This window comes from Salvelinus namaycush, chromosome 36 (assembly GCF_016432855.1).
Source record: "Salvelinus namaycush isolate Seneca chromosome 36, SaNama_1.0, whole genome shotgun sequence".
NCBI lineage: Eukaryota > Metazoa > Chordata > Actinopteri > Salmoniformes > Salmonidae > Salvelinus > Salvelinus namaycush.
The window spans coordinates 11,257,977-11,330,065 of record NC_052342.1 but is presented as its reverse complement, the minus strand read 5'-3'; the positions used below and the strand labels follow the sequence as shown (position 1 = coordinate 11,330,065).

At 43.1% G+C, this 72,089-nt stretch overlaps 1 protein-coding gene across 1 annotated transcript; it reads right to left on the bottom strand.

The window, feature by feature from the left end:
• Positions 1-15,271: 15,271 nt before the first annotated feature.
• On the bottom strand, positions 15,272-61,123 carry LOC120030318 (inactive ubiquitin carboxyl-terminal hydrolase 53-like). Its single transcript, XM_038975677.1, has 16 exons — positions 60,280-61,123; positions 59,090-59,182; positions 58,565-58,699; positions 54,785-54,895; positions 53,487-53,569; positions 53,259-53,343; positions 52,840-52,986; positions 44,181-44,330; positions 40,263-40,431; positions 38,203-38,367; positions 36,994-37,140; positions 28,891-29,704; positions 27,661-27,728; positions 20,302-20,368; positions 19,306-20,087; positions 15,272-19,061 (listed from the first exon to the last, which is right to left on the bottom strand). The coding sequence occupies exons 1-16, from the start codon at positions 60,421-60,423 to the stop codon at positions 18,985-18,987; spliced, it is 3,237 nt and encodes a 1,078-aa protein (XP_038831605.1). The 5' UTR covers positions 60,424-61,123; the 3' UTR covers positions 15,272-18,984.
• Between the last annotated feature and the right edge of the window lie 10,966 nt (positions 61,124-72,089).

Here is a 72,089-nt window from a genome sequence, read left to right as displayed (position 1 = left end):
ATATGGTCTTATACTGCCCCAGAATCACATTAAGGCATTCGCAGCTTAGCATGGGTTTATCTAGCTTGGCTAGAAAGGAGTTTAAATGCTTTCCCCATTTGTTTCCAGGTGTTCAATATTCCAGGGGCCTTTGAGGGGAAAAGGTGATGCTTATCTGTGACAGAGCGTCAAGAGCTGCGCAGTTCCTGTGACATCTCGGACTCCGCCGCCTTTTAGTTAGTCAATAAGACGGACTGGGGATATGCCACACAGTGTTGGCTGTCTCTATGCAATGTTGTTGGTCAAAAAGGGTATTATTTTTAAGGTTATGTGTGGGGAACCGAGGGCTGGATTCAATCCGTAATGCAGAAGTGGCGTGGAAGATCTGCGTTATAGCTCAATTGAAATTGAAAAGCAATGTTCCCATGTTCGCAGAGAATGCATTCACTGTAAATGCTGCATGTCTGCTCAATCGGAAATTACCTTTAAATTTGAACTCGGATCTTCAGCAATATGGATTGAATCCAGCCCCAGGCTATAGATAGACCACAATATACACTGTACTGTATGTATTTTTTAAGTGAGAGCCCCAAAATAAGGGTATTTTTCATCAAGAAACTATAACACAATGGTATATAGCACAAGACATTGTGAAGTACAGTATCAGATAGTTTGTTGGTGTCCATTACCAAAATGGACACCAAACACATCTTGAATTTAATTTATTAATATTCACCAATTTGCGCCAATAATATCAGTCTTGTCTGATTTTATTTCTATTGATGTCTGTAAACAGGAAGTTGCCCTGGGAAACTTGATGCCATCTTGCTGGGTCTACCTTGATGATAATGATGTCATCTTACTGGGTCTACCTATAAGCAGAAAACTTAAAAATATCTGAAGTGAGACACTATTCAGCCAACTCTCTTTGGGGATGCCAAACATCAAGTTAGTGCAAGCCTGGGGGTCAGGGGAGCTGTCACCTGCTAAACGAGTGGTGGCCCGCTTGCTCTCCAGACCACGTCCCGTCTCGGTAGCGCACCGTCTGGGGAGTCCATCTCTGCCCATAAATGAACAAAGCCTTGAGTGAGCTCTTCATCAGTGTGGACCTTCCTTTGTCAAGTGTTTAGTCAGTTAATTACCTGAGGGACCAGTCCATCTGGTAACCAATAAGCATATCATTTGCCTGCCTGTTTCCCTGCAGGGGTTTGGGGCCAACACAGTGACTTTTAGATAGTGTAATTGGTGAGCATGACACTAGCACCTGTGTTGGAACATGCAACATCTTCCAAGAGAATTTATGTAGGACTCCAGAAATATGGGTATTAATCAAATGTTATAGTTGCTTTGTAGTCAACTGTCAAGGTCATGGTTGAATAGTGTATGCAATTGAGGTATAGACAGAAATACCCTTAATTCCTTTACATGTTTGATGATCCCTCATCCATCTGAAAGAGTTGGATGGAATTAGTAATATGGTACAGGAGGTTAAAATGTTACAGTAGGGTCAGCCAAACAAAGTATCTCAGTACATGGATCTTTAATCCTGGCACGATTCCTCCAAGTAGTGCTTAGTTGTGAATCATGAATAACAATGGCTTGATGGGCAGGTTTCATTGGAAAACGTGCAGCTGCAGTTAACAGTTTAGATTCATTCTGACTGCTGAACTCAGAAAACACGGTCAGCCCCAGTAAGACCACAAGATGGTACAATGTCAGTAGAAGTTGAGAGTGCACACTGGCAAGATTTGCTGTACTATACATGTCACCACGACTGTCTAAACAAAGTTGTTGTGTGTATTAATCCTTTTTCATCTCTCATGGGCCCTGTGATGTATAACACGTGTTAAAACAGTTTTTATCCACATAAATAATAGCACAAGTATGTAGGAGACACAGCACAATGGTTGTGTTAACATTTATGTGTGGACAAACTCTCCATTGTATCACAAAAATAGCAGTTGTATCAAATGTGTTGCACATCAGTTGTACAACTTGAGTGTGTGCTTGGCCATGGTGTGGGGCTACATCACTACACATCCAATGGTGTGACAAACAATGTGAGATGCACATTGAGATCCATATCACTTTAGGGTTCTGTCTGATAAAAAAAGTTGATACAGTGCAATAATTTCTCCAAAAATATAATTTAGCTACAATATTTTGCACACTGTACAGTTAATTGAATGAACATGTCATTTAGAACTGTACAGGAATGTATTGTGTTGTTGTGGGCCTTGCTTCAGACAACGGTGACCATATATTTAACTTCAGTTAAAATTTTAAATCCATGACTTAAATAGAACTGTAGAACTATAAGATTTTTTAAAAAGTTCAGTTGTGAGGGAACTCCATAAATTCTGCGTCAGTTCAGTTGTGAGGGATCTCCAGTTCAGTCGTTTTGTATTTTTAAACCTTTGTTACGGAGTCTAGTTGATAGGTATTCGACTAGCCGGACTGTTCCCCGGACTCCACGTGTAGGGATTTGTACAATGCTTAACAAGGCTATTGAACTTGACATTGGTGTCTGTCTTTATTCCTTTATCTAACATATCATACTGAAACATGGTATCAGAAGTGGCTCGGAAAACACACATTTGTTATTTTTGTAGCTAAGTACATTATAGGCGCAGTTACGTTCCATATGCGAACACACGCCGTTTCCTACTCACAACACTGATCAACTCGTTGCTAGCTGGCTAGCTAGCATCACTACCTACCTCGATGACTGAAGGCAAAGAAATCTCCTATTCCATTGCTATGGCAGCGAACATTCCACCACCAAATCCCATGGTTCTCACAGGGGACTGGAATACTAATTGGGACAACTTCCGGGATGAATTCGAGGACTATGCGCTGGCGACCGGTCTACATGAGAAACCCAACGAGGTACAAGCGGCAACTCTGAGGAGTTTAATGGGCAGCGAATGCAGGCATATCTACCGGCACAATCTCACCCTCACGGCACGACAACAGTGTGATGCAAAGGCTATATTGGATGCATTGGAGAATTACTTCAAACCCGCCAGAAACGTCATTTACGAGCGGTTCGTTTTCGGAAGCTGCAAACAGGAAGAGGGTGAGTCAGTACACAACTTTATAACCCGTTTGAGAGAAAAATCCACCACTTGTGAATACGGGGGATTGAAAGATGAATTGATTCGTGACAAAATAGTACTGGGAATTGCAAATGAGGATACGCGCCGGCGTCTACTGAGAGAGAGAGGCTTAACATTAGTAACTGCCATCGAAATGTGCCGAGAATGAATGAGAGCAATGGAAACGGAAACCCCACGCTCCGACGTTGATACTGTTCACGCTGTTGCTAGGCAGACATTCAGACAAAACCAATCGAGGCAGAGTAATTCACCACGAACGGTGAACACAGAGAGCCCTGTAGCATGTACATACTGTGGGAATACACACACACATGGCAAAGAGGACTGCCCTGCCTACGGAAAACCATGCAGAGCTTGTGGAACTAATAATCACTTTGCAAAAGTGTGTCTCAAAAGCAAAAGAAGGGTGAGTGAGGGCAAGATTCACTGTGTTGATGATGTCACTTAATGTCCAGAGCGGAACAGTGAAAGTGACATTTACATGCATGAATCCATTGGGGCTGTACACTCAAGAGGGAAGAAATGGTTTGTGACACTACGATTACACAACAAGCAACAACAATGTCAACTGGATTCCGGGGCTACATGCAACGTAATGAGCTACAAAGACAAAATCAATCTGGCACCTGACACACATCTATTGCCCAGCGATACTAGACTAAAGCTGTACTCAGGAGAACTAATGAGCTCTATGGGCACCTTTGAGACCGAATGTGTTATTTGGGGACACAAACACAAGCTAGAGTTTGACATTGTGAAAACCAGTCAACATCCTCTCCTCTCAGGCTCTACATGCGAACGCTTGGGACTGATGCAGTTCACTGTACCAAATGACCTGCACATTGTGGATCATGTCCAGCATGGACCCCTGTCCAAAGAACAACTACTCAGCAGATATGACGATGTATTCAACATGCCTGTTGAATCAGTGCCTGGGGAGGTACACTTTGAATTGGATGAGAGCATCACTCCAGTCCAGTGTGCTCCTCGCAATGTGCCCATTGCAATGAAAGTGGCTGTGAAGGCCAAGCTGGACAAGTATGAGGCCGATGGCCACATGACATCTGTGACTGAACCAACTGACTGGATCAGCAATATGGTCATAGTGAAAAAAACAGAGAAGCTGAGGGTCTGCATTGACCCAAAGCATCTGAACCAAGCACTGAAACGATCCCACTACATCATGCCGACACTAGAGGATGTCCTCTATAAGCTTCCCAAGGCCAGGATTTTCACCTTGGTGGATGCCCGAGATGCATTCCTTCAATGCAAGCTGTACGAAGAAAGCAGCTTCATGACTACCTTCTGGACCCCCTGGGGTCGGAAACGCTGGCTCAAGCTCCCGTTTGGTGTCTCAGTGGCGCCTGAGGTATACCAACGCAAGCAGCACGAGTTACTGGCTGGGCTCAAGGGCATTGAACCCATCGCCGATTATGTTCTGATCGTAGGCTGTGGTGACACAGACGAAGAAGCAGAACGCGACCACGATGTGACACTCCTGGCACTGATGGAGCGCTGCCAATCAGTTAAGCTTCGTCTTGGCCTGAAGAAGCTGCAGTTCAAGGTGAAAGACGTCCACTTCCATGGCCACATTCTCTCGGCAAAAGGCCTGAAGCCGGACCCAGACAAGGTCCGAGTGATCCTCGACATGCCAAACCCGTCTGATGCAAAAGGAGTACAGCGTCTCATCGGTTTTGCAAACTATCTTGCAAAGTTCATGCCACACCTATCAGCAGTCTGTGAGCCTCTGCGCCGGTTGCTGGACAAAGACACACCATGGCACTGGCTACCCAAACACGAGGCCGCAGTGCAGGAGATGAAGTCTCTGGCTTCATCCATGCCAGTGTTGCGCTACTACGACGTCACGGAGCCTGACACAATCCAGAGCGACTCCAGCCAAAGGGGACTTGGATGCTGCCTTATGCAGAAAGGCCAGCCCGTTGCGTTTGCCTCGAGAGCGCTCACCCCCACCGAACAAAACTATGCACAAATTGAGAAAGAGTGCCTCAGCATCGTCTTCTCCTGCCAGCGATTCCATCACTACTTATATGGTCGAGAGCTGGTCACCGCTGAAACTGACCACAAACCACTCATTGCCATATTCAGTAAACCTCTCCTCAACGCGCCCAAGAGGCTTCAAAGCATGCTCCTGACTCTGCAAAACTACAGCCTGAAGGTCATTTACAAGCCAGGACCAGAGATGTACATCAGCGACACACTGAGCAGGGCAACAGCACAATCTACAGGCAGAGGCACTGTCTATCAGCGGCAGGCCATCTGTTCGCTACAGCAGGAACAACAAGATGTTCAACAGATCAATCAGGCAGACTACTTAAACGTCACAGATCACCGCCTAGCCCAGATCAGGCCACACAATGACAAGGACGAACACCTACAGTCACTGAAGTCCATGGCTCTCACAGGTTGGCCATACCTGAAAGAGGAGACACCTTTCACAGTGAGAGAATACTGGACCTTTCGAGATGAGATCGGAAAATGGTGTCTTGTTCAGAGGTCAGAAGGTCATTATTCCCAAATCACTACGTCCAGAGATGCTTACCGGCATACACTCCAGTCACGTTGGAGGTGACGCATGCTACCGCCAGGCTCGTGAAACATTATACTGGCCAAACATGCAAGCAGAAATTAAAGACTTTGTCAGCAACTGTACCACATGCAACGAGTACGCTCATGAACAGCAAAAGGAAACCATGATGTCACACGAACTGCCCACAAGGGCCTGGCAAATCGTCAGCATGGACTCATTCAGCCACAGACAAAAGGACTATCTTCTCATCGTTGATCACTACTCTGACTTTTGGGAAATTGAACTGCTCCCTGACTTATCTGCAGAGACGGTCATAAAGCGCTGCAAGGCGCAGTTTGCAAGGCAAGGTCAGCCTGACAAGGTAATCACGGACAATGGCCCACAATTCACTGCACAGTTCAAGCGTTTTTCGCCTCAGAATGGGAGTTTGACCACGTGACCTCCTCTCCAAGACACCCAAAAGCAAATGGCAAGGCAGAGTCAGCTGTCAAGATTGCAAAAAACCTGTTAAGCAGGGCCTTGCGCGACAGCAACGACCCATGGAAAGCGATCTTACAGTTGAGGACCACACCCACCGAAAACATGGACAGCAGCCCAGCACAACGCCTTCTGTCCAGACGTCTGAAGACTACCATCCCCGTAGCTAACAAGCTACTTGAGCCCTGCGTCATGGTTGGCGTCACGGACAAACTGCGTCACAGAAAGCAGCTCGCTAAGTGCTTCTACGACCGGACTGCTCGAGACCTACCAGAGCTGGAGGTGGGTGAAACGATAAGGATGAAATCGCTGCCGGGAGACTACACAGGACTTTGGAGGCTGGGCACATGCCTACAGAGTTGCACCACGTTCTTACCTGGTGAATGTTGGTGGCTCCCTCTATCGTCGCAATCGGGTAGTCTGCGCGTAGCAGAGCAGACAAACCAGAACACGCCATACACTCACCTAGATGAGCTGGATCACAGTCCAGGCCTAAGGGTAAGGGGCGCAGAATTGAGACATGAGCCAACTGAAGGTGAGGCTTCTACCCCACCAAGCTCTCCAGCTCGTGGCCCTAATCCTACCCCTGTCAGAGCCAATACTTACTCACGGGTGGGTCGGCTGTGCAAGCCACCGGACAGGCTTACGCTGTAAGCAAGAGACTGTTAACTTGTCCTCTGTTAATAAAAAATAAAAAAAAGAAGAAAGATGACAACTGAAGTAAAAAGAAAATGTCATGCTTTTTCAATTGTTATGACTTGACTGTTAAGAACTTAATGTCATGCCGTTATGTTTGCACTTTCTATTGAAAAGGATGATGTTACGGAGTCTAGTTGATAGGTATTCGACTAGCCGGACTGTTCCCCGGACTCCACGTGTAGGGATTTGTACAATGCTTAACAAGGCTATTGAACTTGACATTGGTGTCTGTCTTTATTCCTTTATCTAACATATCATACTGAAACAACCTTGGCTATGTCCCAGTTCTCTCTCATCCCTCCCCAAGTGTGCACTAGTTCACTTCCCTTTTCTGAATTGAAAGGAAATTACTAGTATAATACATTTTGGGGAACTCCCACAAGCCCATGCATAAACTAATCCAATGCTTTTAGATGTGTGGACTAATGAAGGAGTGCACACTTCAGAGCCTTATACTACGAATGTAGCTTGAGGAGTTTGCGAGGTAACTTTGATAAACTCTGGCTAATTCACAACATCCATACTACCGCAAATTGGAGCCCGGAACAGTCCAAATCAAAGTATGGGAAACGGAGCATGGAGGGCCGGTCTCATGCACGATTTAACTGAAATATTTCCAGGATTGTTGACGTAATATGACCCAACCACATAAACAACAACATTTCTAGAAAACAACGGCGACTTGTTTTGAGCTAAAGCGAGAGCTCCGACTTTGGAATGAAAAGTTGGCCACGCACATCTCATATGTTGCCTGACTACAATATTTTATCATGATACGTTAATAAATAGATACAGTGGTCATTTTGGTATGTTTAAGTGCCTAGAATATCTATTGTAGTGTGCATAAACCACAAGCTAACTGACAAAAAATTGATAGCTAGCTAGCTAACCACAAATAATTTATAGCTGACGATTGCCATCCAATTTTCATAACATTAGTTTTAGGTTGTAAAACTAGCTGGCGAGCTGGATTATTATGATTCACATATTGCTAGCTGATAATGATGACGTTACAACCTTGCATTTGCTTTATGTAGCCTAGTTATCTTGTTTCATCTGTATTAGTCAAAGGAAATGCAGTAGCAGAGGAGTGCAGCGCTTCTCAAATGTGCAGTACCAGTCAAATGTTTGGACACACCTACTCATTCAAGGGTTTTTCTTAATTTTTTACTATTTTCTACATTGTAGAATAATAGTGAAGACATGAACAACAACAAAAAATACACATGGAATTATGTAGTAACCCAAAAAGTGTTAAACAAATCTAAATATATTTCATATTTGAGATTCTTTAAAGTAGCCACTCTTTGCCTTGATGACAGCTTTGCATACTCTTGGCATTCTCTCTACCAGCTTCATGAGGTAGTCACCTGCAATGCATTTTAATTAACAGGTGTGCCTTCATTTGTGGAATTTCTTTCCTTCTTAATGCGTTTCAGCCAATCAGTTGTGTTGTGACAAGGTAGGGGTGGTATACAGAAGATAGCCCTATTTGGTAAAAGACCAAGTCTATATTATGGCAAGAACAGCTCAAATAAGCAAAGAGAAACGACAGTCCATCGTTACTTTAAGACATGAAGGTCAGTCAATCCGGAAATTTCAACAACTTTGAAAGTTTCTTCAAGTGCAGTCACAAAAACCCTGAAGCATTATGATGAAACTGGCTCTCATGAGGACCGCCACAGGAAAGGAAGACCCAGAGTTACCTCTGCTGCAGAGGATAAGTTCATTAGAGTTACCAGCCTTAGAAAATGCAGCCCAAATAAATTCTTCACAGAGTTCAAGTAACAGACATCAACATCAACTGTTCAGAGACTGCATGAATCAGGCCTTCATGGTGGAATTGCTGTAAAGAAACCACTACCAAAGGACACCAATAAAAAGAAGAGACTTGCTTGGGCCAATAAACACGAGCAATGGGCATTAGACCAGTGGAAATCTGTCCTTTGCTCTTATTAGTCCAAATTTTTGATTTTTGGTTCCAACCTCCGGGTCTTTGGGCGATGCAGAGTAGGTGAACGGATGATATCCGCGGTTCTTGCCATAATATGGACTTGGTCTTTTACCAAATAGAGCTATCTTCTGTGTACCACCCCTACATTGTCACAACACAACTGATTGGCTCAAACGCATTACGGAGGAAAGAAATTCCACAAATGAACTTTTAACAAGGCACAACTGTTAATTGAAATGCATTACAGGTGACTACCTCATGAAGCTGGATGACAGAATGCCAATAATGTGCAAAGCTGTCAAGGCAAAGGGTGTCTACTTTGAAGAATCTCAAATATTAAATATGTTGATTTGTTAAACACTTTTTTGGTTACTACGTGATTCCATATGTGTTACTTCATAGTGTTGATGTCTTCACTATTATTCTGCAATGTAGAAAACAGTAAAAATAAAGAAAAACCTTTGAATGAGTAGGTGTATCCAAACGTTTGACTGGTACTGTATATTAATAGCCTATGGAAGTCCAGAGAGGACATACAGTTAAATTCGGAAGTTTACATACACTTAGGTTGGAGTCATTAAAACTTGTTTTCAACTACTCCAAAAATTTCTTGTTAACAAACTATAGTTTTGGCAAGTCGGTTAGGACATCTACTTTGTGCATGACACAAGTTATTTTTCTGTGCCTTTAAACAGCTTGGAAAATTCCATAAAATTATGTCATGGCTTTAGAAGCTTCTGATAGGCTTATTGACATAATTTGAGTCAATTGGAGGTGTACCTGTGGATGTATTTCAAGGCCTACCTTCAAACTCAGTGCCTCTTTGCTTGACATCATGGGAGAATCAAAAGAAATCAGCCAAGACCTCAGAAAAAACCTTGTAGACCTGCAGTTTCCAAATGCCTGAAGGTACCACGTTCATCTGTACAAACAATAGTACGCATGTATAAACACTATGGGAGCATGCAGCCGTCATACCTCTCAGGAAGGAGACGCGTTCTGTCTCCTAGAGATGAACGTACTTTGGTGCGAAAAGTGCAAATCAATCCCAGAACAACAGCAAAGAACATTGTGAAGATGCTGGAGGAAACAGCTACAAACGTATCTATATCCACAGCAAAATGAGTCCTATATCGACATAACCTGAAAGGCCGCTCAGCAAGGAAGAAGCCACTGCTCCAAAACCGTCATAAAAAAGCCAGACTACGGTTTGCAACTGCACATGGGGACAAAGATCGTACTTTTTTCATGACCATCGTTATGTTTGCTTGCAAGCTGAAGAACACCATCCCAACCATGAAGCACTGGGGTGGCAGAATCATGTTGTGGGGGTTCTTTGCTGCAGCATAGACTGTTGCACTTCACAAAATAGATGGCATCATGAGGGTGGAAAATTATGTGGATATATTTAAGCAACATCTCAAGACATCAGTCAGGAAGTTAAATGTTGGTCGCTAATGGGTCTTCCAAATGGACATTGACCCCAAGCATACTTCCACAGTTGTGGCAAATTGGCCTAAGGACCGCAAAGCCCTGAACTCAATCCTATAGAAAATTTGTGGGCAGAACTGAAAAAGAGTGTGTGAGCAAGGAGGCCTACAATTCTGACTCAGTTACACCAGCTCTGTCAAGAGGAATGGGCCAAAATTCACCCAACTTATTGTGGGAAGCTTGTGGAAGGCTACCCGAAACGTTTGACCCAAGTTAAACAATTTAACGGCAATGCTACCAAATACTAATTGAGTGTATGTAAACTTCTGACCCACTGGGAATGTGATGAAAGAAATAAAAACTGAAATAAATCATTCTCTCTACTATTATTCTGACATTTCACATTCTTAAAATAAAGTGGTGATCCTAACTGACCTAAGACAGGTAATTTTTACTAGGATTAAATGTCAGGAATTGTGAAAAAAATGAGTTTAAATGTATTTGGCTAAGGTGTATGTAAACTTCTGACTTCAACTGTATGAATAAAACAAAGAATTCTCATTATATCGAGATCACAACTCATGTATCTCATGATCACTACATAACAAAAGTTGTTTCGTTGAGATCACAAGATAAGTCTTGTGATCGCGACATAACAAAAGTTGTTATAATCCCTGAACGATGCTTGACAGGCAGTTCTGTCTCCCAGGCTGCCACAACCTGCAAGGAATGACGCTGCTAACTTGGTTAGTCTTGTGAGATAGCTAGCTATGCTGGTTGTTAGCTTGCATAACTGATGTGTATAATTATAAAGAACACTTCATGTTTTGTGGATATTTACATTTACAGTGGGTGAGGTCCATTCCTGACAGGCTGATCAGAATCAATTTCAGCCTCAGAGGCTGAAAAGTCAAGGTGCTGCCTTGTAGGCTGTTTCATATGTACGGCTCCTTGAAGACAGCCTACAATAGCAGGATCCGGACTTATCAGCCTCTGAGGCTGCTACTGCATCTGATCAGCCTGTCAAGAATGGAGCTCATACACTCTGTAAATGTAAAATATTAAGCATCCCTTACAATTATACACATTAGTTTTGCAAGCTAACAACCAGCATAGACAACTTAAATACGTTATTTACATAAGTATTCAGACTCTTTGCTATGATACTTGAAATTGAGCTCAGATGCATCCTGTTTCCATTGATCATCCTTGAGATGTTTCTACAACTTGGAGTCCACCTGTGGTAAATTCAATTGATTGGACATGATTTGGAAAGGCACACACCTGTCTATTTAAGGTCCCACAGTTGACAGTGCATGTCAGAGCAAAAACCAAGCCATGAGGTCAAAGGAATTGTCTGTAGAGCTCCGAGACAGGATTGTGTTGAGGCACTGATCTGGGGAAGGGTACCAAACATTTCTGCAGCATTGAAGGTCCCCAAAAACACAGTGGCCTCCATCATTCTTAAATGGAAGAAGTGTGGAACCACCAAGTCTCTTCCTAGAGCTGGCTGCCCGGCCAAATTCCGCAATCGGGGGAGAAGGGCCTTGGTCAGGGAGGTGACCAAGAACCCGATGGTCACTCTGACAGAGCTCCAGAGTTCCTCTGTGGAGATGGCAGAACCTTCCAGAAGGACAACCATCTCTGCAGCACCCCAACAATCAGGCCTTTATGGTAGAGTGGCCAGACGGAAGCCACTCCTCAAGCCCGCTTGGAGTTTGCCAAAAGGCACCTAAAGACTCAAGACCATGAAAACCTAGATTCTCTGGTCTGATGAAACCAAGATTGAACTCTTTGGCCTGAATGCCAAGCTTCACGTCTGGAGGAAACATGGCACTATCCCTACGGTGAAGCATAGTTGTGGCAGTATCATGCTGTGGGGATGTTTTTCAGCGGCAGGGACTGGGAGAGTAGTCAGGATCGAGGGAAAGATATTCTGAGCAAAGTACAGAGAGATCCTTGATGAAAACCTGCTCCAGAGCACTCAGGACCTCAGACTGGGGGCGAAGGTTCACCTTCCAACAGGACAACGACCCTAAGCACACAGTCAAGACAATGCAGGAGTGACTTCGGGACAAGTCTCTAAATGTCCTTGAGTGGCCCAGCCAGAACAGGGACTTGAACACGATCAAACACCTCTGAAGAGACCTGAAAATAGCTGTGCAGTGACACTCCCCACCCAACCTGACAAAGCTTGAGAGGATCTGCAGAGAATGGGAGAATCTTCTCAAATACAGGTGGACCAAGCTTGTAGCGTCATACTCAAGACTTGAGGCTGTAAATCGCTGCCAAAGGTGATTCAACAAAGTACTGAGGAAAGGGTCTGAATACTTATGTACAGTGGGGCAAAAAAGTATTTAGTCAGCCACCAATTGTGCAAGTTCTCCCACTTTAAAAAGATGAGAGAGGCTTGTAATTTTCATCATAGGTTAAAATACTTATTTTCCACCATAATTTGCAAATAAATTCATAAAAAATCCTACAATGTGATTTTCTGGATTTTTTCTCCTCGTTTTGTCTGTCATAGTTGAAGTGTACCTATGATGAAAATTACAGGCCTCTCTCATCCTTTTAAGTGGGAGGACTTGCACAATTGGTGGCTGACTAAATACTTTTTTGCCCCACTGTAAATGTAATATTTCCTTTTTTTTATACTTTTGCAAAAATGTATAAAAAACATGTGTGTACATTGAAGGGGATGGGGAACTATTTAATACATTTTATAACAAGGCTGTAACGTAACAAAATGTGGAAAAAGTCAAGGGGTCTGAATACTTTTTGAATGTACTATGTCCTCTCTGGACTTCCGTAATAGCCTGCTGAATTTGCAAGATAACTTTTCTTTCATTTTGATTTCAGCACAAATTAAAATGTGGCACTGACTTGCCCATTGATTGATGCTTCATTATCTCAATGAAGAGTTCGGCGTGCGACATGCCTGTGCATTTACAAGCCTGCTGGAGTTAGTGGAAGGCAGACGAGCATTATCACCTTCGTAGAACAGATGAAGCCTGAGCTGGAATGGGAAGTTAACTGAAGCTGGCTAGCTTTAGAAAACCCTGAATAGATCTAACTTTCTTCGTAGTATACTCCTCTGGAGAAAGGAGACATTATTGGTACACACCCTTTGTATATACACTGCTCAAAAAAATAAAGGGAACACTAAAATAACACATCCTAGATCTGAATGAATGAAATATTCTTATTAAATACTTTTTTCTTTACATAGTTGAATGTGCTGACAACAAAATCACACACAAATTATCAATGGAAATCAAATGTATCAACCCATGGAGGTCTGAATTTGGAGTCACACTCAAAATTAAAGTGGAAAACCACACTACAGGCTGATCCAACTTTGATGTAATGTCCTTAAAACAAGTCAAAATGAGGCTCAGTAGTGTGTGTGGCCTCCACGTGCCTGTATGACCTCCCTACAACGCCTGGGCATGCTCCTGATGAGGTGGCGGATGGGTCTCCTGAGGGATCTCCTCCCAGACCTTGACTAAAGCATCCGCCAACTCCTGGACAGTCTGTGGTGCAACGTGGCATTGGTGGATGGAGCGAGACATGATGTCCCAGATGTGCTCAATTGGATTCAGGTCTGGGGAACGGGCGGGCCAGCCCATAGCATCAATGCCTTCCTCTTGCAGGAACTGCTGACACATTCCAGCCACATGAGGTCTAGCATTGTCTTGCATTAGGAGGAACCCATGGCCAACCGCACCAGCATATGGTCTCACAAGGGGTCTGAGGATCTCATCTCGGTACCTAATGGCAGTCATGCTACCTCTGGCGAGCACATGGAGGGCTGTGCGGCCCCCAAAGAAATGCCACCCCACACCATGACTGACCCACCGCCAAACCGGTCAAGCTGGAGGATGTTGCAGGCAGCAGAACGTTCTCCACGGCGTCTCCAGACTCTGTCACGTCTGTCACATGTGCTCAGTGTGAACCTGCTTTCATCTGTGAAGAGCACAGGGCACGAGTGGCGAATTTGCCAATCTTGGTGTTCTCTGGCAAATGCCAAACGTCCTGCACGGTGTTGGGCTGTAAGCACAACCCCCACCTGTGGATGTCGGGCCCTCATACCACCCTCATGGAGTCTGTTTCTGACCGTTTGAGCAGACACATGCACATTTGTGGCCTGCTGGAGGTCATTTTGCAGGGCTCTGGCAGTGCTCCTCCTGCTCCTCCTTGCACAAAGGCGGAGGTAGCGGTCCTGCTGCTGGGTTGTTGCCCTCCTACGGCCTCCTCCACGTCTCCTGATGTACTGGCCTGTCTCCTGGTAGCGCGTCCATGCTCTGGACACTACGCTGACAGACACAGCAAACCTTCTTGCCACAGCTCGCATTGATGTGCCATCCTGGATGAGCTGCACTACCTGAGCCACTTGTGTGGGTTGTAGACTCCGTCTCATGCTACCACTAGAGTGAAAGCACCGCCAGCATTCAAAAGTGACCAAAACATCAGCCAGGAAGCATAGGAACTGAGAAGTGGTCTGTGGTCACCACCTGCAGAACCACTCCTTTATTGGGGGTGTCTTGCTAATTGCCTATAATTTCCACCTGTTGTCTATTCCATTTGCACAACAGCATGTGAAATTAATTGTCAATCAGTGTTGCTTCCTAAGTGGACAGTTTGATTTCACAGAAGTGTGATTGACTTGGAGTTACATTGTTTTGTTTAAGTGTTCCCTTAATTTTTTTGAGCAGTGTATGTTGTCCACATCCGGTGGCGTACCATAACCTCCTCCATGCAGTAGATGGCAGCAGAGCTTCAGGTTTCCAAGCCTCCATGGCTAAACCTTTTGTGCTCCATATATCACAACTCAGCTTCCCGTTTACTCTTACAATACAATGTATAACTTCATATAGGGTGTTCAATTGCATTTACCCTAATCTCTCATGGACAGACATATCCATAAAATATAGTACTTTACATAAGATTTTGTTTTGCAGAGATTACATTTACCCCAAGTAGGCTTTTTATTTACATTAATGATGTCATGCGAATAACTTAAAATAGTGAGAATTTCATGGTTTAAAATAGTGTAGACAATGCTATGGTTAAATAAAATGGTTTATTAAACAATTTTTAATCAATAAAAATGAAATCAAATGTTATAAAAGCAGTTTTGTACAAATAATGGCTCCTATTTCAACTCCTCTCGACATAGAAAAATAGAAAAGGCACTGTGCAGTGAAGTCTGCCGAGCAATATATAAAACATATTTGACAACAGAAATAATAATAAACATAACTTTTTACAGCATCACTAGCCAATGTGATCATCTCTGGGGGTGAAGCTAGAACAATACCTGTGGAAAAGCAGGCCTTTTCTACCTCATAAAGACACTCTTAAAATCCATTACTCAATCCATTCTTGAGGTTTAGGCTTAAGAGTTAAACCAACAGACCTCAGTCAAATTCATATGTCAAATACTTACCAGTTTGAGATGGGCTTGATTTAGCTTGGAGTTTGGACTTTTGGAACAAATTCTATTGGTTCCATTGTATGGGGAAAACGAAATGAAACACACCTAAAGTATTTGACACATGTATTTGACCCAGGAGTAGAAGACAAATATATAGAAACATGGTTTGACCTAACATACCTTTAACATACTACCCAGTATGGACAGGATCAACATTAAAAAGAGCAGACAAAGAAGCTTATATCTGGAAAGGAGTGTGAGACACAATGTACTGCGATCCGAACTAGGGATAGAAAACGTATAAAACACAGCTGCGAATGTTTACGAAAATTAGCGATTCTTATTGGACAAGTCTGGTTAGTCCCTCCCCACTTCGGCCATTTGCTTCCTAGTGAATACACAGTTAAAAAGGCAGATAACATACTGTGCCAATGCCAATGAATTGAGACGCTTCTCTCCTAACAATCACTACTCGCATTCAACCTCGGACCAGAACAGATTCACCCAACACCCGGTGCCTCTGTGGCCACATGAGGGGACCCTTGGGATCCATTTTAAAGTAGTGCTACGAACTGGGACTATTGGACTTTATTGGGGTTAAAACATCTCCCCCCCCCCCCCGAAAAGTTAACATTTACACTTAATTTACACTAGCTCTAATGCAAGAGTAGCAATGGCTTTTGATGACGTCATTAATTAATCAAACAGACCTGAGCCACACATCAGGCTGTCACGTCCGGCACGGAATAATGCAACCAACAACAACAGTTTAAACAATCTATGGTAGCCTAACAGCATCACTATCAGCAATAGCCTAGCGATAAGTGACACATCAAAAGGTGTCAGTAGGCCGCCAATCATAACCAAAAACACAACCATTAAAATGTACAACTATTACTTCCCATTGCAAACATTTTATCACGTTAACTTCTTATGGCTGCAAGCCCGAAGCCGGCCACAATATGACAACAGCCACTTCAAGTGCAGGGCGCGAAATTCAAAATATATTTTTTAGAAATATTTAACACAAAGTAACCAGTGATCTAAAGTTGAAATGCAACAATGTTTCACACGCATATTTTCAAAGTGATAGCTAACAACACGCGAGCTGCAAAAAAAAGTGACACTCAACAAACTATGAAAATGTGAAACTTAACTTCTTGTTAAAAAAAAATTATTGAAGGGTGATGTTAACTCAGAAAAAACATCCTCCTCGATAACTTGTGGCTGCAGCCACTGCACACGGCAACAAAAGCTGGCTAGACCGTGGGAAAACCAGGCTACTGCTCATACTATCAGGAGTGAAGTGTCCTAGGCCTTTGAGAAAGCGGAAGTTTAAAACAATACTGTAAAAACGGTCCTACCCAGTCAAAATGTGATTAGTTGATTTCCCTGTCACTGTTGAATGGCAGATGTCTAGTTTCTGAGGGCCTAACCATGGCTGGCTTAGCTAGCAAAATATTTCTCCTCAGAGACCACCAAAGAAAAATCCAGATTTAGTATTTTTTTTCTCTTCATTGTTAAACGTTCCCTTTCCAGCACAAACTGAAGAGATGAAATCAGAATATCATTTAAATTATAGAAAATATAATTTATACTAATTTCTAAAATATAAAATAATACATCATTTTATAAATCTTCCCCATCTGGCTCTTACGAAAACAATGGACGAGTGTACACTAGGGCTGTGACGGTCATGGAATTTTCAATGACGGCAATTGGCCAGCCAAATAAGTCTCTGTAATAACATTAGAACAGCCAAAAAAATCATATATATTTTTTAGATGCACATTTTCTCTGCTCCTGACTGCATGTGCTGCCATATAAATAGAATGAATAGAACAGGTGTCCCATTCAAGTCAATTATTGCATAATGGGTGGACTGGGGGCAAGTGTACGCATAGCAGAGAAGGAAGAGGAAGTGAGAAATCCCACTTTCACATTTGTTTTAAATGCAAGTCAAGGAACTAAGTAGACCAGACCCAGGTGCTATTGCATTGATGTCTATGGGAGAGCCACCCCCTTAAGTAGACAGGAACTGATAAAAAAAGAATCTATGATAAATGGCCTGAGTGAACCACCTTCATTCATCCACAATCTTTGCCCATAGGAGCAAAGTAGGAAGTAAAAATATATGTATTATATATCTTCAACCTAGAGTACCTATCAATATGTGTTGTGATTTGTTGATTCAACTCAACTTGACATTACAAAAAATACATTTCATTGCAGGAGTCACATTTGAATGAACAATCTACATAACCATTGAAAATATTGCATCACAATACCAGGCAGCCATTGAGTGTACCCATGAGCTTACCAGTCAAATTGCCAGGATTAGAGGTTCCAAGCCTGGTCTATTCATTCTATTTCTATGTGTGCTGCGTTGCATAGGCACCACCTTACTTGTTTCAGCAAGGAGCAACCAAGTTTCATCACGTTGTTAAGAGTCCATATTACCATAGAAAGGGACTCAACTGCACCAATGCCCAGCCGTCCCATCTTCTGTTCGTTTGCAAATGTATATATTTTTTTTTTTACAGTTATGAAGGTTATTTTATTATCATGACAGTCTTAATCCATAACCGTTGGTCACATAGTTAAACGGTAATTGTGCCAGCCCTAGTGTCCACAAACTGAAAAATCTTATTCCATGAATGAATCCACACTGAAGCCAAAAACTAAAAACCTGCTCAAGGCTTATTTACCTCACCCTGTGCATTGTTACATAGGCAGAAGTAGCACAGTAACCGTATAACACTTAAATTAGCATAATTCCAGAAAGAAATACAAGCACATTCCAATGATTATCTGCGTAAATTGTAAATGGGTTAGAGACGGGTTATTGTCATTGTTACGGGTATATTATTTGATAATCTCTTCAGGGGAAAAGTGGCTTTGTGGGAGACATTCTGTGATTCAACTCAGTGGATGACCTTGGAAGTAAGTTCGAGGAGGTCCCTGCGTTGACCAATAACCATCCTAGGTTTAGATCCTCTTTCGGTAGTTTTTGGGGCTTTCTACTGTGCAAATCCACAATTACTGCAGCTGCCATCTAGTGGCCACAATCACAATGGTACTAAGATTGCTCTGCAGAAAGACTGTTCTGCAGGGGTGGCGCAAGACTCCTGTGACTACTGCTGAACTGAAAAGTACTCTTCAGACTAGTTGTTACTGCCTTTGGGAGTTACCAATCTCTTTGGCATTCCAGATTCATGTTTGACTTCTGATATGAGATCTGTACAAATAAGCATCACCGTAAGAAGGTTTCAAAACTTGTAGGAGGAGATGATTGTTTTAACTGTGGCTTTCGTACCAGGCCCTTCAACAGGAGTTTCTATCATAGAAACCCATGTTCATCAAGTCCTTTGGGTGTTACAGGATTCCATTTTGCAGTATGTTTACTGGTGGAGTAACCTGCAAAAGACCAGAGACATAGATTAGAACACACAAAGAAAACACTATCCACCACTGTAATAGACTTTAATGAAAGTTCTGGTCCTTTTGTAACATTTATTGATGACAAACAAATCTATAGCAGGAACATGCTTTTACTTTGGTCATAATAAACAAATGGTGAAGTGGGTATGACCACAAACAATTAGGGCTCCAAGTGTTTCCCACATCCTGTGGCAAATTATCTACAGACAATTCCATTTACCTAATTCAGGCCGGCTCTTGGGGGGCTCTGCAGGTTGGGCCTCAGGGATGGGGAGCCACCCATCTCCCAGGTCGCTCTCACCAGACGACGCGTGTTGTTCCCCACATTTAGTGTCCGTGTATAGGGTGGACCTCTGGTGGTACTTGGCCCGGTATGTGTCCGTCATACAGTTGTCCACAGAGAAGTATGTGGTGGGGAGGACCATGGGGAGAACCATCCCCCGTGCGATCGGGGAGTCTAGGTCATCCATGTCGTCCCCTGGCCGTGGGCTGGGGAACCTCTCCTCTCCACTCTCACTGGCCGACAGATCGTTCCGGTCCTGGTCCGACGAGCCTGACTTGGAGCTTGCATCAGACGAGAGCTTGTGCTCGGGGGGCGTCTCGATCCACCTGTGGAGGGTGGTGTGGGAGAGGGACGGGATCGGACCATTTTTGCTCTCGTTCCGGGGGCTCGTCCGGGAGGGCTCTTGGAGCTGGTGAGCGCGGAAGCCTGACTGGTCTGTCGATCGGTGGGCGTAAGTCTTTGGGGGGAGAGGCGGGGCTAGGTTATGGTAATGAGGTTGGGGGGAGGGTTCTCTGGGGACCAGTGGCCTGGTCTCTTCCTGTTCGGAGAAGGGCCCGGTGAGGTTGTCGGAGCTGTTCCACTCAGAGCTGCTGGTCTTGGCCAGGTATGGGGGAAAGGGGCTGACCGGGCTGGGGCTGCCATCGACCTTATCCTCCTGCTCATCATCCATACCGTCCCTCCTCTCCAGAATTCCAGGCGTATATCGGAAAGCTCGTCTTCTGTTGCAGGGAGAAAAAAAATAGACATCAATGAAACAGTCTATCCAGAATAAGATTGCATACTTTATCACTAGCATCAGTACTGGTACTTCAAAATGGGTGAATAGCAGAGACCAATCTTTGGAATCTTTACTCTATATCCAGTTTACAGATCAAATAATCAAAGAAACAACCCTTTCACTCAACTGTAAGTAGTACAATAACCATGCTTTACCTTTGTAATCTTGGACTCAATTTGAGATGTGCATCTTGCAGGTCTGGAGACTTTGTTGGGTGTTCACCTGGAAGATAAGAATAAGTTCATTTGATTTTGTAGATTGCTACTACTTTTCTACAGCTACACAAACAAGACTGCCCTATTCCGAATCAAGTACTCAAAATTACTTTTTAAAATACATTTTCAACCCTTAACCTCACTGACACACAACCCCAAAAAATTCTGTGACTGCTCTGATTCCATGTTTGAACAAACTCACAGTATTTTCCTGCCTGTCTCTAGCACAGACATGTTATCTAACTTGGTTGTGGGCCTAGCCCGGTGCTGGGGGAGGATGCATCAAAGTAGAGAGGCAGTCTGGTAGAGTGCCTTCGGGCCCCATGTACCACTGTCTGATCCGGCATGAGTGAGGCCAAGGCCCCTCAGAGAAAGCTAAAGTCCAAAGCCCAGGCCAATCTGCTAGCCTTTAGGCTAATGATGCTAATTCTTGCTAATGCAAAGTGAGGACTTCAACCCAATGGGGAGAGGGGGATAGGGGGAAAGGGTCGTACCCTGAACCGAGGGGGGTGGGGGTGTGACAGGCAGAGGGTGCCCAGCATCTGGACTTTCTGCACCTTGCAGATTTAGGCACCAGTGGCAGAGCCTGACCCAGTGAGCTATGTCAACAAAGCAAGTGACAAGCAGATTAAATAGGGAGCCATCAGTGGTAGTGGGACAGTTGCAGAGAAGGGCATGACCACGATTAAAAGAAACTAGGGCAAGAAAGTCGGGCCATGTCATGTTTACCTTTCATGTCATTGCAAAGAGACGTGTGTCAATATAACCTCTAAGGCCCTTGGGCTCTCACAGGAAGTGTGGCTAAAAGTTTATGGTTGAAAAATGTGCATCATTTTATACGGCTTAGGCTGTCTGTGATGTGTAAGCATACTCGGCTTTCACCCTCTCACCTTTTCCTTTTTTTTGTGCTCTCCGCAGGAGCATTGCTGGCTAAAACCCTTCAGCTGGCATGCATTTATTACGCTGGGATCTGACTTTTTTTCTCTCCCTCTCAACGCTGCGTGCTTTTATGTCGCTAAGTCCGTGTGGCGATTCTCAATTTGATGCTATTCATTTTCAATTTTGGCACGCAACCATAACAATATCAATACGAAAACAAAGTGGGTTGCAGTTTACAGCCCTCCACTACATTGCTTCTTACCGTAGCAAATCCTCTCTTCTTTACAGTCGTGTCGTGTCGGCTGTTGCCGAGAGAACCAGAGGGACTGGGGAGCATTGCTGTTGTGTAACAAAGAGCAAGGCAGCTGCGGCTCTCCGGTTAGAGAAATGCCTCTAACCAGATCCCAAAATGGTTCAGACACCGGCAATCCGATTACCATCAAATCGATGGTTGAATAATCTCTTAAGTGGTTAATGGCAGAGTTGGGGTCACTCTGATAGTTTTACAACTATAAGCATTAGAGACCAACAACTTAATTGATGTATACCTCTGTAATACGGTGCATTAACAAAGTCATGTGTTATTGTTCCATCTCTTCGCACTTAGGGGCACAACAAGTTCAACAGTATAGTTCAGAAACTGTGTGGCTAACAGTGGCGTTAAGTTGCTAATGCTGCCATAAGAAACAAAATGGATAAGCTTGTGTCCCTATGAATCAAAACCGATAATACGGTTTCTGCAGTAAGAAAAATACATATTTCCGCACAACGAGAAAGCATATTTTGAATATGCTTCTTTGGTTCAACACTGTAAAAATAAATGTGTTTTACTGGATTAATCCAAAAGAGCACACACTTTGAAACCCAGTTATGCCAGGTGTACACTACTTTCAAAATCCTAACATCGCTGAGCCGCTCACATTTAACGACCGTCTTTCCTGTAGTTTTTTTGTTGTCTTGCCAACGTAGTGGTGCGCACACTAAACGATCTGGTAGAAATGGGTGTCACACACTCCAAGATTCTTCACGTGGTCGTGAGGATTCTCCATACCATGCTCTCTTGCGAAAACAATGTGATGATGTCATTAGATTGTTAACGTAGCTAGAACGAGCTGTGGCCCTAGTGAACAATAACAAGAATAACATCTTCCTGAATCATTATAATTAGATTTTTTCAGAGTGAATACAATTGCACTAAAATTGTTTATTTTTTGTATTATTTTATTGATATTTTTTGTATGTTTGAGTATTTTCTTGTTAATACCTGTGTTTTGTTTTATTAGACATGTTTGATGTAGCAATGTAAGTTGATTTTTGTATTATGAATAATAATTGTAATTCTATTAATGTTTTTAATTAAAAAACGAGCTGTGGCTCAAAAGCAGCCTCATAAATGTTTTCAGTCAGACATTCACGCTTGCCATACAGAGTTTAAATATCTAGCCAAAATTTTGAACTGAATAACATTGCTTGTGAATGCATACTAGTAGTAGTCGTCGCTTCTGCTCGAGAGTGGGCAACGACATTGTCTCCGATCTCAAAAACCCGTTTGGGACAGCCAAATCGGGGCCAAAATCATGTAGTGTACACCCAGCGTTACTGTCTTTGATAGAATATGGCCTCTGGTGTTTGTGTACATAATATTTAGTGTTCCAGTGGTGATTTTAATACGAAGATACTGTTTCTGTGGACGAAAATCACTGATGCCACTGATCCCATTTCAGTGAATGGGACTATCCTGAGCAGTCGAAAGGACACCTGTCAATCAAATCAACATCTTACCAATCACATTGTTTCAAAGCTCTATGATCATAGCTCAGCATCTATATAGGAGCTTCAGGTTACTTACCAAATATCTCACGTGGTGTCACAAACTCCAACCTCTCCCAGTTATGAAAAATTATAAAAGCAGAATTTAAGAGCTTTTTGAACGTGTTAAATAGCTGTGTTGAAGCAACTAAATGAAACAACTTCAGACGTTTCAATTTCAAGATTGCCGAGTCAAGATTTGTAGAGCTCAGGGTTTTCTGCTGATCTGCAGTCCTTCAAATTCCTTGACATCAATCATACTTGCATTCACACTACCTATTCAGTTTTCGTGCGAATCAATTATGGGGAGGAGTAAAAGAGAACCATGGCAAAAAAATGTAGAGCCTTTTGACAAGTTTAAATTCGATCTGATGGTACATCTGAGTAATCAGAGGACCCAAAAGCTGTCGAGAGTATTTATTGACATCTAAAGATAGTTCCTTTTCCAGCTTGAAACTGGATAAGACACTGATCAGAGGGATGTAGCTCAAGCTGGTGTGGATGGCAGGGATCCAAAGATATCAGATCTCACAAGCGAATGAACTTTCACGTTGCACAAATTCACACTTTTAAATTAATCGATCAGTTCTCTGGGGTGTCAACTCCACATTTACTTAGGCAGACAGTTTGTTAAAATGCTGACAATTTAACCAATTATTCATTTCAAAGTCATTACGAATTTCATAAATACAATAGTTAGTAACCCCAATGCCTGTTCATATTGTTGAATATTGAAAATATTGACACTTTTTTTTATTAAATCGTCTCATCACTCAACATAATCCACCCACTCGGTATGGCTTATGGGAGTGCTGATAGGACCCCAGTCTGAGAACATCAAGCCGAAAGGTGCAATATAAATTTGGACTCTATCCCAGGGCATTAACATGAAGTTTAACACATCAGTCACAGGCTTGTTAAGTGGTGTCAATGGGCTTTCTAAGCCTGGGAGCGTGGGAGCATTACAACCCAGCTCCCAACTCGCTGAGTCATAGATTTCGTCCCAAATGCCACCCTATTCCCTAAATATTCCACTACTTTTGAACGGGGCCCATAGAGCTCTGGTCAAAAGAAGTGCACTGTATAGGGAACAGGGTGTCATTTTGGATGCACATTAGACCAAAGTACAGTAACATAACACAGGACTGAGAAAGAAATCCTTCTCGGAATCTGCTTCATGTCAATAATTTCCATGAATTTAATATAGGTTTATCTATTTACTATCTTCATTAAAATGTGAGAGATTTGGTAGCTTACATGACTGGATAATTGTTTGAAATTAATATGCAGAAGAGTCCTATTAAGCTTTTGAGAACATGGAAATGCTTTGGTTGTGCTTGGTTACCCATTGGGAGCCAAAGGCACTCTTTCCATCTAAACAGGCGGAGGCAGCAGAGCCAAGGCGTGCTCTCAAAAGCAGTGGGCGCACACACACAAAGGCATGCCTTAAGTCTTAGACACACTAATACACGCCACCACAAATGCTTGAACACAACGACGTTAACTTCATTCAGAGGGGTTGGGTTAAACGCGGAAGACACATTTCAGCTGAAGGCATTCAGTTGTACAACTGACTAGGTATCCCCCTTTAATATTATAAAATTGTTGTTTGCTCAAAACATTCTGTCTTTCACAGACAAATTAACACCTATATAGCAATAATTTGTCAGCCTTGATAAATAGAGACAGTTTGTGTCTTGGTGACAGAGGTTGGTGCATGTAGGTGTTCATTTGGTGTAGTTTGACACTGCACAATATGGCTTTCATTGTGAATGAAACAGGTTGATATTCTGAGGAAGGAGAAGGGGGGGGGTCATATTCAGTAAGTGTTAGCGATGTTGTGCTAACACGATAGCAAAACAAGAAATTAGCACGGCCGAGTGTGTGTCTATGCCTCCAGACGAGTGTCTGGGGAACCACGGGAGCCAATCGGAGTAAATCAAGCGATGGCATGATTTACTGCTTGGATACAGCCGTTTGAAGCGGCTGGACTTTCCACCCATCTCCCAGCAGCCTTGACCTTTCGAAGCCCTCACACAGACAGAATGCCTTCTCTAAAGGCATTCTATACATTTTAGCACCCTGTGGTTAGGCTGGCATCTCGGCAACAAAAACACAATGTAACGTTGTCATTTAGGTGGGCAAAGTCTGGACGGCTGTTCCAGAAGAGATCTAGACATAACATCCATATTCTCTACTTTTATGACTGTTGTTTGTAGACATAACATTATATCCAGACAAAACAAAGGTTTGTTGTTTATAAAATGGTGTTTACTATTTACGTCTGTACTGAATCCTGGCCAGCTTTGATCTTAAAAAGTATTTTAGCCTCTAATGGACCTCTGGAATCTGCAGCGCAGCCCGGGCTCACAGCTGAACTCCTGCCAAATTGAATTCAAAAACATTTGCTGGAGCTTGTCAATACAATTTGCAAATGGCGGGGAGTAGAGGCAACAGCCCTGGCTCAAATAGGGTGACTCAAATATCGAACACTCAGGTTATCAACAAGTCAGCCTTCCTAAAAAGTTATCATATAAATAGTTGGAAAATTAGAAAGATCTGACATTTCGTTACAGATTAAATATCAACGGAAGCCAAGAACACAGCAATCAATCAAAGTGGTGCCCGAACAATGAAATAAATTGATTCTCTTGTAGACCTACTGTGTGTGCAATAAGCTAATACAGTTGTGAAGGCATTAAAATACGATTTAATTGATCCCCACTGTTTTAAATCAAACTGCTCAAAATGACAGATCCAGAAAAAAATTACCTAAGGGGGATCAGAAATCGCAGCAGTCATAAATACATCAAGGCTTCAAAAGTGTTTGTTTCCTTGCCAGGGAGTGTTTCCACATGGATTGCTCTGCTCTGCACACACAGACGCTCACAGGCCAGACATAAAACACAACCCTTTTCCGCTTCGATTAGTCAGCTCACCAGACTTACGTAAAACCAACCCACCGTCCCGCTGTTCTAAACACTGATGTTTGAGACCTCAGATTCACCCCATTTGTTGTTATTGAGAAGAAAGGACAAAATAAAAGGAGGGGAGGGGGAAAAGTGTGGTGCCACAGAAAATGGCATTTTATTTATGTGTGTGTGAATGCCACCTTCTGACAAGCCGGGTCATGGCATTTTCTGCCCGGCTGGGCACAGCTGGGAGGCCCCCATGAGCTCGCTCATCATTCCTGCTCTGTAAGGACAAACTCCACAGACAATTCTGAGAATCGGTGACGGGTGTTTAAAAGGGCTGACGTAGATTGGAGCATTACAAAACAAATCTATTTTTCTCTCTTGGAATGGATGGTTCAGACAGTGGGAACGTGATGAAAAACAGATACAGTATGTGAGGGGTGGCCGAGCGGAGAGCCCTCCTGCTGCTATTCATATCAACTAATCTCCCTCTATCTTGTCTGGGGGGTAAAATAGCTAGTTGTAAATCTGACTTGTATTTATTTGTTTTTTGTACTAAAAGCTTGTTGCCTTCAATCAGACACAGGAGTTATTGATTCGTTTGTAAGATTTGTTCCACTTCTCTTTGAAACTGGGTGCCTAGGTGTTAAGTGTTAAAAATGACCTTGCAAATTAAGGGTTAAGTGTTAAAATACCGGATACATTGATATTCACCCCTCTCCTTACCACTTTTCAGGCTCATACATGCATTGTTCAGGGCAGAACACATCATATTACTCTCTGTGCACTGCAAAGCACACATGAACTTTGCTCTGGAAAAGGACCGGTCGAGTAAATGAGAAACCAATCCCACGTGTACTTCCATAACAAATCGCCACCATTGGGCTCTAACCTTAGCACAACTGATGGGACCATAAATCAAGGAAATTACAGAGTGGTGTTTCTTAATATCTCTAGACTTTATACTGCACAATAAACATCTCGGGGGGCAAAACAATTTAACTTCTGAAGCACATAATGACAAAGATTATCATTCTCTGATAATGACCGCACCAGAGTCTATTTTCCCTCCATATCAGACACATTGGGTTAAGCGACTGACAGGAAAGTATATTTCCTACCATCGGAAAGTTTCAGCTGCCTATTCCCCCCCCCCCCCCCCCCCCCATCGTCTACACAATAATACATTTAGTCTAGATGAGATCTCATCCAGGTAGCCAAAATATTGACTCAAAATTAGCACAGCTGCCTCATTTCATATTTTTTGAGTGTTTATGCTTTGGGCAAAGGACAATACGACAAGATGGGGTGTAAAGTGAGGATTTTGCCAGATGCTTTGGCTTTTCTGAGAACTTACAAACAAGCAAAACAAATAAGGAGTGAGGGCCGAAAGGTAACTGGCACAAAACATCATGGGAGGCAGGACAACTAACGGCGAATTTCCACAAAGGATTAACCCCAATGTTTAACACAATTTCCTTAGAATAACATCAGTGTGTATACACCAGTCTAACATCGGTGTCAGTCAAAAAGCAGCATAAGTTACTTACCACCATGGAGTGGGATGAAGTTGCCCCTAGATAATGATATTGGGAGTGTGTTGCATTTTCTCCACTAATAGTTAAGGTTTGGATTGGGGGAGGTGAAGCTGATCCTAGATCTGTACCTAGGGGAAACTTTACCCTGTAGTACTTACCATAGGAGAAGGAGGAGTGCAAGATGTGGGCCTTGGAGTCGTCACCTCTCCGGTGAGAGAAAGGGTCCCTGAAATATACAAATTGAGTCAAACGCTGACGCCACATGACAACGGCCTTTCTATGCATGTCCCTTTGTATGGTGTCTCTCCGCATGCAGGTTTTCCCCCCAACTGACCTTTTAAAGAGATTAAGTTGGATCTAAACTGCTAGCGTAAACACGGAAATCCACTTTACTCCATACTACTTTGTTCTGTATATGATTTATTGTGGAGTTATACGATACTAATCCACCAAAAACAGCTTTTTTCTTTTGGTAAATGTATGGCTCACATCCATTTCTCTTCTCGGCTGGTGCATTGATGAATTCGGGAGACTGACAAAAGTCAATACTTATTGTGCCCAGCAGTGGAGCACTGAATCGTAGGATGCCAATACAATAGCTACAGTGTTTAGATACAGTTTCACTATCACCTCTTAAAATCAACTAGCAATGAAGTTCAGAGATCTAAAGAGATGATCTATATTAAAGCCTTAGTGAGATTCCACTTACAGATTTGTACATGGATTTCTATATAGTCATTATCAAATCAAAGTTTATTGGTGGTGTACACAGATTTGCATTTGTTATAGCAAGTGCAGCAAAATGCTTATGTTACTAGCTCCAACAGTTCAATAGAATGTTAAATAGAAATTAATACTACCGGTAGTCATTAAGACCCATAGTCTTAATACTGACTCATTAAAAAACAGATCATTATTCACTCCCAACATATTGAGCAATGTATTTATATTGTATATTAATGTTTGTTATATACATTGGGATGAATTAACATATTTAACTATGTTGTTATAATGGAAACACCACTGTCAGGAGACATTGGCTTGCACTGGTTAGACCTGTTTCGGCCATTGACTGGCTGTCCCTCTTGGGAGGAGAGCAGTCGTCAGCTAGTTGGGATCATCGCCAAACACGACACCCTGCCGAGACGACAAATGACGACCCTAGTACAATAACGTTGGCAGATTCTGCTCCATGTGTACTTACGTAAAAAATCTCTTACTCTATTTTTAGAATGAGTTGTTTTCACCGTTTAATTATTCAGAAATGGCAGCGATTTTGACTCTCAGTCGAATCATAACACGAGTGACAAAGAGATTATAGCTGGAGGAAGGCAGCGACAGCGTTTGACTTGGAACTGTTTGAGACAAAAAATAACACTCCTGTTTACCTTGTCAGGTGTACCTCAGGTATGGGCCTCAGCTCTTTGGACATAAAGTTCTCCACCACGGGTGAGTCCAGGTTGGCCGAGCCGTTGCTAAGCCGCTCGCTGCTCTCGTATCCTGACTCTGTGCGCTGGATCTTCCAGTTGTCGCTGCGCACCTTTAGTGTGTCTGCCATCACAGTGGTGCCCTTTGACCTGTCCTTGCCCTCCGACTCCACCGAACTGCGGCTGCCGCCCGTTTCAGGACGCTGCTCATCCTCATAGATGGTCATCAGGCTCTTGGGCTTGTGCTCTTCACGCCCACCCCATGTGAAGTCCCGGTCCCTGTCTTTTTCGTTGGGGTGTGACGTCCTCTCCTGGCTGGAAGGTCTCCGGTGGGGGCTGTGCTGCCGGCGCTCGTGACCCCCTCCACCACCACCACTACCACCGCTTATCACACTATCCACGTTTAGCACCTCACGCATGGGCTTCCATGGCCGACTGGGCCTGCTGCTACTACTGCTGCTGCTGGAGCTGGAGTTGTCATTACGGCTGCCCTCCCGGCTGCTGTCTGTGTCATAGCCGTTGGAGAGCTGCTCCAGTCTCCGGCTGTAATGGCCGCCACCGAAGCCCCTACTGCTGGGAGGGGCTGGTTGTACCTGGACCCTGGAGTGGGAGCGAGGAGGCCCCTCGTGTGAGGAGGACCTGCCACCAAAGTGGGGGGTCCTCTCTGTCTTGGTGGGCCCTTTGCCCTGGCTGGCGTACAGGTGCGTATCCAGGTACTGCTTGAAGCCATTCTCCGGTGGGGAGGCGGAGCGTGAGTACCTCTCTGGGATTGGATCTGAATGAAAGGATTTTATGAGAATTTGTTCAAGTGGTTTAGGAGGATATGTGCAGTGTGTGGGTACATGTTTTGTAAGGACATTGTCCTAGAGGTACGTCTGCTACTTAAGAGGATGTGGAAAAGCTTTTTCTACAGGTTTTGCTGTACATATATGAAGGAAAAAACAATCAAGATAATTTACCCTAGAGCTTAAGCTGCTGTTCTTGCTTGTAGGCTAGAATGAGGTAGAAAGCATCTAGCAAAACCTATTTGGAGCTTCATTGCAAGAAGTTATTATTCTATATGACATTAAATTATCGTGTTTTTCTTACAAAATGGGAAAAAATAAACAGTGGGAAAAAATAAACACGTTGGGTGACATTACGCCAAGGCTTGACGGAAAAGATGATGCAAACAAAACCCCATCAATTAATCTGAGGCCAAAGTAGGGTGGGAGGAGAGAAGTGGGTGGTTTAATGGTCTAAATAACCTTTTCTGGTTGAGTTTTTTTGCAGGGCTAATTCTGATTCCAACATTGCACTCGAGCTGGCGTAGTATCCAAACTGCCGCCTGTAATGCCAAATGCCAGTAGATTGTGACACGTTGCCAAGTGCAGCAACTGACTTTCAATGCCATTCCAACCCAAGACACAGGGTTTGCTAAGGAAGACAGTAGGGGCGTAGTGTAGGATGTGAACAATGGGCTTGTGGTGAAGTTTACTGTAGGGACATACAGTACCAGTCAAGTTTGGACACACTTACTCATTCAATGGGTTTTCTTTATTTTTACTATTTTCTACATTGTAGAATAATAGTGAACACATCAAAAAACAAAAAAACTTTCTTTGAAAGTGTTAAACAACTCCAAATCTATTTTATATTTGAGATTCTTCAAAGTAGCCACCCTTTGCCTTGATGATAGCTTTGCACACTCTTGGCATTCTCTAAACCAGCTTCATGAGGTAGTCACCTGGAATGCATTTCAATTAACAGGAGTACCTTGTAAAAAGTAAATTATTGGAATTTCTTTCCTTAATGCCTTTGAGCCAATCAGTTGTGTTGTGACAAGGTAGGGGTAGAATACAGCCCTATTTGGTAAAAGGCCAAGTCCATATTATGGCAATAACAGCTCAAACAAGCAAAGATAAATGACAGTCCATCATTACTTTGAGACATGAAGGTCAGTCAATGTGAAAATGTCAAGAACTATAAAAACGTTTATTCAAGTGCAGTCGCAAAAACCATCAAGCGCTATGATGAAACTGGCTCTAATTAGGACCGCATCAGGAAAGGAAGACCCTGAGTTACCTTTGCCGCAGAGGACAAGTTCATTAGAGCCTCAGATTGCAGCCCAAATAAATGCTTCAGAGTTCAAGTAACAGACACAACATCAACTGTTCAGAGGAGACTGCGTGAATCAGGCCTTCATGATGGAATTGCTGAAAAGAAACCACTACTAAAGAACACCAACAAGAAGAAGAGACTTGCTTGGGCCAAGAAACATGCGCAATAGACATTAGACCGGTAGAAATCTGTCCTTTGGTCTGATGAGTCCAAATTTGAGATTTTTGGTTTCAACCGCCGTGTCTTTGTGAGACAGAGTAGACGAACGGATGATCTCCGCATGTGTGGTTCCCACCGTGAAGCATGGAGGTGGTGTGATGGTCCTTCGCTGGTGATACTGTCAGCAATTTATTTAGAATTCAAGCACACTTAACTAGCATGGCTACCACAGCATTCTGCAGCGATACGCCATCCCACCTGGTTTGCACTTAGTGGGACTATCATTTGTTATTCAACAGGACAATGACCCAACACACCTGCAGGCTGTGTAAGGGCTATTTGACCAAGAAGTGGAGTGATGGTTTAGTAAGATGGCGCTGAAGAGGATGGCTGACGTTTTACATGCCCGTAACCAATTGTGCTATTTTGATTGTTTTTTTGCATTGTTTGTAACTTATTTTTTTAAACTTATTTTGTACATAATGTTGCTGCTACCGTCTCTTATGACCGAAAATAACTTCTGAACTGGGATTACTCATCACGAACTGGAGGAAGCTTTTTCCTTTAACGAGTCCGACGAGAAAGATATACTGCTCTCCCACGAACAGGTCCAGATTCATTTGCGTGAAGAAAAGACGTATTAAAAAGAGGATGCAGATCAGGCTGCCTTTTGAGAATCCGTAGGCGAGCGAGTAAACTCCCACTGCCATCAATTCTACTTGCTAACATGCAATCATTGGAAAATTAAATTGCTGATCTAAGATTATCCTACCAACGGGACATTAAAAACTGTAATATCTTAGGTTTCACCGAGACGTGGATGAGCAACGACACGGATAACATAGAGTTGGAGGGATTTTCAATGCACCGGCAGAACAGAGAAGCTACGTCTGGCAAGACGAGGGGTGGGGGTGTGTGTCTTTTTGTAAATAACAGCTGGTGCGTGATGTCTAAAATGAAAGAAGTCTCGAGGTATTGCTCGCCTGAGGTAGAGTATCTTATGATAAGCTGTAGACCACACTATCTACCAAGAGAGTTCTCATCTATATTAAGACCACACTCAACTAACTCTGTAAGGCCATAAGCAAACAAGAAAACGCTCACCCAGAAGCGGCGCTCATAGTGGCCGGGGACATAAATCAGTTTTGCTACATTTTTACAAGCATGTCACGTGCAACCAGAGGGAAAAAAACTGTAGACCACCTTTACTCCACACACAAAGATGCATACAAAGCTCTCCCCCGCCCTCCATTTGGAAAATCTGACAATGATTATATTCCCCGGATTCCTTCTTACAAGCAAAAACTAAAAGCAGGAAGTACCAGTGACTCGCTCAATATGAAAGTGGTCAGATGACGCGGATGCTATGCACAGGACTGTTTTGCTAGCACAGACTGGAATATGTTCCGGGATTCATCCAACGGCATTGAGCAGTATTCCACCCCAGTCATCGGCTTCATCAATAAGTGCATCAACGATTTCATCCCCACAGTGACCGTACGTACATATCCCAACCATAAGCCATGGATTACAGGCAACATCTGCATCGAGCTAAAGGCTAGAGCTGCCGCCTTCAAGTAGCGGGACACTAATCCGGACGACTATAAGAAATCCCGCTATGCCCTCAGACGAACCATCAAACAAGGAAAGCGTCAATACAGGATCAAAATTGACCTCTGACGCTTGTCGGATGTGTCAGGGCTTGAAAACTATTACGGACTACAAAGGGAAACACAGACGCGAGCTGCTCAGTGACGGGAGTCTACCAGACAAGCTAAATGCCTTTTATGCTCACTTCGAGGCAAGCAACACTGAAGCATGCACGAGAGCACCAGCTGTTCTGGATGACTTTGTGATAATGCTCCCGGATACCCTAGACCCACTCCAATTCGCATACCGCCCCAACAGATCCACAGATGACGCAATCCCAATCGCCCTCCACACTACCCTTTCCCACCTGGACAAAAGGAATACCTATGTGAGAATGCTGTTCATTGACTACAGCTCAGTGTTCAACACCATAGTGCCCACGAAGCTCATCACTAAGCTAAGGATCCTGGGACTAAACACCTACCTCTGCAACTGGATCCTGTACTTCCAGACGGGCCACCCCCAGGTAGTAAGGGTAGGCCGCAACACGTCTGCCGCGCTGATCCTCAACACTGGGGCCCCTCAGGGGTGTGTACTTAGTTCCCTCCTGTACTCCCTGTTCACCCACGTCTGCATGGCCAAACATGACTCCAACAAAATCATTACGTTTGCAACGATGAGACAGCCTATAGGGAGGTCAGAGAACTGGCAGTGTGGTGCAAGGACAACAACCTCTCCCTCAATGTGAGCAAGATAAAAGGAGCTGATCGTGGACTACAGGAAAAGGCAGGCCGAACAGGCCCCCATTAACATCAACGAGGCTGTAGTGGAGCGGGTCAAGAGTTAAGTTCCTTGGTGTCCACATCACCAACAATCTATCATGGTCCAAAAACACCAAGACAGTCATGAAGAGGGCACAACACCTTTTCCCCCTCAGGAGACTGAAAAGACTTGGCATGGTTCCCCAGATCCTCAAGAAGTTATATAGCTACACCATCGAGAGCATCCTGATCAGTTGCATCACCGCCTGGTATGGCAAGTGCTCGGCATCTGACCATAATGCACTACAGAGGGTAGTGCGTAAGGCCCAGTACATCACTGGGGCCAAGCTTCCTGCAATCCAGGACCTATATAATAGGCAGTGTCAGAGGAAGGCCAATAAAATTATCAGAGACTCACCCAAGTCATAGAATGTTCTCTGCTACCGCACGGCAAGCGGTACCGGAGCGCCAAGACTAGGACCAAAAAGCTCCTTAACAGCTTCTACCCCCAAGCCATAAGACTGATGAACAACTAATCAAATGGCCACTGGACTATTACATTGACCCCCCTCCATTTGTTTTGTACACTGCTGCTACTTGCTGTTTATTATCTCTGCATAGTCATTTCACCCCTACCTACATGTACAAATTACATCTAACCTGTACCCACGCACACTGACTTGGTACTGGTACCCCCTGTATATAGCCTCGTTATTGTTATGTTATTGTGTTACTTTTTATTATTTTTTACTTTAGTTTATTTGGGAAATATTTTCTTAACTCTTCTTGAACTGCACTGTTGGTTAAGGGCTTGTAAGTAAGCATTTCACGGTAAGGTCTACACTTGAAATATTTGGCGCATGTGACAAATAAAGTTTGATTTGATGGAGTGCTGCATCAGATGCCCTGGCCTACACAATCACCTGACCTCAACCCAATTAAGATGGTTTGTGATGAGTTGGACCGCAGAGTGAAGGAAAAGCAGCCACCAAGTGCTCAGCATATTTGGAACCTCCGTCCAGACTGTTGGAAAACCATTCCAGGTGAAGCTGGTTGAGAGAATGCCAAGTGTGTGCAAAGCTGTCATCAAGGCAAAGGCTGGCTACTTTGAAGATTCTCAAATATAAAATATATTTTGATTTGTTTAAAACTTTTTGGGTTACTACATGATTCCATGTGTTATTTTATAGTTTTGATGTCTTTACTATTATTCTACAATGTATAAAATAGTGAAAATAAAGAAAAACCCTTGAATGAGTAGGTCTGTCCAAACTTTTGACTGGTACTGTACGTCTGTAGACAAGAGGAAGGCGTAAATAATGGATGTCGGGAGGCCGTATGTGTCTCTGTGGTGTAGCAGTAGGGGAAGTGACCTGACGTTGTGACGTCTGTGAAGATATTATTGATGAATGGTGTGTGTGTGTATTCCCTGCTGGCTGTCCATGACTCCTTGAACTGATGAGTCTGTGGCCTGGAGATGTGCATGATTGAGAGGACAAAATGTTTGTATGCGTGTGTGGTTGTCTTTCAAGGACACAGAGTCATGCCCGCCACTTTCGAAAGATATGACCGGGGGGGCACACGCACACACAAGCCCGCTTATTTCTATACTGGATGACACTTGTACCCTCGCTGTATCCACAACTAATAGAACATGAAGCTACTATACATACAGTACTACCTCTATCAAACTTTCTTTCGCTTGGGAATATAAAAATAAAATCTAAATAGAAACAATTGACTAGCACTTTTTAATGGAAGAGGATGAAACATTTTTTAAGCCCTAAAACCATTACAGGGGACAAAAAGTGTTTGTACCACAAAACAAGGTGTGCAGTATGCAATAGCCCGTGGTATAATTGGTGTAATCGTGGACCAGCTGGGTCCATGTAACACATTTTGGGCCACATATGTCAAATGAGAAAAAGGGCCACTGTTAAAGCTTTACTTATGAAAAATATGCTATTCTAATTACCGTCCAACTCTATTAACTGATGGAGCGCTTGAACAAAGAGTAATAGGAGATGCACTAAGGGACCAGTATTTAACATTTGAATGATTTTGACTAGCAACTGGCCTTCTCATGATTCCAATGGCTCTGTTGGATAGAGCATTGTTCTTTCAACATCAGAGTTGTGGGTTTGATTCTCCCCCCCCCCCCCACACACACGTACTGGTCTAGGTGTATGTTTTATAACTGGAAATCCCTTTGGATAAAAGTGTCTCCTAAATCACCATATTAATATTCATTAATATCATGACAGGGTGTGTGATCTAGGATTGAGGCCTGCACTGAGTCTCAGATGTACAGAGAAAGTTATGGGAGGTTATATTCCACAACGCCTTAGATGTAACCTCTCCTGAGAGATAGAGTCGCTACAGAGATGGATTCTGCTGACGGAGCGTGCGAGAGTTAAATCACCTTGAACATAACTGTTCACATGGCGTGTGTGTGAGACTTGTGTGTGTGTATGTGTGTGTGTGTGTGTGTGTGTGTGTGGCGACAGAGATGGTTTAACTATGCCTGTGATGACAACACAGCACGTTTGTCTTTTAGGGTTGAAAGCTAAAAGTCAACACAGTTACACTATGCTAGATGAAAACTGGGTAATGTGTTCTGGTAACCCTAACTCCTATATTTCCTACATAGGGCACTACATTTGACCAAAAACCTGTGTTCATAAATAGTGCACTATATCGAGAATAGGGTGCCATTTATGATGAAGCCAATGTCTCCCATTGACATCAACACTTCCTATCTGACCCGAGTGCTAACTTTCTTATGCTTCTCTTTTTCCAAGTATGTCCAGTAGCTTTGAGGTCAGCTTTTTAGTGGAGCGCTAGCCTGGGCACGAGCAGCACTAGAGATGGATTTATTCCACTTACATCAACTATAGTGTCACTTCCAGTCTCGCCATTCATCATGGGCATGACGCTAGCCTCTGTTAGCCTGGTGCATTCAATCATAAAGGGACGTGAGCCTGGTGCTAACAGGGCCGCTTGTGGTTGCATGGTGGATTTAGTTCATGTTCAGTTCCTAGCACCTTGCCCCTAGTTTCTACCCTTTTGGTGTTCAGAGAAATTAAATGACAGGATAGGTGAGAGAAATATGACACAGGGTTAGAGATTAAAATTGGGGGGGGTGATGAGGGCAGGCTTCAACAGATGTCAGAGTTCTAATCCTTATCCTGACACAATGCTCCCAAACCACCCTGCCTGGTTGATTATGTAAGGGCCAGTACAGTGAAATGCTAGTCGTTTGTGTTGGTCAGGTGATTTGATGTTATCTATGTTGATAATGGTGGGTTGCGTGTGCATTTTGTACACCGTTGTGTCAAGGGTTATCTTGTCTTTTCATTGGTCTGTGTGTGTGTGTGTGTGTGTGTGTGTGTGTGTGTGTGTGTGTGTGTGTGTGTGTGTGTGAGAGAGAGTGTGCCTGTGTGTAGTTCCACACCTCTGTAGTGGGCATCCTGTCTCCTCCTCTCCATCTTGTCCTGGTCTCTCCTGGAGGGGTGCACCCCCTGGATTTCCCCTGCCTTCTGGGCCACTTCTCTGGAGATGTCCTTCAGACGGCTCTTAGGATCACTGGTGCCCAGTGTCACTGCAAGATGGGGAGGAAGAAACATTATGTAACACATTCCATTTCAGTCATTTTGAGAAACTGATACAGAGGGACTTAAATTCCAATAGACAATACAAGGGGCAGAAACAGAGCAAAAAGAATGTGTAGCAAGTCAAACACGCAAGTGGGAACTTTCTTTCACCTTCTACAGCCCAATACAAGAAGAGAGACAAAACTACAGTAACTTAGGCCACCCCAACTCCCTCTCCATCTTCCACACCCTCCATCCCTCCTCTACCCAAATCCCCTCTATCCCGACTAGACCCCTGGACGCATTGAACAGTGCGGAGTGTGTAAAGGGGGGAGAGTGGGGGGAACTTTAGGGCCGACCAATGTGCTAATGTATACGGCGGGCTTGTCTGCTGGGTGAGGGGAAATGCACCGAGGTGGAACCTGCGGAAACCCTTTCCCTCTCCTTCTGAGTGTTATCTCTCGCCATGTAGGAGAAAGTCAGAGACGACGGATTAGAACTAGAACTATGCACTGCGGTCATGTCAGACCCACCCTCTGTAGCACAAAGAATGTGCTAGAACAGATTCTCTGTGAATATGAGCTATGATCACTCCCAGCTCTCCAAGATATAGGCCTCCAATTGAAATCATGATAAGAGAATTTGGTTTTACGGCATGCACATTGCAGTCACTCCATTGCCTGAATTAAGTGTTGTGAGGACAATTCATCGCTTTTCCCACAAGGTACTTGACTGCTATTGTTGTCAGTCATTCGGAGTGGATTTGCTGTTCTCAAAAGCCCTGAGCTACTGGTAACATTTTCCATTGCTGGGGGATAGAAAACAGTCAAAACACATTGTACAGTTGAGCTGCTGGCTTTAAGCAGGGAGTAACAACAAAGGGGAACCAAAACAAGGGCAGACATTACGCCATGCTCCACAATAACAAAGGAATGTGCAATAATAACTAAGGCTGAATCGCAAATGGCACCCCATTTCCTATATTGTGCTCTACTTTTGACCAGAGCCTGTCTGTAAAAATACCCATCCCTCCCTCTCCCTCTCCCACCCCACAACCCCAAGTGTCGTACCTGGTCCTCGGCCCCCGCTAGTCTGGCCGCTGCCCCTGGTAAAGGTGGAACTATGGGTAGAGGGGTTCTGGCTCTTCTGTTTCAAGCCGCCAAGGCCCAGCAGGGCATTCAGGTTCTCCCTGGTCAGGTCCAGCTTTTTGGGGCCTGGAACTGTAGACTCAGGCGCTGGGTGGTCGGAAAGGAGAAGAGGATGAGAAAAATCAGGGTTGGGATCAATTTTATCAATCCCATAAAGCAATTCTTAGGTATTTTGTAGTTCAATGCCATTAGCTTTTCAGTAAATTCCCCAAATATCCCCAATAATTAAAATAATAACAAAAAGTGGAGCGCTATCCAGTTAACAAAATGTGTGATAACTGAAATTGATGACAATTAAAAAATAAAAATGGTTGCTCTTTCTTCTTAAGCTCGTCTGTAACACTGCACTGCCTCTAAAGGCAACATGGCAACATGACGACCTGGGTCGAGGCCAGCTCATCGAGTTAGAGGGAGGATCATTAAGGGGGATAAACCCCACCCCAAACATATCCAAAGGTTTTTAATCCCCACAAAGAAATGTTCAGCTGTTGTCATCAACAACTTCCTGCCATTGCCAACAGCAATGAGTATTATGGTTGAATAAATAAATCATACGAAAAAAGAAGTGGGCACCCGAGTGGCGCAGCGGTCTAAGGCACTGCATCTCAGTGCTAGAGGCATCACTACAGACACCCTGGTTCGAATCCAGGCTGTATCACAACCGGCCGTGATTGGGAGTCCCATAGGGCGGCGCACAATTGGCCCGGGTTTGGCCGGTGTAGGCAGTCATTGTAAATAAGAATTTGTTCTTAACTGACTTGCCTAGTTAAATAAAGGTTAACCATTTTTTTACTAAATAAAAAAAGGCCTTCGGCTCATGAACTTTCGTCGTTCGGTTTCAAATCAAGTATTGATCGTTTGGAACACCGTTAGCTAATACACTTAAACATTAATCCAACAAGAATTGCTCAATTCCGACAGCTATCCCAAAATTCACAACTTTTCCAGAAATCCCAGTGGAATATTCCTGTAATCAGGAGGCAATAAGCAGAACATTTTGCAACCCTAAATCCAACTGAAGTGATGGCACACAAACTTGTTTTAAAGGGCAGCACGTATTTGTAGAGTTATAGTCACTTCGGTTAATAGCACGTCTTTTCTGGTCATCCACAGTCTAGACACTTGACATAAATGTCAAATGCATGGTGAGACTTCAAAAGACACCAAAATTGCATCCGAACAGACCCAATTGACCCCATCACTTTTTTGGTCCACACTGCAACGTGTACTGTAGCTCAACTTTTTTTTAACGATACTCGCTCAGACTGAATGTGGTGGGGCTGACAATTAATAAAAAGCTATTCATGTGCGTCTGGCATGGGGCTCACGGTTTGACCAAAATATTTAAAGGAAGTTCTGGTCAAAACTTGAAGAACCATTGCTCTGTGGCAGTGGCAGTCATTTGGTTAAGTGTGCATTTCAGCACACGCCGTCAAAAAAAAGTTAACCACAGTCACACCATTGGCAACACTTGCTGACATTACTTCCAAATGGCTGGTGCTGCAGAACTCTACTCTTGGAAGAACGTATTGGCTGTGAATTTACTGCATGACTTAAATATAGCACCCCCTTCTTAAGCATGAATTAAAAGAAACTATGACTTATAAATGTGGTATGTGGTTCCTTGGAATTGGCACAGGTGAAGCTGAGGAACGGTGGTTTAACCAGTTTGGAAAGGGGGACAGTTTTAATCTGGTCTCCAAAAGACCTAGACCACACTTTGGTCTCAAGTTGTCTCAAGTCAAAGATCATTAGATAGACTGCATCGCAAAAGCACATCTTGGTTTGATGACAACATAAAAAATGATTTTGACTTGGCATTCTGGAAAAAAAACATTTTCTGCATGATTTTGATTTGTAAATTGAAAGAAGTTATTCCCCTCAACGTGCTGGAAAGTTCCCATGACTCTAGGGTTAGTTGTGTAGTTCTTCCCATAAAAGGAACGAAAAGAGAATGTCCCTTTGTCCGATGTCTTGTATACCTTGGACGTCTCCGTTGACGGGGGCCTTGTAGCGCGAGTGATCGCAGTTCTGGCGCGAGGCGTCGTCTACGGAGATGGCGCTGCCGTCTGGGTTGGAGTAGAATAGGAGGAGGGGCTGGAAGTGGCCTTTGATGCATTTGGTGGCCACGTCTTTCCACCGGGTCCCAATCTAGGATAGAGGAGATGAGATATAGAGGTCAATAGTGTGTGTGTGTGTGTATGTGTGTTTGTGTGCACGTCTGGAAGGCTGTTTGTCTGTGTACCACACACACACGCACAAACTGGTATTTTCCCAATGTGACAAGAAGTTGCCTTTGTCTTACTGGCAGCAACCAGTTTCCTCATCTCATTACCCTGAGAGTTCTTTTCAGAAGATGTGTTCTTTAGTGACAATATACATTACTACTTTTGAAGCTCCTGTATTTACAGTATTTGATGAGCACCAGTTGCCAAAAACATTTAAAACTGAAGGTCCCCAAACCCTAGCTCTGATCTGTGTACACCTTTCAGAAAACACTGACTCGTTCAAAATGGTTGACACAATTCAAGCGGTTGGGCTCTAAGGAATACTCTGCTGCAAGTAATGTTAAATGCATTGTTAAAAATGAGACGCATGGATAGTACACAAACAAAAACCTTGGGAGGGATGATTTTGACAATGCTTTCTGTGACGTTCTTTGTACCGCTACCCCCAAAACATGTAGTGACCATAGACCAGAAGAAGCGCAATTGGATCCAAGCTGTTCACCAACTGTTCAGAGATTAATTTTACTTTTCTAATTCCACACAAAACTCTGATTAGCCAAGGAGGCATCGTTGTACACTGCGAATGCACATTTTCCCTTTGTCCTGGATCTTAAGTGAAAAATATGCACTGAAACAGAGTCTCACAATCACATTAGCTGAGCTGGGCTAGGTGTGTGCCTCGCTAGAAAATGCCACAGAGGCAGACTGGAGGCTAACAGATGCTAGTGTGCTCCCTAATTAACCAAATGAACGAAGGGGGAGAGAGGAGCAGAAGGTAAGAGAGTGAAAGAGGAAGAGAGAGAACAAGAAAGGAAAGCAAAATGAGGGAAAAGAAAAAAGGATGGAGAAACAAAAGGTTGGAAGAGGTTGCTTTGAGTTGACATTTTGATGGTGAACACTTATCCTTGCCTGGGACAAAACACACACAAAAAAAAAAAGTATTCTTTTTTTTGTGTGTGTTTTGTCCCAGGCAAGGATAAGTGTTCTGAAACTGAACCACCACTGAAACTGAACCACCACTGCAACAATACATTAAAAAAATGAATGAATGACAAGAATGATAGTCAACAAAACACAACCTGTAAAATATAAATATAGTCTGCTCGTTACTTGGTGTGAGGCAGTGAGAGAATGAGGAGCAATACAGCAGGTATATGGAGTGTTATTTAGCTGGCTAAGAGTTCTGTACTGTAGCCCTCCGTCCCAGTAGGGCTGAAGTGCACACACTGCATAAGCTGCTGATGGATTGACTCGGAGCCAGCCAGCTCCTGCACCGCAGTCCAGTCAAATGCACCGGACACACACCGTGCCGTTCATTAGCACACTCACTTATGCACGCGCACACACACAGTCATGCGCACGCAAAAGACCAATTCCAACCACGAGTCATTTCAATATATCCAAAAAGTCCACTAAAACAGTGTATCTCAACTGTGGATGACCGAGGATGCAATTAACTGCTTTAATAGTTTCCATTAGGAAACCCTAGTACACTACTACTGTACAAGTGCTGCTGCTGTGTGCACGCGTACACTTGAGTGTGTGTGTACACTTGTGAGTGTGTGTGTGTACTTGTGAACGCGTGTGTATTTGTGAACGCGTGTCTCTCCCCAGCACAAACATAATTATTAAAACTAACACCCTTGCCTTTCTTGAAATAATACTTGTCCTTTCTGACGAGCTCTGACTTTGTTTATAGCTACTTTGAGGAACAATGTACTAACTACGACTGTGATGTGTGGTTGTCTCACCTAGCTATCTTAAGATCAATGCACTATTTGTAAGTGTCTCCTAAACGACTAAAATGAAGGGGGAAAAAGGTGTCCCACTGGGCACAGACGTCATTTCAACGTCTAGTTTTGATTTACACTGAACAAAAATATAAACACAACATGTAAAGTGTTGGTCCCATGTTTCATGAACTGAAATAAAAATAACCCAGAAATATTCCATACGCACAAAAATATAATTTTTCAAAATTGTGCACAAATTTGTTTACATCCCTGATTGTGAGCATTTCTCCTTTGCCAAGATAATCCATTCACCTGACAGGTGTGGCATATCAAGAAGCTGATTAAACAGCATGATCATTACACAGATGCACCTTGTGCTGGGGACAATTAAAGGCCACTTTAGTTTTGTGACACAACACAATGCCACAGATGTCTCAAGTTAAGGGAGCGTGCAATTGGCATTCTGACAGCAGGAATGGCGACCAGAGCTGTTGCCAGATCGTTTAATCTTAATTTCTCTACCATAAGGCGCTTCCAACGTCGTTTTTGAGCATTTGGCAGTATGTCCAACCGGCCTCACAAACGCAGACAACGTGTATGGCGTTGTGTGGGTGAGCGGTTTCCTGAAATCAACGTTGTGAACAGAGTGCTCCATGGTGTCGCCAGGGTTATGGGGCGGCAGGTAGCCTAGTGGTTAGAGCGCTGCACTAGTAACCGAAAGGTTGCAAGATTGAATCCCCGAGCTGACAAGGTGAAAATCTGTCGTTCTGCCCCTGAACAAGGCAGTTAACCCACTGTTCCTAGGCCGTCATTGTAAATAAGAATTTGTTCTTAACTGACTTGCCTAGTTAAATAAAGGTAAAAAAATATGTTTTAAATGGTATGGGCAGGCATAAGCTACGGACAACGAACAAATGCATTTTATTGATGGCAATTTGAATGCACAAAAATACCGTGACGAGATCCTAAGGCCCATTGTGAGGCCCATTTTTTTTTAAGGTATCTGTGACCAACAGAGGCTAATGGGATCCTAATAAATACATTTAAAAAAATCTGTATTCCCAGTCATTTGAAATCCATAGATTAGGGCCAAATCAATTTATTTCAATTGACTGATTTCCTCATATGAACTGTAACTCAGTAAAATCAATTAAATTGGTGCATGTTGTGTTTATATTTTTGTTCAGTATACATTTGGTTGAGTTTGGTGGGGGGAAAAGACAAAATACCCTTACGTTGAATACTTTTTGCAACACCAATTCGTTTCCCATGTTGATTCAACGTCATCGCCTTGATTCAACCAGTTTTTGCCCAGTGGGTGTGTGTGTGTGAGCGAGCGAGCCTCCTTGCATTCATGCGTGTACGTGCGCGTGCTTGCTTGTGTACGTGTCTGTGTGGGTGGTGGTGGTGGTGGTAGTGATTATAGCGGACTTTTCAACCCCGGGGGTGGTGAAGGGCGGTCGATGGGGCCCTTAGACAATAAAGACTGTGGCGATGGAGATAAAAGATGGAGCGGGGCGCTCCTTGCTCTCTCTTAAAACTGCCTGCTTTAATCGGTTCAGACAAGTACATTTATGCACTGCGCTTTGAGTTGCTGCCTGGGGACAGATTAGCTCCCTGTGGACTGCAGGTAGCCGATAGTATCTAAATAATTTTATGGAAACCGTTCCATTGATATCAGATTGTGATTATAGTTTAATTTAAATAGTCAAAGAACTATTCAAGCCAGTTACCAACCTAACATTATTTTAGTTAGTCTTGTTATAAAACGTATGTGCGCGCTAGTGCATGTGTGTGTGTGGTCCGAGCTTCATATCTCACCACAGCAAAAGACTTAGACTTAGGCTGTGAGGGCATTGGGTGAGGTATGTGTGTGTGTTTGCTTACTTGCTTGGTGAGCGTGTATTTTGGTGTTCAAGACGCATCAGCGTACTCTCACCTCTTTGACGGTGGCGTCGTCGAAGAAGACCCATTTGGCGGATTTGGTGTGGAAGGCGAAGGCACAGTAGTGGCGGCTGGAGTAACAGATCATCCCAACCAAGAGCAACTCTCCCTTTTTGGCGTGCTCGTCTGTCACCCGGTAGAAGAGCTGCGGACACATACACACATTTCAATTAATTTATTTGGATCAAATGATAGAAATGACCGAAATACACAAAAACAATCCCATGCTGCCCACGAGTAACCTTGCCTGATGACTTACGTTAGCTGCCCAAACTAATGCCTAGGCTTTAGCTCAATGAACTAACAGTCTTGCATTATGCAGCAGACCCGGGTTCGAACATTCTTAGTCACGTATACAGCCCTTTGGCCAAAACTATCATGTTTTCCATCCACACGTTAGCATTTGGACAGTTTAATTGCCCTTCAACTTGGACTGTTGCGGGTCTCGTTTGCATTGTACATTTCCACAAATCGAGCTGTTTCCATCAAGCTAGTTCAGGCAATTATCAGCGTAACCACAGCCTCCCACCAGTTTGAATAGACCGCTGGATGAAGAGTTTGTGAAATGTTTTTGTTTTTCCCCACCCGTATTTCCTGAATGGCCAGTTCTCTTTGGCTATGGGAGACAATGGATTCCTAGGAAGGGGGGAGGTTTTCTCCGACACCCAGCACAGTCACATGAACAGTACGAGTATGAATCAAGACCTTTGTGGTACTTGGTGGGGCTTCTGCTAGACTAATCCAGTTCTGGAATGCACTCAAAACAAGGAGAGGGGCAAAGAGGAATCTGTGCCTGTGGTCTTTAAGGGGGCTGTTGTGTAATATGTTGGGCCTGTACTGTGAGAGTTTGTCTTAGGTTTGACACAGGTTTCAAAGAAGCTCATTCTGTGCCTATAGTCTTCAAGGGAGATGGAGTTGCGCAATATGTTGGGCCAGGCCTATAAGAGTTTGTTCTAAGTCTGTAGTAGGTTTAACCGAAACTCATTTCGTTTCTGAAAAAAAAAAAACATCTTGAAGGAACAGGAACAGTGTCAGCCAGAGTAGAGTGTTATAAATTAAACCTCCTGCATGCCCACACCAAGGACACTCTGTACTCCAACACAGTCCCAACTCACACATGTACAGAAAACACACGCCACATCTTCCACACACGCACTGTTCTCTTACACATACTACACACACAACCTTTCTCTGACTCGCTCTCTCACACACACACACAAACACTGTGCCTTTCCATCGTGGCACGGAGGAAGCGTGGCCTGTGCAGCAGAGGCTTTTTGATCTGCGACGTAGGCCAACTGGGCATCGTATCGCGCACTGCTTACGCAACGCTCCGACTTACAGAGGGATAAAGACCCACTTTATTTCCCACATATGCTCCACGGCACCAAAATAAACAGACCCCAACAAAATCAGGGCAAGGAATGGCAGCTGTGGAGGCTCCAACAAACAAACATACACACAAAAACACAAGACAGAAAGCAAATTGAGTAAAACCAAAATGCAGTGATTCCAAACAAAGTCACAACAGTGTATTGTTTTTGTTGTTTTTCCTATTCCAGTGTTCACGTAATTTTGGGGCGGAAGCAGACATTTTGTTTTGATGCAATCAGTGCCTTGGCCAATTTAATCAGACTACTTGACTAATCTGTTTTAGTACGGGCTGACAGTCGAAGATTATTGTGTTTCTTGGAATAAGACGTTTTTTAATCTCGTGTGAAGGTTTTTGGCCATCTCAAACTTTCTTCACAGGTATTTGGCTTGTCCCCACTTGTCCTCCGTCAGAGATCCAACTTTGGATCTCCATCTTTTTGTGAGAAATTACACTGGTCACTCAAAACATTTATAAAAGTATTTATAAAGTATAAATAGCCCACACTTTAGATGAGGCCATATAAAAAGACAGAACTAATGATTAGTAAATGGTTTATAATGACCAATATTAACACTAGAACCACCAACACGGTCAATATGACCGTTTTACATTTTGTAATTTCAATAACTTAATTTCAATAAAAACCTTGAACCAACCTGTTCCTGACTTTTCCTAAATGTGTTATACACTCTAGCAGTACTTTCAGAAAGATATCATAGAAGACTAAAACTTTTGAACATTTCATCCTCAAAGCGGTCAAAATGACCATATGCATATTTAACAGTACAATAGCCGGACCTCGAGGAGTACCAATAGCCACCAGTCTAATAAATCACTCAGTCAATGAAGAAAATATCAGTAGCCTAAACATCGGTATAAGCGCCAAGCGTGTTTGTGAATAGAGAAAATCAGCACAAATAATGGAATTATAATGAATATACAGTTGAAGTCGGAAGTTTACATTCACTTAGGTTGGAGTCATTAAAACTTGTTTTTCAACCACTCCATAAATTTCTTGATAACAAACTATAGTTTAGGCAAGTCGGTTAAGACATCTACTTTGTGCATGACACAAGTCGTTTTTCCAACAATTGTTTACAGACAGATTATTTCACATATAATTCACTGTATCACAATTCCAGTGGGTCAGAGGTTTACATACACTAAGTTGACTGTGCCTTTAAACAGCTTGGAAAATTACAGAAAATTATGTCCTTGCTTTAGAAGCTTCTGATAGTTTAATTGACATCATTTGAGTCAATTGGAGGTGTACCTGTGGATGTATTTCAAGGCCTACCCTCAAACTCAATGCCCCTTTGCTTGACATCATGGGACAATCAAAAGAAATCAGCCAAGACCCCAGAAAAAAAATTGTAGACTGTCTGGTTCATCCTTGGGAGCAATTTCCAAACGCCTGAAGGTACCACGTTCATCTATACAAACAATAGTACGCAAGTATAAACACCATGGGACCACGCAGCCATCATACCGCTCAGGAAGGAGACGCGTTCTGTCTCCTAGAGATGAACGTACTTTGATGCGAAAAGTGCAAATCAATCCCAGAACAACAGCAAAGGACCTTGTGAAGATGCTGAAGGAAACAGGTACAAAAGTATCTGTACGCACAGTAAAACGAGTCTTATGTCGACATAACCTGAAAGGCCGCTCAGCAAGGAAGAAGCCACTGCTCCAAAACTGCCATAAAAAAGCCAGACTACGGTTTGCAACTGTACATGGGGACAAAGATCGTACATTTAGGAGAATTGTTCTCTGGTCTGATGAAACAAAAATAGAACTGTTTGGCCATAATGACCATCATTATGTTTGGAGGAAAAAGGGAGATGCTTGCAAGCCGAAGAACACCATCCCAACCATGAAGCACAGGGGTGGCAGCATCATGTTGTGGCGGTGCTTTGCTGCAGGAGGGACTGGTGCACTTCACAAAATAGATGGCATCATGAGGCAGGAAACTGATGTGGATATACTGAAGCAACATCTCAAGACATCAGTCAGGAAGTTAAAGCTTGGTCGCAAATGGGTCTTCCAAATGGACAATGACCCCAAGCATACTTCCAAAGTTGTGGCAAAATGGCTTAATGACAACAAAGTCAAGGTATTGGAGTGGCCATCACAAAGCCCTGACCTCAATCCTATAAAATTTGTGGGCAGAACTGAAAAAGCGTGTGCGAGCAAGGAGGCCTACAAACCTGACTCAGTTACACCAGCTCTGTCAGGAGGAATGGGCCAAAATTCACCCAACTTATTGTGGGAAGCCTGTGGAAGGCTACCCGAAACATTTGACCTTAGTTAAACAATTTAAAGGCAATAGTACCAAATACTAATTGAGTGTATGTAAACTTCTGACTCACTGGGAATGTGATGAAAGAAATAAAAGCTGAAATAAATCATTCTCTCTACTATTATTCTGACATTTCACATTCATAAAATAAAAGTGGTGATCCTAACTGACATAAGACAGGGAATTTCTACTAGGATTAAATGTCAGGAATTGTGAAAAACTGAGTTTAAATGTATTTGGCTTAAGTGTATGTAAACTTCTGACTTCAACTGTAAGTGTTGATATGACAGGGGTCAGAAATAGTCTATTGTCAGTTATTGGACAAATTATTTGTGGCCTCACTCATGCTTAACGTATGGTCTTCACGCAACCATTGGATCTCATTTAGCTGTTATCCCTTGTCCTACAGTGCCTTGCAAAAGTATTCATCCCCTTTAGCGTTTTTCCTATTTTGTTGCATTACAACCTGTAATTTAAATATATTTTTATTTGGATTTCATGTAATGGACATACACAAAATAGTAAAAATTGCTGAAGTGAAATCAAAAAAATAAATTGTTTCAAAACATTCTAAAAAGGGGCCTCCCGGGTGGCGCAGTGGTCTAGGGCACTGCATCGCAGTGCTAACTGCGCCACCAGAGTCTCTGGGTTCGCGCCCAGGCTCTGTCGCAGCCGGCCGCGACCGGGAGGTCCGTGGGGCGACGCACAATTGGCATAGCGTCGTCCGGGTTAGGGAGGGTTTGGCCGGTAGGGATATCCTTGTCTCATCGCGCTCCAGCGACTCCTGTGGCGGGCCGGGCGCAGTGCGCGCTAACCAAGGGGGCCAGGTACACGGTGTTTCCTCCGACACATTGGTGCGGCTGGCTTCCGGGTTGGAGGCGCGCTGTGTTAAGAAGCAGTGCGGCTTGGTTGGGTTGTGCTTCGGAGGACGCATGGCTTTCGACCTTCGTCTCTCCCGAGCCCGTACGGGAGTTGTAGCGATGAGACAAGATAGTAATTACTAGCGATTGGATACCACGAAAATTGGGGAGAAAATGGGATACATTTATTTTAAAAAAATAAATAAAATAAAAACATTCTAAAAAATAAAAAGTGGAAAAGTTGTGCTTTTGTATTCACGCCCTTTGCTATGAGGTCCCTAAATAAGATCTGGTGCAAACAATTACCTTCAGAAGTCACATAATTAGTTAAATAAAGTCCACCTGTGTGCAATCTAAGTGTCACATTATCTCAGTTTATATACACACACACCTGTTCTGAAAGGCACCAGAGTCTGCAACACCACTAAGCAAGAGGCACCACCAAGCAAGCGGCACCATGAAGACCAAGGAGCTCTCCAAACAGGCCAGGAACAATGTTGTGTAGAAGTACAGTTCAGGGCTGGGTCATAAATATATATCTGAAACTTTGAACATCCCACAGTGTACCATTAAACCCATTATTAAAAATTTGAACGAATATGGCACCACAACAAACCTGCTAAGAGAGCGGAACCCATCCAACTTGAAGGAGCTGGAGCAGTTTTGCCTTGAAGAATTGGCAAAAATCCCAGATGTGCCAAGTTTATAGAGACATACCCCAAGAGACTTTCAGCTGTAATTTCTGCAAAAGGTGTCTCTACAAAGTATTGACTTTGGGTGGGTGAATAGCTATGCACGCTCAAGTTCAGTTTTTTTGCCTTATTTCTTGTTTGTTTCACAATAAAAAATATTTTACATCTTCAAAGTGGTAGGAATGTTGTGCAAATCAAAATGATACAAACCGCCCCAAAAATCAATTTTCATTCCAGGTTGTAAGGCAACAAAATAGGAAAAATGCCAAGGGTGTGAATACTTTCACAAGCCATTGTAACAGTCAGCACAAATCTTCATCACTTTCACTTGATTGCAACACTTCCCACAAATAAGTCGCTTGCAGGAGCTGCAGTTGAAACAGGTGTTGTGGGTTCTGTTCTGAGTGCATCTGCCCACCTTGCAATTTCTCCTCCCCGGGAGCTGTGCGAAATTTGGCTTGGGCAATGGCTCCCGTTGAATCTTTGCTGCTACCTTGGCCCGAAATGTCGCTCACGTAGCCCGTGTGCCAGACTGATGATGAAGTCTTTCCTGCTCATGGTGTTCATGCACAGCTTGAACAACACATGTGATGATAGCAGCTAAGTCAAGCATGTTGTAGAACACCGCAACAGGCCAGCGGCGAGTTCCTCCTTTCACCTAGCACAGCTGTGCCATCTTATCCGAAACATTATCCGTAACTCGCTCACCTGCTGCCCGATATGGATCCTTTCTCAGATATGGAAAGCTATTCAGCATGAATCAGAATAATAATCATCAGAATGTCATGAACCATTTCATCACTGCCATCAGAGTCGTTTTCATTCAGATCTTGTAGCAACGCTAACGCAGCATGTGCCTCCTTGGTCCTATCTTGGTCCTACCATTGTAAATGAGGCACACTCTCACTGTGTAGCCTACTCCAAGTAGGAGTGGACTCATATAGGGTACACCGTTTTCAGATTATAATTACAATACATCAATACAATAGAATGGACCGCCTTGTTCTTCATTAGGCCTACACAATTATGCATAGTTGTTTCACCTCGCTCATCAACTCACCCATTTTCCCCAATCATTCTATACTTACTATTATTTAATCTGATGTTATATGTGTGAAATTAGTTTCGGTATAGGTTAGGTTCAGTTTCGAGGCAATTATCGGAATGATTATCAACTGAGCACGGCACATTCAACTATCGGAGAAGGAGCGGGAACCGGCCGATGGAAAACCATTCCAAAAATTACATTCCTTCCTAAAACTGGTTATAACACCAGATAAAACTACACCTTATGGAATAGCAGGGACTGTGAAGACACACACACACACACACACACAGGCACGCATACACACAATAACATACGCACTATACACACATGGACTGTGTTGTAGATATGTGGTATTAGAGTAGTGGAATAAGGGCACACACTTCATGTGTTGTGAAATCTGTTATGAAATGTAATGTAAATGTTTTTAATTGTATATAACTGCCTTAATTTTTCTGGACCAATGCTGCATTTTTTAATAGGGATCAATAATAAATCCAAATAAGGTGTTATATAGACTTATTTAGAAAAGGCAAGGATGAGGGAGACATGACTTTAAAAATGGCAGAGTATTTAAACATTTACATTTATTTTGAGTCATTCTGATGCTCTCTGCCTTGCTAGTTTTAATGTACACTGAGTATATCAAACATTAGGAACACCTTCCTAATATTGAGTTGCACCGCCCCCCTTTTCCCTCAGAACAGCCTCAACTCGTCGGGGCATGGACTCTACAAGGTGTCAAAAGCATTACACAGGAATGCTGGACCATGTTGACTCCAATGCTTTCCACAGTTGTGTCAAGTTGGCTGGATGTCCTTTGGGTGGTGGACCATTCTTGATACTGTTGTGCGTGAAAAACCCAGCTGTGTTGCAGTTCTTGACACAAACCGGTGCCTCTGGCACCTACTACCATGCCCTGTTCAAAGGTACTTTCACCATCGGATGTCTCAATTGTCTCAAGGCTTAAAATTCCTTCTTTAACCTGTCTCCTCCCCTTCATGAACCCTGATTGAAGTGGATTTAACAAGTGACATCAATAAGGGATCATAGCTTTCGCCTGGATTCACCTGGTCAGTCTGTCATGGAAAGAGCAGGTGTTGTTAATGTTTTGTATACTCAGTGTACACAATCACAACGAAATCCATTCATATTCGTTTAGGAAGGTCATGAAAAATATGATACAAAGCAATTTATTTAAAAATAACAGAATAACATGCTTTGAGTTTTATTATCTGTGCTTAGAAGCCAATCTATGGCTGTGCCATGCCAATGAAATCAACTTGTTCATTTAGCAGACATCCCAGGCCCTGCACTACCATAGTCAACAAACATATTTTACAGTAAAAATATGGAATATATATAACAATGGAATATAACAGAAGAAAATAAAGGATTGTTTTCCAAATGGCTATTGCTGATTGTCACCAGTAACCTACTCACACGAGGAATGCACGGAGCCGCGGTTATTCTTGGAAAAAGTTATATTTTAAAACAGAGACCATCGGCGGAATTTGTAGAGTTGTTTGGCATGAATAGGTTCATTAGAAACCTTGGAATCTGCTCTTTCTGATAGGGTATTGCAATCATAATGTCTGGCCTGCATGGACTCTATAGGATGATATGGAAGAAGTGCTATTTGGTACTCTCAAGTGCAGGTCATCAGTCTCTTCATTATCGATTTGACAATTGATAATATTGTCACCCACCAGACTATTGTCAATTTAATCTTGTCTTTAGGCAAAATGTATTATTTTGTGTGTGAAATTATTTTAAATGTAGTTAGATGTAGAGTGGAAGGGCCAGCTTGGTAGGCAAGACTATCGCTTCTGGATCAATCAATACATTTTCTGACTGATTATATTTGAACATAATAAATGTTAATGTTAAATGTTAATAAAATAAATCATCGTCAGAAAGACAATCATGGCCATTCTAGTAGTTATGTAATTCCAGTGTTAAATGGAGCAATGAATGGGGTAATGAATAATACATGAATAAACGATTTACTAATCCATTATAAATGCTTTGTTACATGGAGTTATTATAAAGCGCCACCCAACTTCACATACACTGAGAGTCCAAAACATTAAGAACACCTGCTCTTTCCATGACCTAGACTGACAAGGTGAATCCAGGTGAAAGCTATGATCATTTATTGATGCCACCTGTTAAATCCACTTCAATCAGTGTAGATGAAGGGGAGGAGACAGGTTAAAGAAGGATGTTTAAGCCATGAGACAATTGAAGTGCCTTTGAACGGGGTATGGTAGTAGGTGTACTTTCATTGAACGAAACACAAGAGTAGACCGACTGACATAGCGCTACCCTACTGAACTTCATAGTAATTAGCTTTTTGTCCCTGCTGGCTTGCTGTCCTTACCCCGGAAAGGTTGAGGTGTGGCCCCAGCGAGCGAATGACGTCCTCTGTGAGGTCCGACTGGTCCGAGTCCCACACGAAACCGATGGTGACTATCTCTGGAGAGTTCATGAGGACGCGGCGGATCTTGATCCTCTGGCCACAGTTACTCTGATGACAGAGAGAGGGAAGAGACTTAACTAGGGGAGCAGAGCTAACTAACCAGCTTAACTAACTAAACTAAGTAACTAGCCAACTAACTAAGTGACAAGAACCATGAATACAATTTCACAGTTGATCTTAGTTCTGTTGTCTTGCTAGTGATTGTCCGAATTTCCCCTTCTTAGTAGTTGTTTAGTGTGATGGAGATGGAGGTGCATCCTGACTTGAGTTTTCCATTGACATGCATGACTTGCTTAATGCTTGATGGGGCAGCCACTTACCGGACAGTTACGGGAATCCCCGATGGTACTGGCCGCTTGCAGCAGCTCTCCAAATGACTCATCCCGCCTCTGATACACCTGTTGACTGAGAATGAAAGAGTGTGAGACAAGGAAAGAAAGGTAGAGAGAGATAAAGCTAGAAAGTACAAAAGTCACTCAGTAATCCTATGAGGAACAGAGAAATGTGTTCTGTGTGACGTCAGTTTGAAAACAATAAGCATGTCTTACCAGAGGGCAGTGGTGGAGACATAATGCACTAGCTCAGTGAAGGGCAGGGGGTCGGAGGATGCCCCACAGCTACGGCAGACAGACTGTAGAGGAGAGGGGAACAGGAACACAATACAGACACATGGCCGTTAGCTAGGCGCCGCTTAGCCACTGCCAAGCACTAATTATCAAGTCAGCGTGTCATTTCGCGAGGGGTAGTAGTTTGGGGATGGTTATGGGGAAATTACTACTGTGGGCTGTTTGTGAAAACTGTGATGGGAGAGAGTGGAGTGTTTGTCAGAGTTGAGAGGAAAAGTGTCGGGTGGGTTGTGGTTTGTGTCCGGTCTTCAGACTTAATCTATTGCCCCCTTAACTTCGGGCCTTGAGGTCCAAAGCATTGCTGGGTTTCAGCTTCGGGGTGAAGTTTCCACTAGTTATGAATCAATTAATAAACTACCAAGAAGAAAACAAAACCTGCAGTACACGTGACCTCAAGGGTCAGATATGAGTTCCTCTGATCTATCATGTATTGCAGACCATGTTGTTTTTTACCCATCAAAGCAACCTTCCAGCTAGAGAGCTACTGGGTGTAAAGGCTTTTGTTCCAACCCTACTGTAAAACACCTGATTTCACTAATCAAGGTCCTGTTGAGCAGCTGATTAACGGAGTCAGGTGAGTTAAAGCAGGGCTGGAAAAAATGGTCTGCAAACCTACTTGCTCTCAGGGAGGAGAGTTGGCCACCACTGTATCACCATCAGAGCTGTCTGAAACATTGATGACAGGACAGCTCTGGGGTTTAGGGACATGGCAGCAGAGATGAACATCATACCGGCAGGGTGTGTGTGTGGGGGGAAATACATGGAGATCCTATGTGACATTATTGGTCTTGTACTGCTACCGCTCACAGAGATCTGAGGAAAACCACCCTCTGCATTCCAGAGGAGTAGCCCCACTCTGGAGTGTGACGGATTGGGTAGCTCCCATCTCAGACAATGATCCATGTGCCTGCTGCTGCACCCCTGATGGATTTTTTTATTTTACCTTTATTGAACTAGGCAAGTCACTTAAGAACAAATTCTTATTTACAATGACATCCTACCAGGGAAAAACGGGTTAACTGCCTTGTTCAGGGGCAGAACGACAGATTTTTACCTTGTCAGCTCGGGGATTCGATCCCGCAACCTTTCGGTTACTCTAACCACTAGGCTACCTGCTGCCCACAAATGGATGGAGTGTGTGCGTAATCCACGTGCCTGCAGCTGGATATGATCCTGCGTGTGTGGGGGGGTGCTGCCAGATGCTAGTGGTTTTCTCTAACCTGTTCATAGAGTGTCATGGCAAACTTCTGGTGTGTGATGCAGGACTTGGAGGTGCAGGCATCGGTCTCCTCAGGCACAATATGCAGGTGGATCCTCTCCAGAATATTCTCCTGTGGGAATATAGTATGCCGATACGAAATGAGAATACACACACTGAGTATACCAAACATTAGGAACACCTACCTAGTACTGAGTTGCACCTCCTCCCTTCTGCACTCAGAACAGCCTCAATTAGTCAGGGCATGGATTCTAAGTTGAAAGCATTCAACAGGGATGCTGATCCATGTTGACTCCAATGCCCACAGTTGTGTCCCACAGTTGTGTCCCACAGTTGTGTCAAGTTGGCTGGATGTCCTTTTGGTGGTGGACCATAGTTGATACACACAGGAAATAGTTGAGCGCGAATAACCCAGCAGCGTTGTAGTTCTTGAAACAAACTGGTGTGCCTGGTACCTAGAACCATACCTTGTTCAAAGGCACTTAAATTATTTATCTTGCCTAATCATCCTCTGAATGGCACACATACACAATCCATGTCTCAATTGTCTCAAGGCTTAAAAATCCTTCTTTAACCTGTCTCCTTTAACCTGTCTCCTTTAACCTGTCTCCTGCTCTTCATCTACACTGATTGAAGTGGATATAACAAGTGACATTAATAAGGGATCATAGCTTCAACCTGGTCAGTCTATGTTCTTAATGTTCTGTATACACCGTGTATAGGGAATAGTAATCTCGGTTAACCCAGAACGAAAATATTGCGTAATTTGGTCAGATGCTTGATTAGGTTATGGGGCTAAGCGTGTTAGAAATGAACATGTCTGGTTTGCGAAGTCCCCCACCCTCGCAAAAGAAAACTCTTAGCCGAAGCTTGTGTTTATCATTCGTGTGGGCACACCAGTTTTAGCACCGCCCTCGCCCAATCCTTATACATCTAAATAAAAACAAAAACCCAAGATCCGGAACAAATGCTGCTTGTTATCTTACGTATCCCATAGGACAGTGGTTCTCAATTCTGGCCCAGTGGGCCCAAGGGGGTGCTAATTTTGGCTTTTTGCCTGAGCACTACACACCCGATTCAAATAATCAAAGCTTGATGATGAGTTGATCATTTGAATCAGCTGTGTAGTGCTAAGGCAAAAACAAAAATGGGAGAACCACTGCCATAGGATGGTGACAGTACCAGTTAGGTTTACGTAGATCTTTCCACGAGAGATTGAGACAATAGTTGTCAACAAATCACAATATATTCCATTAGCAAAGTTTGCTCGATCTTATCCATGGGAACATTCTAATTTCCAAATTGAAACTAGTAATCATCCCCCTCGATTACAATATTACAAATCACCAGCTTATTCTTTATCCCCAGCATGTATTACCCTCAACTTACCCTCAGCTATCAGCTTCTCTCCCCAATGTACCAGTACAGAGAAGAAATACTTTCCCCCCTGATACATCGGTATGAGCCTGTATTGTTTAGTGACATTTAACAGCTAGGGAGTTATGCTGTGCCTCACTACTGTAGTTAAGGAACCAGTCTGTGTGCAAGCACTTGAAACTCACTCCTGTTGCTATGGAATCCCCCTAGGTTTATGAAACATTCAGGCTGCTTTTACACCTCAATAACCACACAGCCATTTATTCGGACACTGGCTAATTCTGCTAATAAATAAATCCAAGTCGTACTGCTAAAGCATTCATTACAGAGCCTTGACTCGGTCTTTACTTTACGCATGTAAACCCAAGATTCCCATGGGAAAATCTCGATAAAGAGAGAGTCCCCGTAGAACCGTGCCAAGTCTTAACATACACACAGCAAAACGATCATGCAACTTCACGCCCACGGAGAAATAAACACAGAATGAAGTCAGTTGTTACACTGTTAGAATGGTTAAGATGGCATGCCTGACAAAGGACTATCTGAACAAACTGCACATAAAAAATAAATTTTAAAAGATGTTGTACACAGTATGCAGAAGCTCCTTTAACCATTCTACCTGATATCACGTCACCTCAGGTGTTAGAACACTTTTATTCTAGCTATGTAATTGAAACAGCACTGTTGCCACACTGAAAAAGGGGCATTGTTTACAGAACAACAATTCAAACATCAAGTTTTTTGTTTTGTTTGGCACCAGACCTTTCCACCTCCACCGGATTTCATTGGATCGTGGAACTTTGAAAATCCTTGCTTATTCATAACAGAATTGGGTAGGGAATCTGAGGTAAATTTAACGTAAACGGCTCGTGTGACTGGTTCCCTGTGTTGCCGGGAAGCTCGGAGAGTGGGCATATTGGTTTATCGGTTTGGCTGGCCGTTCGTTTTCTCATCACCTCCTGTTCTTGAGAGAAAGAGACTTAATTTTCTCTGCTGTTTATCCTCCACTGTATAATGAGCTCTCCTGAGTGAATGTCCTCCCCACTCAAGACCTGCTGCGCTAAACAGGAAATGATTATATGTCTGTGCTGACTCGGTTTAGAGCAATTACGCTACAGTGACAAACCTGATGCAGGCAGACAGAGAACATAATGTACTGTAGTGTAGCCTCACCTAAGCCCTATAGCTAAAGGGCTAAAGAGGAACTAATTCATTAGCTTTCGATGAAGTCTAAAACTAGATGTAATGTACAGTAAAATTCCTGGATCTTTCTTAGTTGGTGTTGAAGCATCTGAACATCGTGCTCTCAGATGGTAATGCCCTTTTCTCTGTTGGGTCTAGAATAAGTGTTAAAAAGAACAGGGTAACAAAGCATTACTATTACATAGTGGTGTAAAGTCCTTAAGTTTAAAGTATTTTAAGTACTACTTACTAAAGTTGTTTTTTGGGTATCTGTACTTTACTATTTATATTTTTGACAACTTTTACTTCACTACAATCCTGAAGAAAACCGTGTACTTTTTACTCCATGCATTTTCCCTGACACCCAAAAGTACTCCATTTTGAATGCTTAGCAGGACAGGAAAATGGTTCGATTCACACACTTATCTAGAGAACATCCCTGGTCCTCCCTACTGCCTCTGATCTGCCTGACTCACAAAACACGAGGGCTTCATTTGTAAATGAGGTCTGAGTTTTGTTGTATGCCCCGGTTATCCTAAAAAAATTACAAATAAAATAATGATGCCGTCTGGTTTGCTAAATATATAAAGGAATTTGAAAAGATTTATACTTTTGATATTTAAGTATATTTTAGCAATTACATTTACTTTTGATACTTAAGTATATTTAAAACCAAATAATTGTATACTTTTACTCAAGTAGTATTTTACTGGGTGACTTTTACATTTACTTGAGTCATTTTCTATTAAGGTATCTTTACTTTTACTCAAGTATGACAATTGAGTAATTTGTCCACCACTGTTATTACAGTAGGATAAATGTTTGGAAGTTAGCAAACTAAACACAAGTGTACTGAATAGCTATGGTCAAAATGACTCAGTCAGAGAGCTCAAAGACCACTTTAAACCACTCAGTGGTGTTGCATAGTACAGTGAGGAAACAGTTAAGGCCCAAAGATCGTGTTTCGGCTTACGTAACCCACCACCATGATATATTAGAGCCTGTGTCAAGGGGATTGATGGGAGAAGGGACATACCTCTTTACGATGACCTCGCTTAAATGTTTGTTACAACGCAACCCCCCCCCCCCCCCCCCCCCAAGTGTCCCCAACACTCACACAAACAAACATACACACACATCCCACTCTATTCGCCTCTGCTCAAAGGCCCCCTGGATACCAGGGATCTGCCAGAAAGTCTGGTCAGTCACCAAAGGAACTTACGAAGCACTCGGCAGCATCGTCCATGAAGCCCAGCTGAAAGCGGTGCTCATCCTTAAAAGTCTCGGCCAGGGCGTGACGCAGGTTGTCTGAGGGCAGGGCGCGCTCCCGACTGTGCTGGAACTGGGAGAAGATGCCCTGCGGAACAGGAAAGCGGGATACCTAGTCAGTTGTACAACTGAATGCCTTCAGCTGAAATGTGTCTTCCACATTTAACCCAACCCCTCTGAATCAGAGAGGTGCGGGGGGCTGCCTTAATAGAAAGAAGTTAATTCACTAAATTCTGCAAATGAAAACATTTAGAAATAATTATTTATAGCAGTTCTCAAGGGACAACTAACTACTCCCTCAAAGCTCAATATCCCCAGTCTGAATGTGTGTTATCAACAAAATGCCAAATCAAATTATTGGTAATGCTATCAAACTAGCGGTAATGTGTCAACACCGATAAAGCCCTACAAATGTCTTCTTCTTTTTTTTACATTTGGGATTGCTTGCAACAACTAAGACTTGATGAAGGGTGCATACCTTCAACGCACAGAAGATACATGAGTCTCCGAGACAGAAGTGTCCAGGAAGCTGCCTCAGACTGCGTCTGAAGATGTCCAGATGCCACAGTACCTGAACAGGGGATTGAAGAAAACATATTATTGTGAAAGTATTGTCATGTTCATGAAGATCCTCATATTCCACACCGAACTTACATTATGACCCCAACTTTCCCAGCTAATCTTTCCTTTGATGAACGACAGGTTTTAATATGATTTATTTTAGAAAACACTTTCAGTTATAAAGGTGACATTTGAGGGCTGGTTAATAATTTGAACAATAATAACTTCACGTTGCGACCTGACCTCAAACATTGTCGACTGTGGATTTAGGGCCAGTGATGTCCTTCCTTGGTAGATGGTGCTTAGAGGGGCTGGGTGGTTGTGTCAGGCCATGAGGACAACATGGCCTGGGGCGGCAGGAAGCCTAGTGGTTAGAGCGTTGGACTAGTAACCGAAAGGTTTCAAGATCGAATCCATGAGCTGACAAGGTAAAAATCTTTCGTTCTGCCCCTGAACAAGGCAGTTAACACACTGTTTTTAGGCCATCATTGAAAATAAGAATTTGTTCTTAACTGACTTGCCTAGTTAAATAAAAGGGATTTTCTTTTTAAACAGAGGAGAGAGGGAGAGGAAAGAATGAGGGGGGGGGGGTTCTGTTCCTTGGAAACAAAGCCCTGGGTGGCGGACGTCTTCATCCAGCTCAGCCATGTCTCGCCCTCTGAGTCACGGCCTGGAAGAGTCCGCCAAATGCCTTCCCACGAGGCAAAAACAACCTTCCAGTAACTTGCCGGGAAGTACTGAAGCATTTAGAGAGTGACTAAGCTATTGGCTTTGAGGTTGTAAAGTAATGTTGGTGGTGGTAAATATTTTTTGTCTGGAGGGAGATGCTGTCTAGTCCTTTATTATGAATAAGCAAAGCTAACATAAGGAATGTAGCCTCCTGGAAATGAGATCATGTTTTGTATTGGTTTACCAGGTATTTCAAATCAAGGGATTGGGCATTGTTGCAATTTGCATTAATACACATGTGCCTTATCAGATATTAACAGTGTCTCTACTTCCATCCTATTGTTCTGGATATTTAGTCATTGAAAAACAAAGCATTTATTGCAATTATCTGAAAGCATGCAGTAATCATTTACTATTCATTGTTTAGATATGACTCACCTGCACCGCACTGTTGAGAAAGCAGCTGTTCTGCCCCGGCTCGTTCAGCAGGCCTTTGGTGGGGGCTAGAGACAGCATGCTTCCCGGCTGGTAGGACTTGGCGAGATTGCCCCCCGGCTTCCTGAAGAACTTTACCCATGCCATTGGATAGAGGGCCTGCCTTTTGACGTGAGTGGAGTCACTCGGTGAGGCAGACTGGGGCTTGGTGGTAGCGGTGGGATCCCCCGTCCCGTCGAGAGGAACCCCAGACAGTCTGAGGCTACGTTATTCCGCTAGCAGCAGTTACTGTCCTGCTACACATGGGCGACTACTCCCACCTCTCCGCAGCTTGAGAGGAAGGTGATTTTACCTTGTCCAAAACTTTGAAAGGTCTTAAATGTCACAGAAACCAGGAGAAATTTTTCAGAAAGTCCCTAGCTAGGAAGTCTGGAATCCAGACAAATTATTTCGTCACAGATCGCTCGTCCGATTGTTCTTATGCGTAGCTGTTTAACTCCTGAAGTAGGGGTGTTAGGCATTCTCCAGCCTGGATCATTCTGCACTGGGGATTCAGTGCCTCTGGGGGCTCTCCACATTGCCAGGACGTTATAGGGCAGTCAATTGGAATTGATCGGCCTTTCCAAGCTTCATCCATAGCGAAGATCTATCCAGGCAGCGCTTGCCATTGTATGTCAATGGGGTCTGATCTGTAAAAGAAAGAGTGAAAAAGACTTGACACCACAAAATAATACATTTCACTGAAAACAAATGAACACCCAGGATTAACATTCTACGTATCGTAAATGGAAAAACATTTAGTCAGGACAAGGATTGATGCTTGGATCTTCCCACTTAGTAAATTATTATTTTCGGGCAATAGTAAAACAGCAGGCTTCACCTATTTCAAGGTCAGTAGTTGACCCCACCCTCTTTACAATATATATCAACAAAGTTTATCCATTAACTTTTATGACTGTCCTCTGTACCCAATGTTTCTAAATAAAACATTTGAAAGATTATATACATTTAATCTATCCCCTCTTTCTAAACACATTTAATGGAGAATGGGAAACAAAGTAATTATTGATCATTTACAGATTGCCAAATATCACATTGTTTAGGTCTTAGAAAAATCAGGTCACAAATTCGAAAGTCCACCAAACTAAGACATTACAGCCGACTGTGCATATTACGTGATTTAAAGTCTAAGCCGTTCGTCATCTTGTCACTTATAATAGTCGTGCCCCAGCTACCGAGTTGAAGGCTAAACAAGAAAGGGAGCTATGCCAAGTTACACAGTAATATCATCAGCCCAGTGAACAATGTAGTGCGAATTATCTACTTGCAGCACGCCTTCCTTCAGGTCCAACGGCTTGCCAATGGCCAGTCTTTCAGTCATGTAGTAGTTCTCATAGCCTATCAACTGATGAGTGTTAGCCTGGAGCGGACTTAGCATTAGGCTAACATGGCAGACAATGCATGACCCGGCCCGGCCTGACCTGCTGCTTGCAATAGCCTCTCGAAAACCAGGGCACCAGTGTGTTGTTAAACATTTGAGATTCCTGGAACCAGCGCAGCCCTAATGCTCCAGGTCATACCGACACAGTGAACTTCGGACACAACAATCGATCCACGACAGAGAGAACAGAGATTTTTCCCAGAATTCTGACAGTGTTGTCTGCAATGTGTCATCTGTTCCTTTGGACATGCTGGTGTAGGGTTGTTTTAGTGATGTGAATGTGCATACTTATGGTAAAGAGTTAGTTTATGAGCTTCATAAACCAAGTGTTTCTTTGTTGTTCATGTCAGTCTGTTTGTATCTTCTAAAAATGTTGGCTGAGGAACAAAGGACTCTATGCCTAGTCTTTTGCACATAATAAAATGGGGGAACCCTTCTGTGTTACTATTCATATTAGTGCTACCATTCTGCACAGAATGTGGTTAGGGGAAGTTATCAGATAATTTCCTGTGAGCATCCCACTTATCTAGAAGCTATACATGTTAGAATTTGACACTGAGCAGCAGTTTCCACTGTCAACTCACATCCAATTCAGACTTCTGCTTTAAGTTAGGCACCTCTCAGTACATGATGATGCAAATATTTTATTCCATAGCTCAAAAGCTCCAATTTAGAACATTGAAGTGCAACCCATAACTTGACAATCAACAAATAGATCCACTCCATGAGTAATGTACTGTGCCTGGTTGACATATCAAGTCATGCAGTCAGAAACTGACTGGCTACAGGGCAGTTCTGGCAAATGCCAGATGGGCTGGTCCATTTCTTGCCCGGTGGGCCTATCTAAATTGTAATTTTTTTTGCAAGAATTGTAAATATTATTTGGCCAATAATGAGGACCTTAAAGAAAAAAAGTTTGGGCTAGAGTTGGGGCCTTGAGGGGGGGGGGGGAAATTGCCCAATTTCTGGTCCCAGTCAATTCCTGCATGATGTATTCATTGCAATACATCTCAGGTATTGAATATATCCTGTTTTTACAATCTCTCTAGAGCACATGTCAAACTCATTCCACGGAGGGCCGAGTGTCTAGGTCTTATCTCCCCTCACCTGGTTGTCTAGGTCTTATCTCCCCTCACCTGGTTGTCTAGGTCTTATCTCCCCTCACCTGGTTGTCTAGGTCTTATCTCCCCTCACCTGGTTGTCTAGGTCTTATCTCCCCTCACCTGGTTGTCTAGGTCTTAATTGAAAGGGGGTGGCAGTACAGAGTTCGGGAGTGTACAAAACATTAGGAACACCTGCTTTTTCCAGGACATATTTTAACCAGGTGAAAGCTCTGAACCCTTATTGGATGCCACCCGTTAAATCCACTCCAAATCAGTATAGATGAAGGGGAGAAGACAGGTTACAGAAGGATTTTTAAGCCTTGAGAAAATTGAAACATGGATTGTGTATGTGTGCCATTCTGAGGGTGAATGGGCAAGACAAAATATTGAAGTGCTGGGTTTTTCAAGCTGTTCATAATTGTACACAGTGTCTATTCACTGTCAATAATCAATAGAGTGAAAGGTACACTGAGACTTGGTTCCCTCTGGTGGTGAACCTTTCCACATACAGTATGATGAATGTGCATCTGCTCCAATAGCATTATCTATAATAAAGGGGTAAAGTTTTAAGACTGGAGACCTCTCTATATGAGAAGATGATGATTGTATGCAGAACTGAAATTGTTATAGCTAGGAAGTTGGGAACCATTTTTCTTTGGGAACCGTTTTCTTGACTAGGAGATAGCGAAGGTTTGAAGATTTTGTTTTTCAAAATATTATCTCCTTCAGTTTATAATTTGGTTGTTTTCACAGCTTTTTCAGCTCGAGCTTAAACTCTTGAGAATGTAGCAGAGCAGACTGTGGGACGGCACAAAGTGTCATCCAAAACCAGTCGAGCAATATGTCTTCTCTGGTATTCAAACTATTTTCAACATGTCCTGAAATGTGACCACACAACTACAGTAGAGTATGTTTATGGTGGAACCAGAATTTGACCATTCAGTCACAATAGTTTCTGATTGACTAAATTCTTTTAAAAAGTATCTCTACAGAAAACAACAGGCTTAGGCCCTGTGGCTCTCATTTGCAACTACCCTCCATAGCAACAGCATTCCAAAGGAATCACTTAAGCCTGGCATTGCTAAAGAGCTCGTGTCTTTGTGATTAGATGCAACGCTGTAGGGGCAAGTGGAAAACTGTACTCTACTTAACCTTCTAGAGTGACTCCATTCAACCGTGCATGTTTGTCATGTCTGTCTATACCGGAACGAAAGCTTCCTGCAGACACCAATATATCACATCATCCATCCATTTGTAGCCTGTGTTCTCAATGCACATTTGACCAAATGTGCCCATCCATTTAAGGAAGTGACTTGCAAAAACGAAATTATTACTCACCATGTCCAATACGCCCGGGGAATGATTGAGAACGATTGATCAAGTCAGCTGTAAGGGGCCACGATAAATTGTCTTCATTTTTAATGCCGCCTTCTCACAAACATTACCCTGATGTATCCATCCCTCCAGGTCAAATCAAGGAGGCCGGCATCCCAATTCAATCACACATTCGGCCCCTAAACGATACTCAAGACCAAGATAAATCCTTGATTTCCACCATTAGAGAAAGTGATTCCCTGGAATCTTACGTATAGCATAAACCTCAACATAAATTAACTGAATCTCTTCCATATTGTTGGCCCTTCAAGTCAAGCCAGTATGCATCCATAGATAATGACCATGAACAAAATAATCCCTATAAAGAAAATGGCACACAGTCAAGTGCTTGTAAAATAAGTCCATGTCATCATGACCACATGTTTAGAGGTCAACTACCAACTACCAAAGAATTAATTAAGGTTTCAGTTCAGTGCATAAGACATACTCCCCTTCCATAAGAAGTACATCCACGGCAACAACAGTAAAGATGACTAATGTATGCTTACCTTATCACAGCACAGATAATACATTACTGTACTCAATCCGCCAACCTCTCTTATCTTCTAGTATCTCAAAGTCTGATGTAAATTGGCACTGGTGTGACAGACTGCAACTAGAGCACAATATGGAACCAATATACGTGTGTCTCAACAACCTTACAGAATGACAAAGGTCTCTCTCTATGCTACCCTCGTTCAACATTGAAAACAGTCCTGTGCTCAGCGGTGCCTTCAAACAATGCTATCACTTACAGCCACTGATTTATCACCATTAACAATCATCACGTTATTACCAGTGTCATCTAATTTTCTTAGTCATTACAGTCTGGCAGTCAGTACATTCTCATTGGTTTCGAAAAGAAACCAATTAACATTTCTGTGTGACCTACGGTCAATGTTAATTACTATATGGCACATGTGATCAGGGCAGGTGACAGCATTCCTCAAGGACATGACAATGCAAGGCAACGCGTGCATCTACACCTGCATTGCTTGCTGTTTGGGGTTTTAGGCTGGGTTTCTGTACAGCACTTTGATATATCAGCTGATGTACAAAGGGCTTTATAAATAAATTTGATTTGATGAGTGACAGACATTGTTGTGACCTGGATTGGCTGAATACTATCACACCAGGGAGACAGGCATGGTCTTTCATTCCAAACCGAACCTGCTAGGTGAGAACTGGGATAGAGATGCAAGGGTGGAATAATACAGAGTGACTGTGCAGGGTCAGGGTTACAGGTAGCTAAGGTAAAACCGCAGAACATGTCAATAGCCACTGTGCTTTTAAGGTAAAATATTATATTAATCAGACAAATGGATGTTGGTGCTTTAAATACCCTGTGATTTGAGTGTGAGTAGAGTGCAGTTGTGTTGAAATATCTCGGCTTCCTGCTTTCAGTCCTGTCTGGAGAAAGCCTGCTCTCCAATTTGCCACTCTTCTGCAATCGAGCTGAGTGATGTCATGGCATGGGTCCTTGCGTAACCCGAGAGACACACCCTTCCTTTAGAGTTCTGAGGCATGGGTGACATTTCCTCAAGCTGTGTTTATTATGAATTTGATCGGTTTAGACTAGAGGATGGAATTCCATGTCGCAAAGTCACAGGCTTGCACAGACAAACAGAAATTTGCTAATTTAAAAGAGACTCGTTATGGTCATGTGTTAATGATGGTGTTAATGAAGGACATGTCCTTGTGTCTAACAGAAAGTGTGTCAATATACAGACGTGAAATCCACCAACTTATCACAAACATAGGCATCATCTGATCTCAGTTCAAAAGCACATTCACCTGAGTGGGCAGGCCTTTCAAGGGGCCTATGAATCACTTTTGATTGAGTTCCTTTTCCATATCTTTGTTCAACAACATCTCAGTCATTTGTATCCCAGACACTCAACAAAAGGAGGCCTTTCTGAAAGTGTGGCCATGCTGCCCTTGACACTTTTACCATATGGAATTATTAATGAGAAAAACAAAACAAAAATGACAAGCCACCATTTCCAGGTGTGTTTTGTAAATCTGGTAAGGATAAACTACACTTTTGAGGAGTAGCCAAGCAAAGGCATTTCACTGGTCTGGATTTTGAGAATAGACCAAAGCACAGGAAGGAGTTATGAGACTCTCTGTGTAAAGCGAGAGGCTTGCTTAGATGGTGTCTTGCAAATTCCAAGCACAAACTCATGATGTTTTCTTGACATAGCGAAAATGCTAAGGCTAGCACCTTTGAGCAATCAGCTAGAGTGTCTGTTGTAAATCAGCATCTTTGACAGGACAAGGCTGTCCGTTAGACTTGAACACAGCAAAACGTGACCTGGGCTACAGTGTGGGATATTGAAGTAATCTGGTGTTGTATCTTTTAGAGATGTGTTGATGGATGGCCTCATTAAGAGGAGTTTAACTTTTATATGGTAATGGCAAGATCCTTCGAATAGTCGATCTGTCGTCATTTAACATGTGTCAGGCGAATGATCACAACAAAACACTGCCGTTAAAGAAGCGGCCGCCCGGAAGAAAACGTGTTGTCATTTACCTAATTTTACAGATACGCAAAGGCAAAGCTTGAAAACCTTGGTTGGCCTACTTTCTCTACTGAACACTTGATGTTGGACAGTGGTGCAGTGTGCCTTTGCTCAATGCAGATCCATACATCATCCCATCTAGCTGGCACATTACACACCTGTGTGACGGCTAAAGTGTGTCCCTCCCCGCAACCCGCCGACTCTGACTCAACCTTGATGGTTGACTTTCCCAAAAGGAGACAACATTCAGTGTGGAATAAGGCTGGGAATTGCCAGGGACCTTGGTGTCGACACGATATGTCTTGCGATTCGATACTGTGATTTTATTGGTTGTCCTTAGTTTATGCCAGCCCATACCATAATCCCACCATGGGGCACAACGTTGACATCAGCAAACTGCTCGCCCGGTATGGTTGAAACCACATTTAATCCTTGAAAAGCATACTTCTCCAGCGTGCCAGTGGCCATCGAAGGTGAGCAATTGGCCACTGAAGTCGGTTACGACGCTGAACTGCAGTCAGGTTCGGAGATGGTTTCTGACAGTTTGTGCAGAAATTATTTGGTTGTGCAAACCCTCAGTTTCATCAGCTGTCCGGGTGGCTGGTCTCATATGATCCCGCAGGTGAAGAAGCTAGATGTGGAGGTCCAAACTGTAATCCATACAATTTTTTTATGGTGAGTAACATGGATCTGAATTTGGTAAAAGCCATCTCCTCTTTGGCAATTCAGTAAGCAGTGTTACATTTCATCTTTAGCTCTGCCCGTTGACCAGCTTGGGCTGCCACCTGTTGCCTGTCAAATACAATCGTCACCAGTGACCACAGCCACAAAGTCATAAACCCTGCCTATTTCTTATATTTCTCTTCTTAAAAATGTGATTTTAAACCTAATCCTAAATGTAACCACACTGCTAACCTTATACCTAACCCAAACCTTAAATTAAGATCAAAAGGCACATTTTGGTCTTCATGCATTTTTACGATATAGCCACGGCTATGGTAACTAGTGGAAACCGTCAATTACGGCTGGTAGCTAGTAGACGTAGTGATGTTGCTACCACCCCTGCCCCGATGCACTTTTGGATTAATTTATGTGTTAGTGAAGACTCGTGTTTTAGGTTGCTCGACCCAGGTGCAAAATAAGTCCTTCCTTACTACTATTACTCCAGACTTTCAACAGTACTCACAGAACATTGTGCTGCTAGTTTTGTCCCTACTTAGCCACTTGAATTCGCGAAGCCACCCCTTTTTGTCTGAGGATCGGTAGCAGCATCATCATCATCATCTTCTGGTTGTGGTTGATCATTTTCATCATTTGTTTGTTTTTGTCAAATAATGCGTAAATTCCACCGCATTTCATAGTTTTTGTTCTTGCTAGTTAGCTTGCTAGCTAATGCCATTACTTAGCTGACAGTTCTGAGGGAAAGTTTTTGCGAAAAGGGGTTAGTTGCGTGCATGGCGTGTCACTGGTTTAATTAGCTACATTTAAAAGACTTGTAGCATTATGATTTGTAAACAAATTATGATTTGTAAACAATATATCATCCTGTCTTGTTGGAGTAGTGAAGAGAAGAGTGTTGCGGAAAAATATTGTCACGCATTGTGTTTTATTGGCAAATGTTTTAGTGGCATGGTGCACCCAAAATAAAAGTACTTATCGCACAGCATAAAAAACATTTTGCATATTCGAGAGGCCAGCCCACGTATGTTCTGGCTCTGCCTCGGGCCCAACCCATCAGTTTCTGGGACCAATCAGAACGATTAGAATGTGTTTGCGTTATAGAAATGGTCAGGGAGGTACTCAGAACCAGACTCGCTGCAGAGAAGAAACTAGTTAGACCAATCGGTTTTCAATTTCGATTTTGTGATCAACACGACGTATTCAAAAACAACACTAAAAATAACCTATGACAGCTTTCCTTTTTTATTTAAAACATTTCCATAACGAGATATTCGGTAATTCCTGCACTGAACACAAGGTGTGCTGTTTTCAAATCCCACTAACCCGAAGGTTAGCAATGCTAACAAATACATGTAAAATCTCATAGAGAATACTAACTAAATGTTATACAGTCTGACCTAAACTATACAAGTAACTAAAAAAATGCTACTCACAGTTTGCTGCACACGCAAAACAAATATTAAACAGCAAGGCTCTTGATCCAGGAGGGGATTCTCTGCTGTTACCAAGCAAAGCTTGATTTTGGAAGAAGCGAGATAGCTAACTAGCTACTAAATTAGCAAACCAAATGCACAACTGCAGAGCATTTAGCACATTTTAGACAGTTAACTTAAATAGTTATACGATATCTAGCCGGCAAACATTTGGTTGTGAATTCCATACTGTAACTAGATCACCTGGTGCGCATGCTGCACCACAGTGAGTAACTCACAAGGCTTCGGTCTCTCATCGTTGTGTGCTTGTAAACAAACACCACGTGACTGGGAACTACTGGTAAGCTTCATAATGACAAATTATGTGACAGGTGTAAGGCAGAACGTAATCTTCTTTATCTCCTAAAGTATTGCACAAGTTGACTCCAGGTATTTACTTACAAAGTAGCTACAGGGCTCCCGAGTGGCGCAGCGGTCTAAGGCACTGCATTGCTAGAGGTGTCACTACAGACCCTGGTTCGATCCCGGGCTGTATCACAACTGGCCGTGATCTGGAGACCCATAGGGCGGGGCACAATTGGCACCGCATCGTCCGGCAAAGGGGACTGTTTGGCCGGAGGGCTTTCCTTGGCTCATCGCACTAGTGCCTCCTTGTGGCGGGCCGGGCGCCTGAAGGGTGACCTTGGTCATCAGGTGAACAGTGTTTCCTCCAACACATTGGTCAGAGGAAACCTTCTAATTGCAGTCGCTGTACTCATAATATACAGGAGATCGATCGCCTTATGGCGAGGATTGCCGTGCTGCAAACCCAGCTTCAAGCCCAGCTTCAGACATAATCGTTAGGCAAGGGTAATTTAAGTGTAGGAAAGGATGAAACAGCGTCTGTGCCAACAATAAGTACAGATAGTAGTATAAATCCCCTCGCACAGTCCCCACAGCCAGACAATTTTCTCATGGCTTCTGGAAGGAAATGCTGTAGGAATGCTCAACCGGTATCACTCATTCAGCTGACAGAAACTTTCAACCGGTTCTCCCCATTAAGCAATGGGTCGGAGTCAGAGGCCGAGCCTTCTCTGGTCTCTCCTCTTTCCGCTACGGGGTCTGAGACGCTGAAGGCTCCCACCATTAGCTCTGACAAATTGAAAACCCTAATCATTGGTGACTCCATTACCCCGCAGTATTAGACTTAAAACAAATCATCCAGCGATCATACACTGTTTACCAGGGGGCAGGGCTACCGACGTTAAGGCTAATCTGAAGATGGTGCTGGCTAAGGCTAAAACTGGCGAGTGTAGAGAATATAGGGATATTGTTAGCCACGTTGGTACCAACGATGTTAGGCTGAAACAGTCAGAGGTCACCAAGCGCAACATAGCTTCAGCGTGTAAATCAGTTAGAAAGATGTGTTGGCATCGAGTAATTGTCTCTGGCCCCCTCCCAGTTAGGGGGAGTGATGAGCTCTACAGCAGAGTGTCACAACTCAATCGCTGGTTGAAAACTGTTTTCTGCCCCTCCCAAAAGATAGAATTTGTCGATAATTGGCCCGCTTTCTGGGACTCACCCACAAACAGGACCAAGCCTGGCCTGAGGGACTCCATCCTAGCTGGAGGGGTGCTCTCATCCTATCTACGAACATAGACAGGCCTCTTAACTCCCATAGATCCACAATGAGATAGGGTTCAGGCCAGGCAGCAGTCGGTTAGCCAGCCTGCCATCTTAGTGGAGTCTGCCACTAGCACAGTCAGTGTAGTCAGCTCAGCGATCCTCATTGAGACCGTGTATGTGCCTCGATCTAGGTTGGGCAAAACTAAACATGGAGGTGTTCGCCATTGCAATCTCACTGGAATAAAGACATCCTCCATTCCTGAAAGAGATTGTGATATCTCCCATCTCAAAAAAGGGCTACTTAATGTTAGATTCCTCACTTCCAAGGCAGTTATAGTCAATTAACTAATCACTGATCATAATCTGATGATTGACCTGACTGAAACATAGCTGAAGCTTGATGAATTTACTGTGTTAAATGAGGCCTCACCTCCTGGTTACACTAGTGACCATATCCCCCACGCATCCCGCAAATGCGGAGGTGTTGCTAACATTTATGATAGCAAATTTCAATTTACAAAAAAAAAAAAAGACTGCTTCTAGTCATGAAATTTATGCAGCCTACTCAATCACTTTTTATAGCTACTGTTTACAGGCCTCCTGGGCCGTATACAGCGTTCCTCACTGAGTTCCTTTAATTCCTATCGGATCTTGTATTCATGGCAGATAAAATATTCAAATTATTGGTGACTTTAATATTCACATGGAAAAGTCCACAGACCCACTCCAAAAGGCTTTCGGAGCCATCATCGACTCAGTGGGTTTTGTCCAACATGTCTCCGGACCTACTCAATGCCACAGTCATACTCTGGACCTAGCTTTGTCCCGTGGAATAAATGTTGTGGATCAAAATGTTTTTCCTCATAATCTTGGACTAATCGGACCACCATTTAAATAAGTTCGCAATCACAACAAATAATCTGCTCAGACCCCAACCAAGGATCATCAAAAGCTGTGCTATAAATTCTCGGACAACCCAAAGATTCCTAGATGCCCTTCCAGACTCCCTCCACCTACCCAACAACGTCAGAATACAATAATCAGTTAACCACCAAACGGAGGAACTCAATTTAACCTTGCACAATACCCTAGATGCAGTTGCACCCCTAAAAACATTTGTCATAAGAAACTAGCTCCCTGGTATACAGAAAATACCCGAGCCCTGAAGCAAGCTTCCAGAAAATTGGAACGGAAATGGCGCTACACCAAACTGGAAGTCTTCCGACTAGCTTGGAAAGACAGTATCGTGCCGTATCGAAGAGCCCTCACTGCTGCTCCATCATCCTACTTTTCTAAGTTGAGGAAAATAAGAAACAATCCAAAATTTATTTTTGATACTGTGGCAAAACGAACTAAAAAGCAGTATTCCCCAAGAGAGGATGGCTTTCGCTTCAGCAGTGATACATTCATTCATTCTTTGATGAAAAGATCATGATCATTAGAAAGCAAATTATGGACTCCTCTTTAAATCTGCGTATTCCTCCAAAGCTCAGTTGTCCTGAGTCTGCACAACACTGCCAGGACCTAGGATCAAGGGAGACACTCAAGTTTTTTAATACTATATATATCTCTAGACACATTAATGAAAATAGTCATGGTCTCTAAACCTTCAAGCTGCATACTGGACCTTATACCAACTAAACTACTGAAAGAG

Excerpts from the sequence above, each read along its gene's own strand:
- LOC120030318 (XM_038975677.1), bottom strand. The coding sequence starts at position 60,423 with ATGGCATGGGTAAAGTTCTTCAGGAAGCCGGGGGGCAATCTCGCCAAG. Across the intron at positions 58,700-59,089 it reads GTATCTTCTGTGCGTTGAAG|GGCATCTTCTCCCAGTTCCA; the intron begins GTATGCACCCTT and ends CCTGTTCCGCAG. Across the intron at positions 38,368-40,262 it reads CGTCAACGGAGACGTCCAAG|CGCCTGAGTCTACAGTTCCA; the intron begins GTATACAAGACA and ends CCGACCACCCAG.